The following is a 70,862-nucleotide window of genomic DNA, read 5'->3' as shown; positions in this document are numbered from 1 at the left end:
CATGCACAACACGAAAGGAACGTCATTCAAAGCCTGCCGCCCCACAGCCCAGGCGACGCCCAACACCAGGAAAAATGCCATCGTTCTGCCGTTCGGATCTGGCAACCGTAAGCGCGATTTCCAAATACAGTGGACGTCAGTTGGCTCTCAAGCAATGTTGAGCCAACTGTGTAAGCTTCCGTCACGAAAAACGCATTGTGATACATAATATAGCAAGTTGGACATGGTTTCTTCACTTGCTAGTTCTTACGGAAATTAGACCTGTAATCGAATGACTTGAGCATAACAACATTACCGAGTGGGTGAACACAGATTGACATGGTAAACTAACGGATGAATATGCAAGCCTTTCACAAGGAAGGGCCAAAACACGAGCACATACCGATATTTGGTCCACCAAACACATCCAGCATCGCCACGACCACCGTTCGAGAGAATTCGGCGCTACAAATGGGTACTGGGGGAGCGATTTCGCACGGCTAGTTTGGCAGCCCTTCAACGTCATGCAAACTTTCCAAGACACTGTCAAACAATGACGTATTACGGTACATGTTTACTAAAAAGGGAATTTGTGTTGACTAGGGCAGTCTGTTTCACTTCAACGCATATTTATATTTAGGAGTGAGCTTGTTTTATAATAGCTGATGCTTTCTTCAATATTTTCGAATGTGGAACATTCCCTTTAAGCCAAGATGATGGAGTGAGAAAAAAGCATACCGCTGACAGTCAACATTTGTTTTTTTCAGTGCGTAAAAGTCTGCTCCTGTATTAAGGTAAGAATCGTTGACCACTTTCATGTTTCGTCGTGCGTTATGTTGGTGGCGATGTGTATTCCCATCACTATAAAAAATGTGTTCCCGCATAGGGGGCGAATTTGCCCTCCCCTTGCCTTTTTTGCTTGCCGCTCCTGAACCGTACGCAACAGCGATGCTGAATAAGGTGACTGCATCGCATTCAGATACACCTGATGTGTCGAAATTTCAATGAAATTAGTTGCGCAAAGGCGGTCGCATGCTGTCGTTTTAGCTGGCAGCTGCTGTGTGAGGAGGGCAATTGATAGCTGTGCTGCTGTTCCTGCTGTCCAATGCTGTGCAGCACACTTCCATCGCGTTTACCGGTGAATAGAGATTGTATATTCATTCGTATGGCCACATGCCTCATGAACGCAGTGTAAGTGCACGCATTTTATGGCAGGTACGCACATATTTGCCAAGCAGCTGGCAGACACAATTGTACACTGCCTCGATTTTCTATGGTTTGCGTGTACTACCAGCGTATTTTGAAATATTTTGATGATACATGTGCTGTGTCAGGCTTGCAAACAAAAATATTGACTTTGGGATTGCCTATGAGGGAGCAAGCTGTATCAAAAAGCCACCCGCACAGATATCTCATCGAAAAGACCACATAAGTCTTAGGACAATGCTTCTTTCTCAGAAGTCCATTAGAGAGACGTGGGCGCGGTCATGGTCCATCTCTTTTACGGAAAGGCTGTCCCAGGTTCCGGTTTTTTCCGGGGTCAGCTGCGTTGCGTGAGTCCAAATGGAAACGAGAATGGGCAGTATGCTACCATCGTATTAGGGGTAAAGTCAGGTTGAGGAATCCTGTTATACAATTGTATGTGCCATGTTGCGAACATGTGTATGTGTATGTTGCTGTGTATGTAATTTAAAGACAAATAACATCATAAATACTTGGCTGGAGCACGCTCAGACACGCAAACAGAGGAGAGCGAAATAGCGAGTTGTCGAAGAAATATGACACGAATGGCGCCTCCCCAACATTTTTGACATGTACCCTACACAGGTACCTGATAACCATTTGAACCTATTTAGCCTTTCAGCATGAGCGAGATAGACGTTTGTATGCACACACCGTTCTCAGATGAGCTTGGATATGGTTATATAGATCTGATGGTACATGTTGCAAAATAACCCCATGCAAGATTAATACATGAAGGGCTGGAATACCTCCTAGGGCACCTATGTAAACGAGTAAAAGGCCCATAAGTGGTTCACTTTAAAACTGACCGTGACGGGTGGTGACGGGTATGTTGGTAACGCATCAATCTTGTGTGAAGGCTGCTATACAACACATACAGTGTGGGACGGACGAACCCATGAAGGGTAAAATAAATGAACAAAAAAGGTAAATTCCTCCGGCTTACCCTACTGCCCTCAAAATGCTTTGTAATAGGGGTTGTGAAGTTCATTTACAAGACACATTGGGTATGTAAATAAGATAGTGCTAATTGCCCTACTCCTCGTGAAATCACTTAAAGAGTGGAGAGATAGATGGATCCATATTTCAGCTTCATGCCTTTACCAAAACGGAAATCAATCAGAATAATATTCAATTTGACGAGGACATGTAGCCGAAATAGCAGCCCATCTAGCTTTCTATTGTTCTAATTATTCTTTGAAGCATAAGGCCATTAATACCGTTTTGTCAACATGTTTTGTTTGTAACTTTGTCAACGAGGGCAGTCCTAAATTATTCATTTCACTTTTTCCGGCTCATTTCGCACCAGTCTGGTCAGGCAATGTATTATTACGAAAAGCCGAGCACAACTTGATAGTTTATTTTCAACCTGGGACAATGCAAACAAAACGGTGTATGTATTGAAATACCTACCAACATTTACACACCGGCATGGCGCGTGACGTAGTTGACATGTCTAAGTAAGGTAACCCCTTTTTACCCTGACACTGTCAGACTGGGACATACCTGTGCCAGTGTAAAATGAAAAAACCGGGATTTTATAGCACCAAAAAAATTGTTTGCCACCAGGTATATCAAATAATCGGTGAATATTATTCTGTAGGCGATGGAATAGTTTCACTTACCGCTACAAACGACGAGCGCCCCCGCAGCGTCGATGCAGCGTCGCAAGTGCAACATAACGTTACTGGACGCCCAACTACAAACGGTGTGCGGGCCGGACGAGGTCAGGAGTGTTCGATGACTAGACGCCGGTGAAGTCATGTGTCGCCGGCTTCCCCTGTGGTGGCATCATATCCGGCTGAGCGACCGTGTTTTGCAGCGGAGGCGGAACTCTAGTGACGGCTTCTTCTATATCGGCTTGGTATGTAAATTCGTATATATATATATATATATATATATATATATTCACATTTACATTCAGACATGGACACCTTGTACTTGTGCTTACACATTCATCTGTTAGTTTAAGCTGTCAATCTTTGTTCACCCACTTGATGATGTTGTTGTTCTCGAGTCATTCGATTACAAGTCTGATTTCCGTAAGAACTAGCAAGTGAAGAAACCATGTCCAACTTGCTATATTATGTATCACAATGCGTTTTTCGTGATGGAAACTTACACAGTTGGCTCAACATTGCTTGAGAGCCAACTGACGTCCACTGTATTTGGAAATCGCGCTTACGGTTGCCAGATCCGAACGGCAGAACGATGGCATTTTTCCTGGTGTTGGGCGTCGCCTGGCCTGTGGGGTGGCAGGTTTTGAATGACGTTCTTTCCGTGTTGTGCATGTGTGGACGCCCTTGAAATAGTGTGCACGAAATAGCCTGTGCATATTAGCGGGCGTATAGCTCAGAAACTAAATAATTTTTGGTCTTAAGAAGGGCAGGGCTGTGAACTGCATCGAATGATCTTGAAAACGGATATTTCAGCTCAAAATTACGGACAAATGTGTAACACTCCCTTATCAATGAAACATAGTTGGATTTATCCAAAAATACTGTGCGAAATGAAGCCATCCATGCGCATGATTATCATGCCATCAAGAGTACGCATGAGGACCAGGGCCCTCTGTCAAGGGTCCTTAAAACGGCACTGCATGGTCACGGTGCCGTTTATCGGGTGGCAATACCAGCAGAAAATAGATGCATATTTTGGAACCTCACTGCTACTACGTCAGAGCGCGCTGCGCCCCCTTGTTTTATTTTTGCCCGCGATGAAGGCTAGACATAAGCAGACTTAGTGAGGCGCGCCGCGCTTTATAGTAACAATAAATCAACATGCGCATAGTTGAACACTTATTCTTACTGAGATGGGCATTCTAAGAAAACTTGTTCAGGTACAAGAGGTTTGGCTACCGTATCCGTGACTTTTTTCATTACACAGTTATCGATGTCCGTGCTCTAAATGGTTGAAAATTGAAAATAGTGACTTGCAGCGTCGATATCTCACTTCGCAAAAATTTGTGCACCGGCATTTTACGACGTCAATATTTTGCGTGTCGGTGAATTGCAAAGCTGACATCCTCCGAGTCAATATTCTGCGTTGCAGATGTTTGCGCATTCGGTATTTAGCCGGTCATTATTCTGCCTGCCGATGTCTTTACGTGTCAATATGTAGCTGCGCACAGTGCTTCAGTGTCTGTTCTATGCCGAAAAGCCATATGGAAGGAAGACGTTTCGTGTGCTGATGTGTGAGAATAACACACGTGTAATTTGGATGAGAGCGTTGTAAATGTTTTGAAAAATCAAAATCCGGTTTATTCGCACATCGCCATGTCAATCCCTCGATCAACAAAGCGTCTCAAACCACAGCCATACAACGTTGACATCATCACTGGCAGAGATGGCTCGCTCGGCACAATTGCACAGTAGATCGGATATTGTTGGCATTTGCTAAGCAGTAGTCGGATGTTGATAGCCATGTAGATCGTTTTCTCCAGTTGTCAAAGGCGGTGTCAAGCAACCACTGAAGCATGCAGAACAATGGGACGACAAAACGCACTGCCACGCATTACGAGCAGTGCAAATGAGAACAAATGCAACCGTGCATGCATGAGCATGGTTGGTATATCACGCACACACACGTCATGTCCAAGCAGTCGTCATAGTCTCAGCGGGCTACGCACGACCGCCAATCAACTCTCCACCGACGGCCGCGTACCCCGAGTCATCCTCCTCGGGGACGCCGTCGTGTGACGCCAGCTCTGGGAATAGGAGATGAGAACTGCTGCCGCTTCCGTCCTCCAGCGGCAGCTCCCTTTGGCTGGAGACGGGCGGCAGCGGCGGGGCTTCGTTAGCGGCTGCGTAGGACGTGCGCCAGTGCCAGCCAGCTGTGACCGGGACGTCGACTCGTGGTGTCCGCTGGCGGCTTCTCGCGACCTCCGCGTACACGGGCGTCTCCGCATTGGTGACCCCAGCGGCACCCGGCCTCGCCCGCCTGGCGTCTCTCCCGTGACCGCTGCCCCCGTCCTGAGTGCCTCCAGCTCGTGGCGGCGACCGGTGTGCCGCCGTCTTAGTGAGGCCCTGCGCAGCGCGGCGCCTCCTGAGGAGGACGGCCAGCGCCAGCGCCAGGGCCAGCAACACCACCACCGCCAGCGACGCCAGCAGCGCGACCGCGGTTTGCGGCACCCTCTGGTTCCGACGTCCCGTCACGAGCGCACAGCGGTGGTCGTGGCCGGCGATTTCGGCCGAGGTGCGGGCGTCGGTGGCACAGCGGCCCCTGCCGAGGAGCTGCCGCAGGACTTGGCGCTCCGCCTGGCTGTGCTGGCCGGCCGCACCGCCGGCCACCAGCCGCCGGGCCAGCGCCGCGCTCGGGCACTCCTGGGGCTGGTCCACCTGCAGACCGTCCAGGCAGACGTGTGTGTCCGCAGCGAACTGCAGCGACCCGGCTTCGGCCCTGCCGATATGCAACTCGCGGAGGAAAAGCAGCGGAGCATGAGCCGAGGCCGACGCCTTCACCCGCAAGCGCGCCATGGCGCCGCCCCCGAGCATGTGGACGGTCGTGTTGTCGATCCAGATCGCTCCGGAGGCCAGCACGTCCAACGAACCGTTTCTCAAGTCACCGATGAATGCGGTGTTGATCCTCAGCTTCTTTACGGACAGTTGGAAGCCGCTGCGCTGCATGACTGATGTGTGCAGGTGGTCGATGCGAATTTCCTTGATGCTTCCGTTGAACGCGAGGGACTGTATGAACGTCAGGTTGGAAGAGCGGATTGTGAGGAGCGCCCACGCTCTGCGGGCGGCTGCGTTCACGCACGCTTGCTCCAGTTGTTCAATGGTCACACCTACCAGTTCCAGATGGTAAATACGTCCTCCAAAGGTTTCACCCCGGCATGACGTCATGCGAACACGCGCCATGGAGAGGTGGGCGAACGCCCCTGCAAACGAGCTCGGACCAGCTGACAATTTCGCGACATTTCTCAGCGCGAGGCGCGGTCCCAATTTCTGAGAGCTGAAGCTGAAGGCGTATTGAACAACAGTCAGCGTGCCGATATCTTCAATGGAGACTATCGCTTCATCAAGCCAGTTGCCAGCCAGCCCCTCAGAGTCTATCCTCAAAGTTTCTATGCCCATAACCGTCAGCGTTTTCAATGACTTGAAGTCGTAAAGTGCCTTCTTGGAGATGACAACATTTTTCGTCCGTGAAATGAGAATGCTTTCAACGGATGCCGGTATGTCACCCTCGCGTACATATACCTGAAACATAAAAAACATTACTTGAGGTAGCACTTCGTTCGATGGGAACGCCGCAAATTTTGCCTCTGCCTACAACTGTCGTTTTCCCCACAGATTATTTAAGTTGATACATGGCTTGTTGATGCGTGAGTGGACATCCAGCAACAAAATTAACCATTGGCTAAAACTACATTTAAAACACAACGTGGGTATACATGCTCTTAAAATTTAGGTGGTACATTTTGATGCAGCACACAATAACATTGATATAATGAACCTTTAGCGTGAAGTGGACTTCGATCAAGATAGAAACCGCGAGCTACCTGCATTTTTTTTTCAAAATTGCTTTTTCAACTTTTATCAAATCTTCCTTTCCTTCTTTTTCAAATGCCGGAGCAATGAAGCAGGTTGGCCCAGAACCGTCGCGCAACTGTAAATGCGGTTTACAGCACAAATGGGTGAAAATAGTTTATGGGGCAAACAAGCTGACATGACAAGATCTGAAGACAAATCAGGGCGTGGGTTAGACCGTAGGCTGCATGTTGTTATCATCCGGAACCACACATTTCTACCTAGTTCAGGGGCGTAGCCCGAGGGCCGAGTGGGCCGAGACCCGGGCCCTTCCCGCATGGTTTCGTTTTATTGCTGTCGCTGGCTGCTGACAAAATGTTCAAAATGTTAGAAACTCTTGGACCGGGAGAGGCTTTAATGTTGGCCAGAACTTTTACTACATTGTAGTGGGAAAGGCGTGGGCCGATCAAAGAGTGTACTCGTGCGTCAAAATCACTACCAACAGGGATATGTTACACTCGTACTGCTGATATACCCCGCCGACATATCTTTCCTTTTGTCTTCTTTACGAGGACGTGAAAATAAACAACTCCATCCATCAGCTGGATTGAAAGGAAACATTTGTTGAAATTAACTCATCTGAAAGCAAGCTTTTCGGTATGATCGCGGGAGGCGCACGCACGATCACTCCAGCCTACAATCCGCGGGCCGGGATTCTGACAGCAGGTGAGCTCACAGAACATACTTCACTGCTTGAACTGGTGGCGCAAGTCGGTGGCGCGACGCTAGGCGGCGCAGTCGGCCGGGCTCTGGTCTCTGAGGCTGGGCTCTGGCCTCTGGGGCCAGGCTCTGGCCTCTGGGGCCGGGCTCTGGCCTCTGAGGCCGGGCTCTGATCTCTGAGGCCGGACTCTGGTCTCTGAGGCTGGGCTCTGGCCTCTGGGACCAGGCTCTGGCCTCTGAGGCCGGGCTCCGGCCTCTGGGGCCAGGCTCTGGCCTCTGGGGCCAGGCTCTGGCCTTTGGGGCCGGGCTCTGATCTCTGAGGCCGGACTCTGGTCTCTGAGGCTGGGCTCTGGCCTCTGGGGCCAGGCTCTGGCCTCTGAGGCCGGGCTCTGATCTCTGAGGCCGGACTCTGGTCTCTGAGGCTGGGCTCTGGCCTCTGGGGCCAGGCTCTGGCCTCTGAGGCCGGGCTCCGGCCTCTGGGGCCAGGCTCTGGCCTCTGGGGCCAGGCTCTGGCCTCTGGGGCCGGGCTCTGGCCTCTGGGGCGGGGCTCTGGTCTCTGAGGCCGGGCTCTGGCCTCTGGGGCCGGGCTCTGGCCTCTGGGGCCGGGCTCTGGCCTCTGGGGCCGGGCTCTAGCCTCTGGGGCCGGCCTCTGGCCTCTGGGGCCGGGCTCTGGCCTCTGGGGCCGGGCTCTGGCCTCTGGGGCCGGGCTCTGGCCTCTGGGGCCGGGCTCTGGCCTCTGGGGCCGGCCTCTGGCCTCTGGGGCGGGGTCGGGGGCAATCATAACTCGCGGTTGCGCAGGTGGCTGTGCAGGCGGCGGCGCAGGCGGCCTCCGGAACTGCGCTGACGAGGACTCCGGGACTATCTCCGGAACGGCCTCCCCAATGAAACTGTCGAGGTCGCCGAAGCAGCTGCCTAGGCTACGTCAGGAAGATTAAGGAAATCATCTTCTATCTTGGAAGTTAATTTTAGGCCTTTGGTGATCTTTTAGCCTAAAGCTGCCTGACAATCACTCCTTTAACATTGGTAAATCAACCATTGTGCTTCTAATCGTTTCATTTTAAGAAACACCCTGGAAAGTGGTCAGAAAAATACTTCGGCATTTTCTTCGGACAACGTAAGTATTTTAGTGTCAGCCGTGAAGGTGAAATGTGGGTAGGTACGATATAATCCATCGACACTAGGTGATAACCTGCGTGTGCGTGTGCTTGTGCTTGTGCGCTTACGTGTGGGCTGTGTGTGCGTGTGTGTGTGCGTGAAGGTATGCGTGTACGAGTTTGCAGTTGGTGATCTGCGCAGAATATAGGATTAAAGGGAATGCTCCACATTTGAAGATAATGAAGCAAATATCAGATGTAATAAAATAAGCTTACTTAAACCTATTGGCATGTTTTAAGCGGAAGACACTGCTCTCGAACTGATTTTAAGAACTGAACAAGAACTGATCTAGAACTTTTCCTCTTACTAATAGGCTCCTCAGTACGTCACTGTTTCATTGCGTCGTGGAACGTTGTATGACAGCACTCACTCGTAGTTCTTCATTTTCCCGCATGGTGACCTGTGGCAGTGCTGGATGTGTGCTGGACCAAATTTAGTTAGGTGCTCGTGTTTTAGCTCTTTCTCGTGATGTTCTTGCATATTTATCCATAAGTCTAAGTACTTGTATTCACATACTCGGTTAGAGCGCTGTTTTAAAGTATTTCGATCTCGAGTCCTATTTCTGCAAAGGCTTGGAAGAATATGTAACTTCCTTAGTTCTGTAGCACGAAACGTAATTTGTGTCAAAATGTTGCGTAATTTGCACAGCATTGGTGAAAAGCCAACTGACGATCGCTTTATCTAGAAATCGAGCTGCCGTACGCCAGATATGAACGACTCGACAATTCCTGTTTCCTTGAAATCCGCATGGTGAGCCGGAATGGCAGGATTTGAATAATGCTATTATAGCGTCACAGATGCCTGGGTAACCTCGACGTAGCCTGCACGAAATAGTCTGCACATGTTTGCGGATGTGTAACTCAGAAACTGGAAAGCTTTAAGGCTTGAGAAAACTGTGAAGTGCACCGAATGATCTTCAATATGGCTATTTCAGTTCAAAACGCCATACAAATGTGGAACATTCCCATTAATGAAAACTTTGTATTGATTTCTGGCAACTTAGACACCAAATATACACCAAATTGACACCAAATATACTTAAAGGAGCGAACACCACATCAGTGACATCTCCTGCATCACATGTGTTAAATTCTATCGGCATCAGTTTTAAGTTTACGTTGTGTGTAGTTAGGTGCAGCGGCTATGACACGATAGCTAGGGAGAAGGCGGGGTATTATGAGAGTTTTCCTGCAGTGCAATAGGCGTAATATTAAATGCATAAAAGTTTGGTTGCATACATCTCCCGCTTCTCCGCACTCCTGGCGCAGGCCGTAGGCATGTACTGTGTGGTAGGTAGGCACGCAAACTGTCTTTTGTCGTATTTTTGGCGGTTCGAGTTTCTTAATCGCGGGTTTGGAGGCGGACAATCGGACCAGATCACTCATAAAGCGAAGACAACAGCCCCATTTGTGGAGGATCGGCAAGGCGGGCCGGCGCCAGCAGACGATGATTCGATAAGATCAGCGCAGGTGAGCGGGATGAAAGAAGAACTATTCGTGCATTACTTCCACCCAATCCCTCGAGCGCCACTTTATGTCATTTTTCACAGCAACTTAATGACGCGTTCTGGTAGATCCGAGTTAGCACAACATCTGCAAAGCGTGGAAAGGAGTTTATCCAATTATTCCCTGTGCTCTAGACGTTTTAAATTGCATTCAACAGACCACGTAGCGTCGCTTAGCATTCCACTGCACATTCGTCCACCCATGGTGTTCGTTGTGGCCCCCATTCTCTAGATATATGAGGCACATTGCTAGTTTTTGAAACAGATTCGTCAGGCCCTCACCAAATTTCGTCAGAATTTTCCTTCATATATCTGGTTCGTGTGTATGTCTTGTCTTGCTAAAAAAACCAACGCAAACAGCTACTGACGTTTAACAAAGTCGTCTGGCTTATGGGCTAACATTCCTGTACTTTTGACGCCTCTGCTGACGGCGTTCGTAGCTTGTCACCGTTAGGACTTAAACTGTGGTATGTAGTGACACCATGACCTATATTTTGAATCTGTCCCCCCCCCTCATAGAACAGCAGCATGCCTTCGCGATTCATCAACTAAACATTGCCAGCGTCAAATCCAGGTGACTTGATTGGTCCACGCGCTGATTTAATGGCATCAAATTCACCCCACTGATACACATATTCACATACGCATATGCGCTCGCGTACACGCACAGGCACACACACGCACACGTACGCACGTAAACGCACGTACGTGCACGCACGCGCGCTCATTCCCGCACACGCACATGCCACATTACTCCGAGTTCGAGCTTAGGCTCTGGAATCCTGGGCCCGAGTCCGGGTTCATCTTTTTCACGGCCATTAGTCACGAGTCACGGGCCTTGTGGTCGGTTACCTCAGTTCGGGCCTATTCCCTCAGCACAGAATGGTAAGAAATAGAGGTGTCCTGACATGACCGTTGTCAGAGTTGCCAGGGTTGGTGTTTGCAGTGAAGGGTAACTCAATCTATGACGCATTAACGTAAAATACTAACCATTACCTAAGTGCGCAAACCTACCTAAGCGTACATAATTTCTCATATTGTTGTGATGTGCATGTTTTGCCATGTGATTTCATTTCGGGTGATTTGCATCCATTAATGTTGGCTGACCTTATAAACGTTTACACTCGCAATAATCGTCGTGCACACTATTTACACGACCTTGAGCCAATCTAGTTTGAGCCTGGTCTCGATGCTTTGGTTTGGCTGCGTGCCCAGGGCCGAATGCCGGGTTGATAAAACCAGTTAAGCTCAAATAAGACGAGAAACAGCAAAACCTGACCTGACACAGCCTTGGCCTTTTCTACAATCACCTTAGAAACCTCGTTAGCTAGCTCATAGAGATGAATATACAAACAAAGTGCGTTTTTGAGATACTCGCCACCTCCTATAAGGCCCGTCAGCGAGGCGGACACACGAGCCGTCTGCGCGATGTTACTTTTACAAAGAGCCGGCGCCACACGAAACGATCTGGCTGAAACTAGAGTGAACTTAGCTTGCCTGACGTTCTGCCAAGTCACATTAGGATGCTCCTCGGTGCATGAGCTCCGAAAGTGAACGCTACCGGTGTTGATTCTAATTCGAATCAACCTAGGCGATACCAGCGGAAAACGTCAAAAAATATGAATGAACAAAAGCCTATTTCGACAAAATTGCGGCGATGATGACGTTGCGGTAGTCTCTTCCCCGAGATGGGCGTGGTTGATCAGGACTCCACTTCATGACGTGTCACATGTGCATGGACAATGACAGGAACAACCCTGTGTGCATGGACGACGGAGATTTTCTTATATTGGTACGCATTTCCCAATGCGGTCCATCACATTCATGTCTCCTGTTATTTGGCAACCACCTTGGGTACGCGTTTTCATTGTACGCGTCAAGATCTAACCGAAAGTGTGTTTTGATGCCTCCCTCATCTGACACGGTGGCCTCTGGAAGAGCCTACCTCGACAGTCGCCAGGCGACAATGTCAGGTGGACCAAACGGCTCAAACAACAATTCAAACAACAATGTTAACTTATGGGTGAAATGCATGGAGTGAAAACAATAGGAAATCCACGTGCTTCGAAATATCACCCGTTGTGTGTGTGCAGGTCAGATTCTCATCTGCGCCTAGAGAACATCTCAATTTGGCCAACCTTTCAAATACAATCTCGATACGAAGAGGAGCGCTTGAACGAGACCGTTTTCATCATAGAGGAAAATCGCTGCTACTTCAATAAAAACGTCACGCTTTATGACCCATGTTAGAATCAAGACTGGCGCTGGGAATTCAGAGTCAAGTGGCTGTTTGCGTACGAGATCAGCTCATTAGGAGCTAAGGTATTGTTTATAGTGCCGATGGAAGAAGACCAAGAACATATTCTCACCTCTTGCGTGTCGGAGCAGCTGCAGTTTACAGACAAGGCTTCGGCGCAGCTAGGCGCGACAACGCAGCATGGAATGTCACACACCCTGAACGGCTGACCACTTCGATTTGCCGTCAGCAGCCCTGCGAGCGTCACAATCACGGCAGCTGACATCGTAGAGCTGCGAGACGGTGACCTCCCACTGGCAGGCTGCGGCGCGCAGTGTTAGCCTCAGGGTTATCCTGCACAATGCACACCACTCAGCAGCAAGTCAACAGCCTCAGACGTGTCAGAGATAGTAGGACAAGTCCCGGACGTGGCATCCGGCTTGGCAGGCCGTATTCGTCGGGCCTCCGCAACTTCCTGGTGCACTCTATAATGCAAAGGGCCGAAGGGAATTGGCGATGACTATGTTCGTCTTGCATAACCGAAAACAATGTCGAAGCTGGACCGGCAACGGTAAGCCGGCAGGATTCCAAACCCAGTAGATGAGGAAGCTTGCAGATCATTCTTAAACTTGCGCGCTGAGACTTCGGGGTCGCTGCAGTGAATTGAGCCACAACCGATGTAATGCGAATGAATACTGGGGGGCATGCTCGGCACATCTGAGTAAGGGCCGGTTTTCGTCCATTCATTTCCCTATTTCGATATCATATCAAACCAGGAGACGACACCACATGGTTCTAGTCACACACAGGTGAGAAATATGCATATATACATATGCATATATACATATATATATATATATATACATATATATACAATCATATACAAATACATATATATATATATACATATATATAATATATAAATATATAAATATATATATATATATATATATATATATATATATATATATATATATATATATATATATGTGTGTGTGTGTGTGTAACAGCCACTACATTAGCACAGCACTCAGACCCTGGTTGTAGCCGGGTTCCCCCAGTCGGGTTACCACAATCGTCTGCGATGACTTATCAAAAATAATCGCTTGCGCCGTTTTCATTCGGGCCAACCTGCTTGTCGTTCAACGGGTGGAAACAGTTTGACACTTGTGCAAGAAGGTGAGATGCAATGTAGATGTACTTTTTCAAGACGCTGCTTGATCGGTGGGGAGGTTTTGAAGCACCGGAATCGTTGGGCAGCTGACCACGGACAACTTGTCGCGCGGGAGTTGTATTTTTAGGGGTGGGGTGGGGGTGGGGGTGGGGGGTGGGGGTGGGGGTAGAGGTGGGTGTGAGGGTGGGGGTGGGGGTGGGGGTGGGGGAGTTCAGTGTAAGGTGCAGCGGGGAGCGTGGAGAAGGCACATGTTGTCTCCCACGGCCACAATTTTCGACAGTCCCGCATTGCACCTTGGCGCTGAATATGATGAATAACGTGGCCTTACGCTCATTATGTCCGAAAACGCAGCGAAATATTCTGCAGAGTTTTTTTCGGGATACTGCAATGAGGCTAGTCTAACCCTGTGATGCATTTTTTACATCTATGCAGTCCAATTCAAGTCTCTTATGCCTTATCAACCCAGGCTTGATGAGCGGCAGTCCATTTTATCGATTTGTTTTGACTGCCTCAATAATACATCTCTGGTGTAATAGTAACAGGCGGGATGGGGTGGGGCGGGGTAGAGAGGGGTCCCTCCCTAAGTTACTGAAGGAGCCCCAATCGGAGTAGAGCCCTCCGACTAGCATTTGAAGGTCGGGGCCTTCGGGCCGGGAGCCCTCAACGAGAGCTATCCACCTTTTGGGACATATTTCAAAACATTTTCTTGTGAAACCTCGGGACCAGTTACGTCTCATGACAGCACTGAACAGTGCCGCTGGAGTGCCATCAGTACGAAACAAGAAGATGAGTTTTTGTTATTTTCGAAAGAAAACTACCCTTCTTCCCTGCAGTCGCCACAGCTGTCGTCATGACAACGGCAGAACGTCGTCATCATCGCGTAGCCATGACTGCGACGTGACTACGCCAGAGGGCGGGGTGACTGTGGGGTGATTACCCCAAGCCCACTCCCAGCTGCTGGGGGTGGGGCTGGGGTTTGGTGGTGAGGTTGCGCTGTCAGCCGCTACTGAGTGAGGCCACTGCGCACGAGCGTTTGTGATTGGCAAAGCGGGCGGCAAGGGCCAGTTACTGAGAAGCGCATCGGTTGCGGTTTAAATCAGTGCGTCACTTGCAGACCATGTAACACTCCGTTTCCCAACACCAACGGCGGCTTGGTAAAGAGCCGCTGTAGTAAACGCTGTCCGGGAGAAATCAAAGCTATAGCATAGCGTTTTGTGGAATTCGCGAGATAGAAGCCTCATATTGGCATATCTTTTCGTCTAAACAGACTGAAGCTTTCGTAGCATTTATTACACAACCATTTTAACACATTGGTATGTCGCAAACATTACAAAACACTCACGTTGGAAAAGCGAGGCAAATCAAATGCATCACTTTCATAGTGGTGGACAGGGAATGCAATGAGATTTCTGCCGTTGGAGCGGCTACCTCAAATCAAAATTCTGAGCTTTTCAGAAGGGTTTCGAGAAAACTAGTGTTAATGATAAAATTGGACATGGGTGATCGAACAATAAGTGAAAAGCACAAAAAAGGGTAGCATGCACCTTTTAATACGAACCCCGGCCAGCCCTTTGGACGTTTAGGGCCCTCAAATGAAGGGGGGAGGGGACACGTGCCCCTGTACCCTCCCAACTGCACCACTGGGTGAGAGAGGCCCTCTGGACGATATGGTGTGACCGTTATAGGGGTGGGGTTAGGGTGAGATAGGGGATTGGGCACCGGCCGGTACAGTGAGACAGGTTGGTGAACCACATCGAACAATGCAAACTAGATGGCAACATTGGAATGCTAATTGTAGAGGAACAAATGAACGCACACGCTTTGACCCGCGTTGTTTAAAGTCCACTTTTTGCATTACACACTTAAAGATTGATTTTTTTATTTACTTAAAAACGAATAAGCGCAATTATATATAATAAAGATAATATCATATATATATATATATATATAATAATACAAATAAAAAAACAAAATACGCGGCAAGGGCCCAAAACTCCTACGCTCACCTCAAACCTCCCAAAAGTGATTTAAAAAAACTGCAAGGGAGCTAGGCCCCGGCCAGTCGAGTTGCCCTGCGGTCACGGTGGTACATGCGTGGTATATGTATACGCATATTGACATACGCATATTTTGCCTGTTGGGGGTCGTTTTGGCAACTTCAAAGGGTTCTTAGCTTACGAAATAATATTGTTGCAAGTTACCCTCTTATATATTAATTGTGTTGCCCATTACGCCGTAAATTATATCTGGTCACAAAATTCCAGGTTAACAACAGGAATAGGTAGCAGATGTTGAACGAACTGCATTGATGGAACGGTCGGTCTTGTCCTCTGACGTCACCTGGGCTAAAGCAGCCGCTACCACCTGCCACCACAGTCAAGAGCAAATAGTAAGCACCCAGAGTGGCCCGAACCCATCCCGCCGCGGGTGGACCGGAACGCGGGCGTCCAACCAACTGGGCTGTCGCGACAGGACAAATTAGATGACTTAAAAGGCCAGAGGGCAAAACGTACTCATGCTGCAGCACACAGCTTCAAAATGTGCACCATTCTTAGTTGAATCTCGCCTCATTGTCACCAGCCTGAAACAAGCATTGCCGAACCATCAAGAGAAACCAAAGGATCGCCGCGATCCCACAGTGCGTAGTACGGTCAAGAGCAAAGTTTTTCTTCCTGGCCTAACCATCACTCTTCAATACGTGACCGGAAATATCTGCCCCATCCGCTGACGCACATAGGCTCGTATAGTTGTACGCACATTAGGAACGGAGTGCTGCAGCGCGGTCGAGCCACGTCTCGAAAAAAAACAAAAAATAGGAAAACAACTGTAGGGGTTCATGACAAAAAGCAGCACTGACACTTAGTGGAGCAGTGCAGACCGGTCCATAAATTCTCGCTAGGACGCGGCCGGACTCAGGCAGAACAAAGTCCGCGACACAGTCGGTATTGACTTTTTGACCACATCGCCCAGACTGCGTCACTGGTGAAGTGCTTGCCGTCGCTACTGCCAGCGCTGCTCCGGCCGAGCAGCCTGCAGTGAGCCGCCGATCCTGCGGTACTGCAGGTAGAGGCGCTGGCTCGCGAAGCTGTACAGCTCCACGTCGGCCCACAGCCGGCCGGCCAGGACAGCCTTCACCGCCGGCGATGTCCAGGGTCGCCCGTCGTTCCTGTTCTGTTTCCGCACTGAAAGCGGACAGCAGCGGGCCATCAAGTTTGGCGGCTGCCGTACAGGCCGTGGCAGCGCGGGCGTCTACCGATACGCGCACAAGCTGCAGTGAACGACAACTTGCGGACCGACGACTTCGGCAACCATCACTCGCTGAAGCTCTTTTACTCACCTGCACGACGCGTGATCTTCACGATGTTTTGGAAGAAGTATGGTACATATTTTTCGAACACATGCAAGGATTGACTAAAAGACTCGAGGATTCCGACGACTGCATAATTGGTTTCCAGGTTTTGCAATGCCTTCTGCAGGGCTTTTCTGTCGTTGAATTCCCTGTAGAACATAGCACAGGCTTTATGAAAGCTGCACATGAACGTCCACAGGCTATGTGAACAGTCAGCCGAAGACGTGTCCGCATTCGGCGTTAGCAGAGCGCTGATGACCCTGCAGTGGAGCTCACCAATCACCATACATATATTGAACGCTTACGTTCCATTTTAAGAGAACTGATGTAAGCAGGCGTTAGTAGACTATTAAATAAACCTCCAGGCAGCAGAGCAGTTCCAGAAACATCTGGGCATTCCATAATCGTCAAAGTACGCACTACCAAGGCACGCCACTATGAGTCAACGGTGAACAAGCGAAAGGAAGCCTCGCACAAAGCAATGGCTGAGCGGTAGACGTCATAGATCAGCCAGCAAGACGGCAACGCCGAAGAAACCCGTATTCTTATGAATGAGTAATTCACACATACACACACACACACACACACACACACACACACACACACACACACACACACACACACACACACACACACACACACACACACACACACACACACACACACACACACACACACACACACACACACACACATACAAACATACAAACATACATACATACATACATACATACATACATACATACATACATACATACATACATACATACATACATACATACATACATACATACATACATACTAATCATTATTTGGGAGCACATCATGACATTCTGACGAACTCGATGCAGAGAACCACACGACCGAAAGCGCAGCAGCGAAATTATCGCATCGAATCGAATCAAGGCGGTCGAATCATCGCACAACATCTAGCCATCCCCACACCAGCGAGGAAGGGGAGGGCTGCCACGGACAACAGCCGCCCTGGCTCGTGCGCTGTAGTGAAGCACTGCACGCACTATTGGGCTCATCAAACTTGCGCACAACAATCCCAGATGCCGACTATGTTGCATGCATGATTGAAACACTTTTGACGCAGGCTTTTCGAGCAAGGCAACTGGACGGTGCAGCCTTTCAAAATTGACTTACATGGTCGTAAAACCAACGACGCACCTGCAGAGGGGTTCGTGCCCGCAGAAGAATGACGTCATCGGCTGGAAGAACTCGTCGCCGAACGGGCCGGGATGGCGGTATTGGGAGGAGATGGAGCACTCCGGGTCGTTTCCGCGTACGCAAGCGGTCAGGTTCTTGTGCAGCCTGTCGAGCAGAACTCCTCTGGCATCACCATCTCTGACGAGCACCTGCTGCTGTCGAATGTGCATGTTCAGGACTGGGCGTCGGGACTGGGCGTCAGGACTGGGCCCGCAACCTCACCCATTGAATGTAAGGACAGAGAGGACTTGACAGGGGGAAATACTAACACCAAAACGCAGCGAAACGATCCGAGCAATGCCGTCAGCTCTCATCACTGCCATCAAGGGCGGATCCAGGATTTTCTTAAGAGGGGGGGGGGGCGGTGGCACGCAGCGTTGTGAGCCCCCTAGAGTTTGGGGCTCCCTCCAAAAAAACATCCTTGCATTCCGGCCATAAAATGTTAAAGCTAGATAGCAAAAGCACATATATACATACATACATATATATATATATATATATATATATATATATATATATATACATATACACATATGTGTATATATTTAAATACATGCATATTACTGTGCTAGAGCTGGACATGTTGTGCATGCACATATATGGAACTCATTCATTTTCTCCAGATCACGTTAATTCCTGTGATTTTGAGCCTGAGTGTTCCGGAAAAATAGGCAAAATAAACTCAAGTTTACTGACAAATAGCATGAAAACCAAGCGCCGACTCGATTTCTAGCGTATGTACGGCTAGCCGGCTGGCGATGCAATCAGCTGATGGCCGATAACTAATGTATATTTTTTTTATTTGTGATAAATGAGTGCAAAATATTCTAGCATTCAAAATATGTTAAGAACGTGATGTATAATTTTGATAAGTGTCACACATTCAACCGCCAAGGGAAATGACACATGCGACGTCGGAGGCACGTCAAACCCCGCAGGGGCACCGGCTTCGGTCGGTGTAGGGGACTAGCGCCCCCTCGGGTCCCAGCTCCGGTAACGGGTGGACAGCGCAAGCTGTTCCTCTCAGGGCGTAGCGACCCTGCCGGTACGTGAGCCCCTTCTCCTTGTCCCGCTCGCTCCCTCCCCATTACCCATTTTCCCGCATCCGGCCCACTCATCACTCCTGATCCTCGTTTTATCGGGGTCGCCGTGCCCCCTCGCCCTCGTCCTCGGGTTGATTGGATCCTGGTGGCTGAGGGGCGCGTCGTGCGGGTCAGTCACGGCGCGTCCCAACACTCCACTTTGGCCAGGATATCCGGGGGCGCGGGGGGCCCGTGGGGCCCCACACGGGTCTAGCGGCTTGTCGCTCGCGTCGCGGTTGGGTGCTCCTTGCGGGTTCCGCTTGGGGCGCCTGGCCTCGCGCAGCGGCTTAAGGGGTCAAGGGGCGGCGGCGCTGAACCACGGTCAGGACGGGGAGGGGTCTCCCCGGTTACACCTGGCCGTGTGGGAGGCGTCGTCCGCCCCGTATAGCACCGAGGTAGCCCTGGCGGCACCACCACCAACTGGTGAGTGGGCCGTCCCCCAGTTGGGCTCCGAGGTGGGTGGGGAGCCCCGGTGCCGAAATAAAGAACAACCTTGCATGGCATCTACAAACCCAAAAAACTCCCGCCCCCCGAGAGGGGGACGGACTGCGATGAATTTAGGGTGCAGCGAGGAGTCGGTTCCACCTGCTCCACGCGTTCTTGTCTTCCGGAGTGATGTGAAGAACCTGGCATCGCGTTCACCGTTTCAGCGCCGAAACGGATGCGACAGGTTGAGAAAAGTCACCCGCTGTGACAAGCTGAGGGACGGCGCGATCGAAGTGGAGTTCGCAAACGGCACCGATGCGACTCGAGCTTTGACTGTAACTGAATTTGTATATGCCGCGAGAACCGAGGGTGCAAAGCGAGACGTGAGCGTGCCGGTCACGGTCACACCGCACCACACCAAAAATTTCTCAAAAGGTATCATAAACTGCTATGACCTTCGTGACGTCAGCGAGGAGGAAATCATCGAAGAGTTGGGAATTTTCGGGGTCACGGCAGCACGTAGGATCACGACCAGGAGGGGTGATGACCAAATCCCTACAAACAACATTATATTGACATTCAACCGGCCTGATTTACCGTCTGATATCCGCATTGGCTAGGCAGTCAAAGTCAGGATCTTCGTCCCGAATCCGATGCGATGTTTTCAATGCCAGCGCTTTGGTCATACAAAACCACACTGCCGCAATCGAGCTGTCTGTGGGAAGTGTGCATCTTCCGAGCATTCGGGAGACCAGTGTACCTCTGTGCAGCCCTGGTGCGTGAACTGTGGCACGGGGCAGGTACCGCACACAACTTTCGATCGAAGTTGTCCAGCCTTCATGAAGGAAAAGGAAATTATATCACTCAAAACTTCAAAGAACATTTCTTTCCGCGAGGCGCGTGAACAGTATGAGGCTAATCACCCCAAGGTATCTTATGCCGAAAAATCCAAAACCTCTGTACCACAGTCCACCAGCATCAGTCACATGTCAGCGGTCCAACTCATCACGCTCCTGCGATCCTTCGGTTTGTCTGTGGTGCCGGCGGGACGGGCGACCCCCGCCCAGTCGGATCCTCCTGGTCCTTCAGTTGCGTCCTGCTCTACCAACGCTGTGCCGTCGGGGTCGCAGGCGGAGGAGGAGGAGGGATGGACGGTGGTCAAGCGCGGCCATGGTCCGCGGGCTCGGCCTTCCTCACCGTCTGTCACTCCGCTGCCCTCGTCGCCTCCGGCGACGCTGGCGAGTGTGTGTGGACGAGCAGCGGAAACGATGGAACGGCATGAGGCGGACAGGCGCGCCCGCGACGCCAAGCGGGCCCGCCTAGCGGAGTTGGAGAGGGCTAAGACGGCCAATCGCTTGTCCGTTGCAAGCAAGGAGCCCACCCCTCGCAGTGGCACACCATCGCCGAGAAGGCCAGTGGAGGCCCCCGCTGACCCCCAGACGCCCGGTAGAGGCCCGCCGATGGGCCCTCCCCCGCCGCCACCCCGGACCGGGTACGCTGGCGTCAAGCGTGCCCCGGCCGGTCCCCCGTCTCCATCTGACGGCGGGAGCCCCAGAACTCGTCCCAGAGTGGGGCACCTCCCTACAGATTCCAACCGTGGCTCTCAGTCAGAAAAGTCTGCTTCTGCGACTGGCGCAGCCCAGTTCTTTTAGGACGTGCCCGGTTTTAGTATGTGACCTCCAACCGGCTTTTTAACACGCCCCCTTTACAGGCCTTTTTACAGTGGAACTGTAGAGGAATAAGGGCGAATGCCCTCGACCTCCAGGCTGTCGTAGCAAGCACTGTCCTGCAGCCGTAGCGCTGCAGGAGACCAAGCTTGCTTCTAGTCACCACTGCACGCTGAAGGGATACGCCCTGTTTCGCAACGATGTGTTAACTGACGGTATCGCACATGGCGGTGTCCTTCTTGCAGTCCACCACAGCGTGCCAGCCAGGAGGTTTAACCTGCGGTCTACGCTACAGGCTGTAGCCGCACGCCTACATTTTAATCACCGTCACATCACGGTGTGTTCTTTATATCTTCCACCTGGCGTCGGTTTTCCATTGGAAGACATGAGACGTTTAGTGCATGAGTTGCCTTCACCATGTCTTCTTTTAGGCGACTTCAACGCTCATCACACCGCGTGGGGCTGTGATAGCACGAACACCCGCGGAAGGATGTGCGAACATTTTATCCGTGACTCGTCACTGTGTATTTTAAACACAAGGACTCGTACTCATTTTACACTGCCGTCTGGTCAGACTTCCGCGCTTGACCTGAGTCTTTCTAGTCCCGAGCTGGTGGAGAGCCTCGAGTGGTCTGTGGCAGATGATCCAATGGGCAGCGATCACTTCCCAGTGTGGCTTCGATTCCAAATAAGAGGAACGTTGGGTGTAAGACCACGACGTTGGAATTTTAAAAAGGCTGATTGGAGAGAGTTTGAGGCTCGACTGGAGACATTATGTCAGACCGGAGGTGTGAGGGTGGCACCCTCTATTGAGGATTTTACTCACAGACTTCTAGATTGCGCTAGCGATTACATCCCGCGCACTTCTGGATTTCCTCGTCGCACTCCTGTGCCGTGGTGGACGGAGAAGTGTCGTGACGCAATTCGCGCACGCAAACGTGCTTTCCGAGCTTTTGACGCCAGAAGTAGCTTGGAGAATTTAGTAGCCTTTAAGAAAGCCAGGGCTTTCGCCCGCCGCACGATAAAAGAAGCGAAACGTGAATCCTGGCGTATGTACATAAGCACGCTCAACCGATTCACACCAACTTCGCAGGTGTGGGCTCGGATCAAACGCATCTCCGGGCAGTTTTCATCCGTGCCACTTCCTGTGTTACATGTTAACGGCCAGGTGGTGACTCATCCGTTGGATGTGGCTAACGGGATCGCCCGAGCACTCTCCCACCGTAGCGAAGGTGCAAACATGAGCCCACAGTTTTTACGGCAAAGAGCACAATCCGAAAAAACCGTAGTGAACTTTTCTACAAGGCAACCACAGGCGTACAATGAGCCCTTCACTTTGGTGGAGTTGGAGTCGGCAATCGGAAGACTTCGTAGTGTGTCGGAAGGTCCTGATGACATCCACAATGAGATGCTCCGACATCTGCCTCCGTGTGCACGTCGTGCACTATTGGCGGCTTTCAATAGGGTGTGGTCAAGAGGTGAATTCCCTCCGGCCTGGCGGGAAGCTGTTGTGGTGCCTATCCTAAAACAGGGGAAGGGTGGGCTGGACCCTCTTCATTACCGACCCATTTCACTGACGTCATCACTGTCCAAGCTCATGCAAAAGACGGTAAACGTGCGACTCACTTGGTTTTTAGAGAACGATATTTTTAGTAACTTGCAGTGCGGATTTAGGAAAAACCGTAGTACGGTGGACCATCTCTTAACACTGGACACCACGGTTCGCAAGTCTTTTCAAGAAAAAGCGCATATGGGGACAGTATTCTTCGACATTGAAGCCGCCTATGACACCACATGGCGCCATGGTATTGTTCAAAAGCTCTTTAAATATGGTGTACGTGGCCATATGGGTGCTTTTCTCCAAAGGTTTTTAGCCAAACGATACTTCCGTGGGTCGGCAACGTCCTCTCCGACAGGTACGAACAAATAAACGGCGTGTCCCAGGGCGACGTGTTAAGTGTTGCACTGTTCGCAGTTATGATGAATGATATTTGTGATGTGCTCCCACAGTCGGTCGGACGTGCCCTTTTTGTTGACGATTTTACTATTTGGACCAGTGCAGCGAGAGCACCAGCGATGGAGCGGCGTCTCCAGCTGGCTGTGGACCGCGTTGAAAGATGGGGTGACATGAACGGGTTTCGTTTTTCAGGCGACAAGACCGTTGCGATGCATTTTTGTCGTCGCCAGCGATGTGATGATCTGAGCATCCGTCTATATGGTCGCTCTATTCCAAATAAGGCCGTGGCCAGGTATCTTGGGATACACTTTGACCGCCGCCTTACATATAACGCACATCTTAAAATGTTACGCGATCGATGCTTTAAATCTCTCAACATACTAAAGTGTGTGTCTCGCACATCGTATGGGGCAGACAGAAGCACGATTATGCTTTTATATCGTTCCCTCGTCCGATCCAAACTGGATTATGCATGCTTTGTTTATGATGGCGCGTCTGAATCCAGCAAGCGTGTTCTTGATACCGTCCACCATACTGCCATTCGCATTGCTACTGGGGCGTTTCGCACATCACCTTCCGTCAGCCTTTTAACGGAGGCACACGAACCACCACTTTCGACGAGGAGGAAAATGCTTGTCATGCGTTATGCCTTGACGCTGCGGCAGTTCCCACTTCACCCGACATATTCTGCAATATTTTCGCGGTTTGCAGTAAGTTCTCTTCGTCATGGGCCGCAGCAGCACGCTTTAACTTTTGGTTCCCGAATGAGAGCGTTATTGCTTGAGAGCGGAATTCCTGTTCGGGGTGTAAGGCAAGTAAGCCGCCTGGCTTCTCCTCCTTGGCAAATGACCACACCCTTCATTGACACCTCGCTTACGGAAATTAGGAAAAAAGACGTCACACCACACCTATTGAGATCCAGGGCAGTTGAGCTTTTGGCGTGTTATGAAGGATACACCCTGACATACACAGACGGATCCAAAACCTCGGATGGCGTGGGTTGTGCTTTCGTTAGCGGGTCCGTCACTCGATCGTTCTCGTTACCGGCCCACTCGTCAGTTTTTACGGCGGAATTAGTTGCAATCACCAAGGCGATATGTTTCATCGAAGTGGGTGAAGAATCTTCACACGCCATTTTTACAGATTCACTGAGCAGTCTCTCTGCACTGAAGTCTTTTTATCCATCATGTCCCCTTTTACAGGACATTTTATCACGCCTGACACAATTGAATCGGGTTGGAAAGAGAGTTGCACTATGCTGGATCCCTAGTCACGTCGGTATCGTGGGCAACGAACTGGCTGATGCCGCTGCTAAGCGAGCAGCGGTAGCACCATATACCCGGTTTTTGCCTATCCCTGCTAGAGATTTTTACCCGGCAGTCAAGACCTTCCTGAGAAGCAGATTGCAGCGCTGTTGGGACCAGGTGGGGGGCAATAAGCTCAGGGCAATAAAGACAGAGTTGGGCTTGTGGTCGTCATGCTCTCGCAGTGTGCGGTGGGAAGAGGTGGTTTTATGCAGGCTGCGCATTGGGCATACCTATGCCACCCATGGCCATCTGTTACATGGAGCCGACAGACCCCTATGCCAGCGGTGTGGTGCCGTCCTGACTGTCCATCATGTCATTATATCATGTCCATGCCTCTTCGAAGAACGACGACGTCACTTTGGTTCACAGGCTTCGACCCTGACGATAAACGATGTGCTTGGTGACAGTTCCTCCTTTCTTGGTCCCAAACAGCTCTTTTCGTTTTTAAAAGATATTGATTTTCAAGTCATTTTCACACCGTACTAATTAAGTAACAGCATAGTTATGGGCGCAAAATGACCACTGCAGTCGATGCGCCCGAAAACTCCAATGAACAACAAAAAAGGAGGCACGTCAAATTACTTCGACAATTACGCGTAAAAATTCGTCAGCGCATACACGACTGCTGCTCTGAGGGTAAGACACCAGGGCTGATAAGGTCGGGACCTGACCGATCATCGGTGCCCTGCGAGGCCAACACAGAGACTCCGACTCCCGTCAACAAGCATGGGGTCTTCGGGGGGGGGGGGGGGGAAGAACTCAAGACGAACGTAATGGGCCCCTAAACGATAGGTAGTGCCCCGACAGGCTGACATGTAAGGCCCCGGCCAGAGCACAAGACCCTCTGAGCAAAAGGAAATTATGCAAGATCACGAATTAATACCCCCGTGCAATCAAAAGTGCCCGAGCAGGTTCCCAAAAAGAGCCTCATAGAAGTGAAGAGTCCTCCGCAAGTGAGATCAAAGGGAAAGAGCCCTCTATCAAAGTAGAGGGGCCCTGAGCATCGAGTGGCCTGGTGCCCTACCTCGTATGAGCCCCAGTAACAGCACAAGGCCCTCCGAGCAAGTGGAAAGAACCCGAAACTTATATGAAGAGCTCCTGAGCAGCTGAGTGTACCCTAACATATGGAGCCTCGGAAAAAGCGTATGGAGCCTTTCTGGCGAATGGGAAGAATCGGTGAAGGGCCGTTGATTCATCAGGAATGCCCAGGCATGCGAGCACATAGTGTCCCAACAGCAGCGTTTAGATCATCTCCGGACAAATGGAAAAATGCTAAGAGATCAAGCGTAACGTGGAAGACTCCTTGGCTATCAGATTGACTAACCAAGTGGACATATATGACCCGGGAAACAGCGTAAGGCGTCTGGAGAGCATAACGAGCCACACAATTTCTCTCAATCACCACCCCTTCAATTAAAAAGGATTTAAACTTATTTGCTTATAAACTCTTTACTTTCGTTTGCAACCGTTCTATGTCGTCTGTAGGCCCACACACGTCCAATTTTGTTGTGTTTTTACTAGAAAGCTGTGTCCGTTCAGCCGGTTATCGGCCACTTCAAGGCCTATGGGTCCCTCGTCATGGTCCGTGGGCGTGGTCCGGTGCTTTCCCCGTCTCCCGCACCTCTGTATCCGCCACCGGCCCGAGCAGCTTAATAGATGGGGCCCGTCAGGACCAAAGGGCCATCCACTCAAAGAGGAAGGACTCAAGACAGCATGCAGGGCCCCGGGGTGATCAAGTGCGCCGGAGCAGGTTAACAAATAGGGCTCCCGTCAAGAGCGTAGGGATTTCCGTTTAAATATGAAATGCCCACTTCACGATATGGAGGGCCCCAGCATGATCTAATGCGCCGGAGCAGATTGACAGATAGGGCCCCCTCAACAGCGTAGGGCCGTCCATTCAAGTAAGAGGCACCCGAAACCCTATGTAGATGGCCACCTAACGGTTAAATGTGCACGAGCAGCTTATCAGAAGGGGTTCGACAAGGGCGTAGGGTCTTTCATTCAAATACGAGGTACTCAAAACCCAGTGCGGAGGACCCCCGAAAGATGGAGTGCGCCCGAGCAGATTGTCGGATGGCCCCTGACGGAGCGTTGGGCCATTAATTCAAACACCAAGAGCTACACGAGAACACCACGTGCAGGGCCCCCGAACGGTCCAGTGTAACCGAGGAGGCGAACAGAGGAGCCCCCGAAAAATTCAAACACCAAGACCCAACGAACATGGCCGCCGAACAATCCAGTGTCGCCGGAGAGGTGAACAGAGGAGGCCCCGATGAGCGCTAGGGCAGTCCATTTAAAAAGAAAACACCCAAGATCCAATGTAGCAGGGCAAGATCCAATGTAGCAGGGCCCGAACGATCGAATATGCCTGAGCAGGCTATCAGATAGGCCCCCGACAAGCGCAGAGGGCCCCCCATTCAAACAAGAAGTGCCCAAGACCCAGTGTGGAGGGCCCACAAAGGATTGAGTGTACCCGAGCAGGTAAACAGATGGCCCCCGACAGAGGCGTGGGCCCTAGATTAAGACACCCAGGGTCCCCAGGGCCCTGTGCAGGGCCCCCAGACAACTCCATGTGCCCGAGCAGGTAAACAGGTGCGGCCCTGACAAGTGTGTAGGGCCCTTTATTCAAATAGGAAGCACCCAGTACCCAAGTTGGTGTGCCCCGAACAGCCAGTGTGCCCAAGGAGATAAACAGAGGGCGCACGGCAAGAGTGAAGGGCCCTAAGCAAGTCACAGAGAGTTGGAAGCGCCCTAGATAAATGTAGAGGACCCATGAGCATATCGCGAGTGTGTCGGTAGGTTAACCGAGACCGATATAAAGGGCGCTTGGGAAACCGACAATGCCCCGGCATGTTAATGTATGGGCCCCCAGGTAAGGCTCACAGAGCCTTTCCGACGAATGGCCCTGATTAACAAGAGCGCCTCGGCACCCTAGCAGGAAGGGCCCAGCAATAGCGCAGGCCCCTCCAGCAAATGCTAAAAATCAAGGGCAAAGTTCAAAGCGGCTAAACGATCAGAATTACCCTGCAAGTGGGCATATAGGTCCCCAAAAACGGCATAGACCCCTGGACAGCGTAATGAGGCTTAAAATTTCCAAATAATGGCTATCCAGTCATTGAAGTTTTGCATTTGTATACTCGTGGGCCCTTTATTTTCGCTTGCGATTGTTCTTGGTCACCTACCAGAACAACGACGCCCAATTTTGTTGCGTTTTACGTTTGAACTATGGACCTCTGCGGAGCCAATGGCCCCTTCGGGGCCCAATGGATGGGGGGGGGGGGGCATGGCCCCGCGGCTTCCCCCTTTGAATCCGCCTCTGACTGCCATCGAACCTGTCTGGAGCGGGGGAGATGGGCCAGATACAGACAACTGGAAGGAGCAGCAGCCCCAGTGCCCGTGGGCATGCTGCACAACACTCACCAGCCGAGATCTGCTGTATGACCTCTGCCCCTGCGTCTCCGTGGCATCCGCAGAAAATAAAACAGCGATATGAACCGCTCAACGGGGTCCCGGATCAAGTTGACGTAGATGGGCTGTGATCTGTTGAAACTGCCGACAATACAAGACACCCATTGTTAACATCGTGAAACCTTTTATGGTAGCGATAACGGCATTTTTGGCAACCGAGAGCAAGCATGGAATCGGAAAGTGGAGATGCATCGGAAAAAGGCAAAATTGAAAATGATCACAATAAAGAAATCGGATATGTGACGGATATGATATGGATATGACGGATATGGGTTACAAGCCACAACAATGAGAGTGAACGGCATGCTGTTTCAGCCTTGCACGAACTAGATGACATGTGCCCAGGACAGCGTTTTTGGGTGCACTGATTCCTCAACTGAGCACGACACCCACGCAACAACGGTTTTGAACCTACCCTGGTGTGCCATAATTTCTTTTAGCAATTTCTGAATACTACTGTTGCACCAAGTCCAGACTGACCTTGATCGTGTCATTTCATAGAATCACCTGTTTTGATCATACCACTTCCTCATGCATATCAATTTCTAGTCTGCGTAGCAGTAAACTCCAACACGTTCTGTCCTCTTTTCTACATTGTCCCAGCACTGCAGGGAAAGCAATGACATTAGCTCGACTGCGATGTCGCCGCCTGCGCTCGGCCGCCGGTATGGGCTTGGTACCGGTATGGGCTTGCTACCGGTATGGGCTTGGTACCGGTCTGGGCTTGGCACCGGTATGGGCTTGGTACCGGTATGGGCTTAGTACCGGTATGAGCTTGGTACCGGTATGGGCTTAGTACCGGTATGGGTTTGGTGCCGGTCTGGGCTTAGTACCGGTAGGGGCTTGGTACCGGTATGGGCTTGGTACCGGTATGGGTTTGGTACCGGTATGGGCTTGGTACCGGTATGGGTTTGGTACCGGTATGGGCTTGGTACCGGTATGCGCTCGGGGCCTTGCAGATAAAAGCAGTCCATCGGCTGGAAAAGGCGCTGGCGCCTCCAAATCCAGTCCGACCGGACCGAGTCCGTACTCGAGGATTCGGGCACCGTAGGAGGAGTTCGAGTTCGGAGAAGAGGCGCATGGGTTCTGCAGTGAGTCTCGTCAGGTTCTGACGTTTAGGGCTCAGTGCATAGTGCAGTAGTGTTCTATGCAATGCATGAGAGATCACTGACTTCAGATACAATCCTTATATCATTCATTTACCCTTTATAAGCCCGCAACTTCATCCATCGAACGGAAGGACGAAGAAGCCTTGACAGAGGGAAACACTAACAACAAATACGCACTCACCGTGTGAAGTCAATGTAGCTAACGTGACGGTCGTATATCAGAGGTTTCTCTGCAGCCATACGGGTTAGGAGCTCCACGAAATTCGCTTGACCTTGTTGGCTAAGATATCGCTTCCAATACTGTGTGGACGACTGCTTCGAGAACCTTCGCTTCCAGCTACTTAACCTGAAATGAGACCAGAAGCCTGGTTGGCCTGTGCAGTAATCCCGCTTACATAGCAAAGTAGATCGACAATTTAAACGTCTGTAGAGCTACGTGTGCACACACGTGTGCGAAGTACGTACTTTTGCGGTCGGCAGCCGTGTGTGCCCAGCGAGATGATCCACAGGCGCAGCAGATAATTTGAACTGATGGTCCCCCGAATGCCGGAGTAATGAGCTAGCCGACCGAATGCGGTCGGTGGAGAGGCTGTCACCGGAGCATTCGAGCGGCACCCCATCCGATGTCTTCCATGTCATGGTCACATGCGGCGCGCGTGCTCAACCTTCGCACCCTTCTCCTTTGGGACCCAACTGCAGACGCTCATGCGGCGCGGTCTGATGCGGTGATGAGCCTCGACGACAGACTGGCGGCTGCGTCATCGGCTTAAATCGATTCCAGTCGGTAAGGAGCAGTACTTAACGAAATGGGTCCTGACGAAAGATGGGCCTTTCTTTGTCATTGTCACCAATCTAGAGCCGCGAGGAAGATGAAATTGGGTGTAGGTAGGATCATGACATGCATGCTAGTCGATGAACAGCTGTTTTGTGACACGCGGGCTTGAACCCACGTTGTAACGTTGAGGCTTTCACGGGCAAAATTTCCTGTTCCCAATCCAACCGCTCCCTGTAGGCTGTGCCCGTGCCCACGCACTACTCATTCCTGATCACTGGGACCCAAAGCTTACCCACCAGTGTGCGTTTACGCTATTGAAAGGTTTCAGTAAAGTATGAACCAGAACCAATTTATTTTACTTGGTTAGTTGCAAGCGAAGTGCGATTAAAAGTAATCCTGGCTAAAATGAGTAAGGCAGTAATATTGTGTATTGATGCGCGAAGTGGGTACCTGAAATTTCGTAAATGTCTTACCCATACGCGTGCCTATGGCTGTGATTTTCCAAAAATCTGTATGCAGCCTAAACTCAGCACGCTATAAACGTCAATTTCGAAATAACTTGGGAACCACCTCTAAAATGTCCACCCTTGACAACTGTTGCTTGGAACTTACGACAGCCAAACGACAGCATGACCGAGGGAAGTCATCATTGTCTACTGGCGGCGCTAGTGTACAACACATAGAATGAAACCACACCAGCATTCTACCATCTTTCAGTGCCCTAAATCTTAACACAAAACACGGCAATTTAGTAAATACGATATTATACAGTAAAAGGTGAAATAATCCATAGAGGTGTTTTTTGGCCGTTCCCACACTAATTCATGTCAGTGACGTAACCTAATCCTCTTGGGGCTGTACCTTTACTAGCAGCCCGCTGCGCCCTTCTGACTTGCTATTTTGCCCCTCCCTCCCATCCGTATCCAGCCCGCCCACTCGTCGAAAACTTCTGGTGACAGTCGTGGTATATGTAATGCCTGCACACCTACGTGCTGAGCCTTGAAATGGTAAACAATATTCTATTGTTAGGTCATTTCATGCCAACTCAATCAATCCCTGCCACCCGACCCCCTAGGATTTGAACGAAACTTTGTCAGTAGACTTTTATCCAGCTTTGAGCACACAATTCTAAGAAAATAAGAACGATAAAGCCACAGTTAAGTTAAAAACATTTTCTCCCTCTTCATTCTTTAAGAAATCAACACATGCTTAAGCCACAGTATCTAGGAAGGTGTTTATCAAAGACCCAAAAATCAACCAAGGCCTGGCAGGCCAAGCGTTTGGTCGCATTACACGCGCCATTATGCTAAAATGATACACGATGTACATAAACAAATCGTTTTCTCAAATTGTAAAAATCTAATTACAAAAATAGATGACTTATTAGGTTTAAAATCCAGCACACTTTTGTATATTGCATGTCTTTTTACCTTGTACCTTTTTACCTTTTTACCTTGACTTCATGACAGATTTGTAGACAGAACGTAGTGGCATTTCCATACCGCATCATCCAGTGAGCACTGAATCGGTTCTCCCACGCACAGCGGCGGACCCCCGTCCCCCCAACCGCTCTTCCCCCAGCTCCGGGCGTACGCCGCAGTCTGAGGCGGGACGCACAGGAAAGGGGACGGACGGCCGTTCGTTCGCATGCGTCGCGACAAACTTTAGAGATGATTTGCGGTAAAAAGGGTCACTGACAGTGCATCACGTTGTGTAAAAAAGTGGCGAGATGGACTGCTTATATGATGATACAGCACTGACAATGCGAGTTTGCAACGCATATTGTTCAGTACCCCGTCACACGCATCTACGCATAAGCTGCCGAAGAGGATATCATGACTTGACATTCGAATGTGGCAAAGGCTGTGGACCCTACTGAATGAGGAGCAAGAGCAGGAGATGGGTGGAAATTCCGGCTTTCGATAGAAAGTTACGATCATGCATCGCTAATCACCTGCTTAGCAGCCGGTGAAAAACACCCAGCCGTCTTCAACAGTTTGTATTAAAACAAGCATTTAAACAGCGGCAATTCATTTGCAAGACCGGAACATTTCAAAAGATGAGATTTACGAAGGTTCATGTACTTCAGATGACGGTCACTGACCGTCCCGTCAATGTGGTAGGCACCAGTTTTGTTGATTCTTGATGTGGCATGCCTGAACAAATCTGCTGCTTAAAAAGCTATCATTTAGTCGACCTCTTCTGATGATATTCTGCAAAAAGTATACCTCAAAACCAACAATGAGGTGAGACCACAATCAAGCTGTTTTTTTAAAAAAAAATCAAGCTTAATGGAAGGTTTATTGCGAATGTTTCCATAGAAAATATTAAAAACACTATTATATTGCCAGGAACTACCGGAGTGTCCTCGTTGCAGGGTGGTTGATTTCTGGACCAAGTAGCACGCTGAGAACTTGGGCACTATGGCACGGCTAAACCCAACATAAGACAATGTTTGGGACGCCGGTCAAACTAGCGGCAGTTTATATCAAGCTTTACATCGATATTCAGGACTCATCGATCGATCTCGGTAAAGATTACTAGGCTAATGACGTTAAGCTTACAGGTTTCAGAACCTGAAAACGTACGGTGGGCATACTCACCTACCTGAAACATTTTCGGTTGAAGCTCAAGGTCAGTCACAGCGAACCGTTTTGATGGGGTTCAAAATGTGTATCTCAAAGCAGTGTCCAAGCTTTCTAAAACGTTGAGTTTGGGCATATGATACCTCGCTAAATTTTTATGTCGAACTCAGCTTTTCGTAGTTTGAGATACGTGGGCCAAGTTTTTAGTAGCCTGTCAGTTTTTACTTACATTATGGCATTCCGAAATATCGATCAACGGCTTGAAACAGATATGCTGTTAGCTTAGCGGGTGTACTTTTGGGGCTACAAGTATTGAGTAAGGCCCAGATTTCGCCGACGACCTGTCCAGCCATTGCCATTTTGGGCCAAGTTATTTGGCATTATCGCTCACGCTTAAAGTTGACGCTTGCCAATGTTTTTTTACATCTATACAAGTAAGCAGGGTACGCCATTCACACGCCTGAACTCCAGTTGAGAGCTCAGCCCTTGCCCTGACTCGCTGTTCTTCACAACAAAAGATCTGATGGGGGCGAGGAGGGTGGGGGAGCCGATGCCACCCACTCCGCTGTGAAAGTTGCACAAATACGTCGGCTAATTGAGCATAAGACACTTAGTTTTGTGTATATATATATATATATATATATATATATATATATATATATATATATATATATATGTCCCCACCGTCGCAAACAGCAGCTTTGTCGGTTGCCGCCCGCTGCCCGCGCCGGCCTAAGATTGCCGTGCAGTGTTCCTAAAAAGGTCGCTTTTCAGAAGCCAGATGCTGTGGACACGTTTTTTTGTGTCCAAGCACGCGTAACGAATGTCCCAGATGAGGCAGAAGACTTGGGCACGGTTGCGCAAATGCCGGAAAGATATCCTCAAAAAACCTTGGGGACGGGAGGGCGCCTCGACGGTATTCTCCACCACACCGACCCTCTTCTCAGGGGAGGCTTAATTAGTTTGAGAGCACAAGAAAGGAATAGCATACATAAGTCCTAGTCAAGTCAAGTCAGTCAAGGAGGCAACAGAACAGTACAGAGCAGGCTTGGACAAATCAGCAGATGGGGCAAAGTGGGAATGCACAGCGTAGAGGAGTGAAGGACAGGAGGCAGGATGAGGATGAAACAGGGCAGGGGATAATGGCACAAGGCAAGGGAGCAAATGGTATCGCAAGGTATGAGAAAGACTGGGCTGTGCGGAGGGCTAAGGGCTAAGAGAGCTGAGGGCTGAGTGAGTTAAAAAGGAGTTTGTCGTATAATTTAGTTTCTAGGTGTATCCAACAGGTTCTAGACATGCCAGAACAGATCAAGACCGAGACGATAGAGCGGAGAACAGCACACCACGGCACATCACAGCACACAACATGGCAGAGCCAAGCGGCTCTGTCAAAATAAAACAAGACTTAGCTGGAAGACCATTTCAAAGGACGCTTCCTTTACTCCTAACATAATTACACGCATGCAACTCGTCTCTTGCAGGCCTTTACCTGCCTTAACAACGTTTGTGTACCAGCCGTTCGAGTTACCAGTCATTTTAAGGTAAACATAGTACATACACATCTAACCAACGTCCGTTAACTGTCTGCATGGGGTGAAATTACGAATGTTTTAAATCGCACCGTTTCAGATTTACACCATACACACAGGGCCATGCCTCGTGACAACACGTGACCTAAACAGGCGTGTTCCCCGCTCAATTAAAGACAATGGGACATAATTTGACGTGTTTTGACCGTGTGTTTATGATGAATGACTTCGTCGATGTAACAGAGTCGTCCCTCCGCCCGCGTTGCGCGGCATCGCCGGTTGCCGCCCCTCTCCCATCCGCCTCTCAGCCGGCCGACCGTAGGTCGTCGTGCAGTGGTCCTCAGAACCCCTCCCCCCCCCCCCCCGCTGCTCCGAAATCACGAACGCTTAGGATGCGTTTATGGTGTTAAAACACGCGCAATAGATGCCCCATGAGCTGCCGGAAATTCAGGCGCGATTGCGCATCATGCCGGCGAGGTGTTTTCAAGAAGTCTCAGGGAGTCGTATCGACCCCTCCCCCCCTTTTTAAAGGCGAGGTGTAAGGCACCAGGGGTAACCGACATTTGGCCACGCCCATGCTCCACTTCACACTCCCAGAGACAGCCTTGTGCGTATACCTACTAACATGTACCTTACTAACACGATTCATGATGCAAGCCCAAATTTGTGTCAGACCAGGACTAAGTCACAACCTAGTCACAGATAAGGACCAGTGGGAACCAAACCAGAAACCCACACTTCGGCGGACTTAAAGACTGACTCAACAAGATTTGCTTACATTGCCCAGCATTGTTGCAATCTTTTGAGTATTTCAGGCGAGCTTGAAAGACGACACCACGCGGGCCGAGCATACGCAGCGGCATTTGTTGATGTAGAGTGTTGTGATGCGTAAGTTTGGCATTTCGTGCGCAGGTAAGACAACTTTTCTAATCTACTAGCTCAACAACACATTTTTGCTGGGAGCGAAATTTTAATTTGTGCTGGAATAAATACGCAGATCCAATAACCGTGGATGAGACGCGTGGCCAAGACTTGGCCAAAGCGGAACGCTGAACTTCACCCTGCGTAACGTCGTGGCAAATATGCAACAATGCGCAGATACCTAACGTTTTGCGGTTTGTATAGCTTCATACATTGCTGAATAATGTCAGAACACTCGGACAATAATACAAAGTCTATACCAGAGTCAGCGAAACATATCGTTTGTTTGATTAAAAGTGCAGTATATAGCGGATCAAGAAAATACTAAAAAACACGTCACGAATGCAAAGCTCTAAATATATGACTAGCTTCGTCGGCCCCACTCAACTGAAAATGATAGCGGTTTGCATGCTCTGCTTCTTTACCTGTACTACAATTACCAGAAGCCTTTATTAATCGATAAATAGTGCTGAGCTCCCATTTTTAATTTCCTGTTTGTTGGCTCCAGTAAGTTGGGGGAAGGGAGCAAAGTAATCTAAAGGGGGGGGGGGGGCAGCAGTAGCCCAACCAAAAGAATACCAATTAAAAACCTGTGCTCTTAATGCTGGTGAAGAGCTATGTAGATTCGGTGAAATATTTCGAAGTCAAAAGCGTGTTTGATATCCTTATCTGCAAGACACAGAAGCCTTTCAATGAGCCGTGACGTTAATATTTTCAGAGATTTTCAACAACATTTTATGACCCAAACGTAAGTTTCAGGCATTTGATGCCATGCAGCATTTTGACAGTCAGAAAGTCTCGATTTGCCGACAAAATCATGTTTTGTGATTCGGAGGAAAGCGTGCAAGCATGACTGTGAAGTAACTGTGGACGGATCGGCATCAAGTCTTTCATAAGGGACATTAAGTTCATTTGTTGAGCTTCTTTCCAAATTGGTAACACTGCCACCAAAGTCTGGCAAACATTTTGCGAGTTAACTGGTGACAAAATTGCAAAAATAAAAACAAATTGCAATAGACCAGACCATATTACAACAGGCCATCCCAGCTAGACAAAACTAAGCTCAGTATTGATGTGCAATCGCTTACGCTTGCAGCATGAGCATGTGTAGAGCATATGTCGAAACACCAACGTTTCAGTTTTTTTGTTGTTGCTGTTGTTGCTTCATTTTGTTTGAGCCGCAAGATGATGATTGGTGACACAGGTCATTGGTAACACAAGGTTTTTTCATTGCCCCTCAGATCAATGCTTTTTGCCAATTTTTCCAGGCAAGATTCACTTCGCATACTAAACAATATAAAGTACCAAATAACTGGGCTTGTTCTTATCGTAAGAATCGTGACTGGCCACAGTTTCTTGCGAACGAGCGTGATCAGTTTGCTACGCGACGTTTTAAAGCGTCGTGCCATTTGAGACAGATGAGCTCGAATACTCGCCACGCGGTAACGAATTGGGTTCAGCGCAAGGCTGTGGGCTGCTGTTCGTTGTGTTCATGTCGTGAAAAGCTGACTGGCTGGGAGAACGTAGCTAATCGTCAATTCTTTAAAGTGCTGTGCGGTTTTCCTAAGGATCCACCATGGAGAGTGTCTCTAGTAGTAGCGTTGAAAAGCCCCGCCAATCTAGGAGGATTGTTGTTTGTGGATACCTAACCTGCGGCTTGAGAGGTAAACGGAGAACGATGAAGGGACAAATGCCAGGGATTAATACTGGGTTTTCTGCTACTGAGAGGAACAGTGGCTTTGAGGCAAGATGCCGAGCATCACTGGTATAGGGCTCTTACACTGACCGCCGTACTGCAGATTAATTAAACTACCTGACTGTGTTAGGAGGCGAGAACTCTGCACCGGTAGTGATTAAGCGAAGGTAGTTAAGGGCACCAACGCCTCCAACTGATCGTACGGTGACGTCACCTAACCAAAAACGATTGCATTTTCAGATGCTTGTAGAACTGTGATAATCGCTAGATGTAGGGCTACAGGGATGCACTTTTGCAGAATAAAGGGAGGGAGAGTTTCAGGAGGAGAACGGGCTGAACCTGCTTTCAAAATGCGATTAAAACATTTTTTCCTCACGGATTTGATCCACTTCCATTTCAGGATTGGGAACAGTAATGTAGTTTCACAAAATCGGCTTTGGGGGGACTAAACCCTAAAAGTGATAATCAATAAGGAATCGTGGGTAAAATGATAAACGGAAGTAAGAACCTACATCCCTGGTCAGAAGACAAAATCCTCCCCCAACCGAATAGAAAAAATATACGCCTCTGGGCTGGTTTTGTTAAATATACCTTTATATGACAATTTTGTTAGTTAAGTCTCAACCATCATTCAGTGTTTGACGGACAGCAAATGATGCTTGAGTGCAAATGAACTCCAAAAACCAAAATGTTTCATAGTTATGCTGCATTGCATTTCATTTGTCTTTGCTTTTTGTGGTGCATCGCATTTAGAGCTATATTACGACGGTTTCTGAAATATTCGGCACCAAGTGAAAACTTAGACGGTTCCCAATTTCATCCCTGCCGGACCGGCTCGACCGGGTAAGTCGCGTTCCAGACCGGCGAAGGGAACGGCGGCGAACGGACGTGGCTGCCGGACGTGGCTGCTCGCTGATCAGATAAAAATGGCGCGGGACGTGCAGCGGATGACTCATGATGGAGAGCGGATGTGGACGGACCGCCTGCCGCCGCCGCGAATGGCTGACAAGCCGTCACGAGGAACGCCCTCCGCGGGGGGGAGGGGGGGGGGACGCCGATCTCAGCCACTTCGGCGCCTCGCCTGGGGACATGCGCTCCGCTAAAGGAGCTTGAGCTGGAGTCCTGGCGGCTGAAGCCCGCCGGCTACTGTCTGCTGTCTGTCTGTCAGTCTGCTGTCTGTCTGTCAGTGTGCTGTCTGTCTGTCAGTCTGCTGTCTGCCCGCTGTCTGTCTGTCAGTCTGCTGTCTGTCTGTCAGTGTGCTGTCTGTCTGTCAGTCTGCTGTCTGCCCGCTGTCTGTCTGTCAGTCTGCTGTCTGTCTGTCAGTCTGCTGTCTCTCTGTCAGTCCGCTGTCTGTCTGTCAGTCTGCCGTCTGTCTGTCTGTCTGCTGTCTCTCTGTCAGTCTGCTGTCTGTCTGTCAGTCTGCTGTCTGTCTGTCAGTCTGCTGTCAGTCTGTCAGTCTGCTGTCTGTCTGTCTGTCTGCTGTCTGTCTGTCAGTCTGCTGTCTGTCTGTCAGTCTGCTGTCTGTCAGTCAGTCTGCTGTCTCTCTGTCAGTCTGCTGTCTGTCGGTCTGTCTGCTGCCTGCCTGCTGTCTGTCTATCAGTCTGCTGTTTGTCTGACTGCTATCTATCAGTCTGCGGTTTGCCTGCTGTTTGTTAGTCCGCTGTCTGTCGGTCGATTGTTTGTTTATCAGTCCGCTGTCTGTCTGTTTTCAGTCTGATGTATCTGTCTGTCAGTCTACTGCCTCCTGACCGATGTCCACAATTTCCCTCCTGATGAACGGGACGTCTCCCTCCGCACACTCTTCGGCTGGACCAGAGTTCTGCGTTTCGGCCGGCGGTTGCCTGAGGACATCGATGTCTGTATGACCATCACGGCTGCTGGGGCACCTCCGTTATCAGCGCAGTCTCTATGGGGGGGGGGGGGGGATCCTGCGGTGGGCGACGTGCGCGACTGCTTGGCCGCCGCTGGATGGTGTGCGTCGCCGGCTGCCGCTGTCACGCCTCCCCACAAGGGCGAATTTATAATGAGGAGCCTATTGGTCAGCATACGAGCCAGATGATGCTAGCGCACCACTTGGTACGTTGTGGCTCCGGTACACCCGACATCAACGCACACTCATGTGAGCCACAGAGCTAGGATGAAGCGGGTGACCGGGGCATTGGCGAGATGTTGGATCCGGTCAGGCAACATGAACGGCTGTCTCCCATCCATGGCTGTGCGCCCTTAACCACGGTGCCCCACCTCCACCCTTTAGCTTGCGATAATGTTTAAATGGGGCAAAAACGGAACCGCATGCATACTTATACACCCAACTGGCAAGGGTCCCACGCACTGGCGAATTATATTGGCAAGAGCCCGCTGGGTAATGGCCCTGGGACCCCCGGCCATAATTAATCCACGCAGACTCCGTGCACTCGGCGCCCCACTGCACTCACTCCAAGCATTCACATCCGCCGGCGCCCACATCATCCCATTCATTCTTGGCTCGCACACGGGTGGGACCCCCCCCCCTTATTTCCTGCGCCTTGACGTTATAATTGGTTCGTCGGCGTGGGTCCTCGTTAAGTTAAGTTACATTCATTATCACATTTCGATCTTGCCATAAAGCCACGTTTAAGCCCTGTTTAAAGTGTATCACGTTAATTTGCCAGCTTGGCACGGATGCAGCTGCTGGGCCGACACCGGGTGTCCGAAGCTGGACGGCGACTCGTTCCCTCAGCTGACCCCCAGGGTGACCTGTGACTTCCAGGGCTGACCTCCAGGGCTGACCTCCCTGTTTGGACGACGCTCCCCGTGTTCTGTCCATGATGGGCGGCCCACCATTCACCCGGCCACACCCACCGCTCGCAGCTCCCCGCTGCCGCGCATGTGCCTTAAACAGTGCCTCGTCCAGCACGGAGGCGTCGCTTCCGGCACTTCTGCGCCCTCGCCTCCCGCCCACCGGAGCGGGCTTTGCAAGGCACCACCCCACGGCGCGCCCCTCAGAGGCATGGGGTAGACAGTGCGCTCTATGGGACGGTGGAGCCTCTCGGCAGACGACGAGCGCCCGGCGCTACCTGCGTCCACACCTTACGGTCTCCTCGGCCGGCGCGCTCTGGAGACTCGGCCTGACCGGCGACCTGATTCCTCATCGCCCTCCCTTTGGGCGTCGATGGCGGGATCCCTATCCGTCCCGAACATCCCGTCACCAATCGCTCATAAGACCCGGCGTACATCACGTCGGAAGAGAGCAGACTGACCCCTGTCCTCTCCCAAGGCGGGGACACCACGGATAGACTCCGCCACCGCCATGCACAAGCAAGCATCCCGGGCGGTCCCCACGGATCCTGGGTCACATTATGACCAATGCTTCTTTAGGCCGTCACGCCTGGGGCCAAGTGGGAAACAATAAAACGAGTCAGCCGTCTGCGAAAAAAGAGAGCGAAACTGTGTCTTGAGCCGCGCTACCCACAAACGTCTATCTGCGTAAAAGCAGGACCACGGTCGTCTGTCTCCTGCCTGTCTGTCTGGTTCCTCGTCCTCATCGTAGCCACACCGGGCTGCTCGCCTGCCGGCGGGCCGCGAGCAGTGGACTGTTCCGTCCATCCACACCGCAAGAGACTGTCATCTGCCGGCGGGTAGCGGGTGCCCGCGCCGCCATCCCGCACCACCGGGTGCTACCCTCTGCCGCGATTGTCCATGTCGGCTGACAGATGGCGTCCGTGTCTCCTTCCGAACGCCGTCCCAGGCGACGCCCGCGAGTGACCTTCCGTGGTCTCGCAGAACTACGGACGATCCCTCGAGATGTAGCGGGCTCGGCGCACCTCACCGCTATGCCTCAACACCCCGGCAGGCCGTCTCCCTTCGACCTCTTGTCAACATCCCGGGATACCGTCCGGCTCGGAAAATGCGACGCCGCTCCCCCCTACACCGAGCCTCCGGCGTCCATATCGGATACCTCTCGGACGAGATGGGCCTTTGCCAACTAAACATGATCCCCGCACATCGCTCAGCCGGAGAGCGATCCGGACCTAGCGAAACGGAGAGGAAGCTGGAAGACGGGCAATATACGCGCTCGCTGAGGGAATTCGTGCAGTGCGTGCGCTGGGCGGAGCTAGACCGCGCCAACCTATTAAACAGCGAGGCGCGCGGAACAAAAAGAAAGGACCATGAATAAAAAGGAGGAAGGCAACAAAAAAAGAAACAACAAGGCAGAACACACAAAAAAACACCAATCGACCTCACCCATGCGCGGATACCTCACTGACCCAGCTGACCTATCGGGGCGGACGAGTGATCAAGCGAACGAGGTGGAGCAGCATGCACATAACGAAGTGTGAGCAGGCGCACCGGGCGGAGCATGATAAGAGCTCGGCGTTCCGCGACGGATCGGGGGGAGAGGGGGGGGAGAGGTGGAATGCAAACGGCCGATTGAACGGGGAGCGAGCCTAGGCCGCGCGGACGTCCGGTGAGACCATCCCGTCCGTTGACCCGGCAAGGCGATCAAAACGGATGGCAAAAGGGCACCGCGATTTATGAGCGGATCGCGCAGTCGCGCTGGCCGTGCTCCGGCGGGAATTCGGCGTCTAAAAAACCAAACATCCACTAAAAAAAAAAACGCACCCACACCAGCGACAACGGGAGCGGAAGACCGAACGCCCAGTTGGCGTGGAAAACGAATCTTGGTCTGTGCGAAGTCCCGCGGGACTATGCAGTCCACCGGCCTAGGCAAAGCGATCGGCGACGAATAGGGAGAAGGCAGCGCGGTCGTGAGAGAAGCCGAACACGCGCGCTGGAGCGAACCCGTGAGGGTCCGGCCACCTCGAACTTTTGACAAAACAACAACGAAGGGAGCAATATAAGGCGAACTGTCAACCTGACCCACATTCTGCCACCGTTGCATGTCGGCGCGGCCCGTGCGCCTCGCCTGGCCGCGACGGTGGCCAGGCGAGGGCCCAAACAAGCCGCAGCGCTTCTACATGGCCTCCTCCACCGTCAAACTCTGGACAGCTACGGGGCGGGTCATCGAGCGGGCCGCTGCACCCAAGCATGCATCCAGGGCTCCGGACAGAGCACCGCCCACACCGGAGGGCAACCGATCTGGTGACGTCTGGCATCAGTGGTCGGAGAAGCCACCCCATCTGGCTGCCGAGTGAGCACACGTGCCGGCGCCCAGCTGCCGAGTGAGCGCAAATACCGGCGTCCCGCTGCCGAGCAGGCGTACATACCGGCGTCCGGCTGCCGAGCAGGCGCACATACCGGCGTCCGGCTGCCGAGCAGGCGCACATACCGGCGTCCGGCTGCCGAGCAGGCGCACATACCGGCGTCCGGCTGCCGAGCAGGCGCACAAACCGGCGTCCGGCTGCCGAGCAGGCGCACATACCGGCGTCCGGCTGCCGAGCAGGCGCACATACCGGCGTCCGGCTGCCGAGCAGGCGCACATACTGGCGTCCGGCTGCCGAGCGGGTTGGATTTCGCATCGAATGCCAGATATGTGTTACGTCTCCCCACGTCTTGGGGAGCTGCTACGGCTCGTGCTGTGAGGCGAAGACGGCGCTAGGAGCTTTCAAGCCATCCGCCTCGGCCGATCAAAGTTGCGCGCCCCTTTTATGGGCGTGCGGCCTCGCTGTCTCGAGTGCGGCGACGTGACACCAGCTGGGAGGTGTTGAGCTTGCGTGAAATCTGGCTGAAAGTTTTGGGCTTCTCAGTCATTTGCTCAGTAGCGTGCATGTCACATCCAGCATTTCCCATTTCTGTTACGCCGTTTCAAAATGTCAATCCACCCTGCTTGGGCCAACACACCGTTTTCCGACCCCGCATCTGGTGACGTCCGTACCGACCCCGCATCTGGTGACGTCCGTACCGACCCCGCATCTGGTGACGTCCGTACCGACCCCGTATCTGGTGACGTCCGTACCGACCCCGCATCTGGTGACGTCCGTACCGACCCCGCATCTGGTGACGTCCGTACCGACCCCGTATCTGGTGACGTCCGTACCGACCCCGTATCTGGCGACGTCCGTACCGACCCTCATCACACTGAGATGCCTGTGGGAAGTTGTCCCTCGGGGATGTTTGTTGCATTAAGGCGTGCGTGGCTGGGCGTGACTGCGTGACTGGGCGATTACATAGTGAAATTTCATACAGAGCCGTGTTGATTCTGACTTCGGTCACTCCTATAGGTTGTCGGTATTGCAGCGTTTGTGCGAAGGGCTTCGTGGCGTGACATCATTGGGCTTGATAGTTTCATGGCGCCTGGATGCGGCGAAAGGATAATTTGCGATGGAGAGCACCGAGTTTCTGTTGCCAAGTGGCAAAGCTGAGCGTCTGGGAGACCAGTTGTGCAGGCTTCGATCCCCGCGGTCCATACCAGGGTGACAGGCAGGCGACGCCGTATGTCAGCTGCTGAATACGTCGAAGAACCCCAATGACCCATATCAGCAGACGAGGGTTAGTTTGGTTTGCCGAAACAATTGTAATTATTTTAAAACACGTGGGTCAAAAAAGTGTCGTGAAAAATGACGGGAAATGTTACAGTGGGTATGTCATTCGTGTAAACCAGAGTCTTACCCGAACAAACGGAAGATTGGAATGCGAAGACTTTAGCCGTCGATGCACCCTCTTCGGACCCAAGTCCACCCCCACTAGACCTATGTGACACACAGTTACATGCCAGGATCCCTGATTAGTCCGCAAGAAATCCTCAAGCCAGACCCCAGTATCATGTAGTACGAGGCGGGGAAAATCATGTTTGCTCACGTAAGATAAGTCACACGTGGAGTAAGCAGCAAGCAAATAAACTTAATTTAATCACGCACCGGATTAATTACGGCCAATAAGCGGTGGATTAGGCACGATTTGATTTTGTGACCTTTTTTGTTTATACGTCCTTGCACACACGCACACTTCCTTATTGCTTGAAAAAATGTGAAGCACTTTGTGTGGTCTGAAAATTCCCTTCCATGAAGTAAAATCCAACTTTGCTGCCACTGCATGAGACTCGCTACACGTATCAGGAAAATGTGCTAAAATAGTGAAATAGGTGCACGCTTTGCTACGGCTGGGGTGACGCGATGCAGAGCGTCCTTCTTATGTGCCACATGGAAATGTGCCAAATCTGTGCCACTTATGTGCCATATGAGCATAAGAAGTAACGCCCCCGAGTTCGCTTTACCTGCTTTGCGTCCAGGGGTTCAGCCACTGTCGAAAGACTGAAGAAACAGGCGCTCTTTTGAAAATTTGATATCAAATGCTGCCTTTGGCAGGCGAGATACGGAAGCATTCCTGTCATGTCGAAAGTAAGCGAAAAATAACGCATGCCACAAAACTGTAATATATCTCAGAAACCCATTGGTGCCACCTATACATGCGGCGCTGCCTGAACCTGCGCTGAATCGACCCACCTACCTGGTCAGGAGCCTGTTCATTGTAGTGCTGCCGCACTTGTCCACCCGGTTGTACACGACCAGGCGAGACGCGGTCGTCCGGTTGGCTCCAGTAGTCTTAATCAGTTGTCGCCACACGACTGCAAAGATACCAAACCTCACTAGGCCACGGCACGCATCAAACAGGACGACCCTCAGCGGTGCCTCGGCCCGTAGCGGCTCGGCCGTGTGTTCCGCAGCTGACTGGCAGCGAGCGGGGCTGCTCGCCCGGCGGTCGGTGCGAGCCGGGCTGCTCACCCTGCAGTCGGCGAGAGCGGGGATGCTCGCCGGCAGTCAGCGCGAGTAAAGCTGCTCACCCGGTAGTCGGCGCGAGCGGGGCTGCTCGCTCTGCAGTCGGTGCGAGCGGGGCTGCTCACCCTGCAGTCGGTGAGAGCGGAGCTGCTCGCCCGACAGTCGGCGAGAGCGGGGCTGCTCACCCTGCAGTCGGCGAGAGCGGGGCTGCTCGCCCGGCAGTCAGCGCGAGCGGGGCTGCTCGCCCGGCGGTCGGTGCGAGCCGGGCTGCTCACCCTGCAGTCGGCGAGAGCGGGGATGCTCGCCGGCAGTCGGCGCGAGCGACGCTGCTCGCCCGGTAGTCGGTGTCCCAGCCGGGCCGTCACGCTCTGGCCTTATCGCCCCTGTCAGCAGGCCGTGGCCGTTGACAGGCCAGCCCAACCCCAGCGGTCGTGACAGGATGACAAAGTGAGGAAGGGGGAAAACGCCATCAGATTCCCGCGCACGGCTTGTAGACCGTGATGTGACGTCATAGGCTCGGCTGGAATGTGGATTGACCCGCTGCGCTGCGGTCGCGGTGCGAACTAGCTTGATCCATCACGCCCACCTTAATAAGTCAGCTATAGGTGGCGCTACCGGTGCCCCCATTTGTTACGTGATTCGTTTTTGTGTCAGTGGCCACCGTTTTGTTGCGGATGAACGTCCTTTGAATTGCCCCATGCTGAATCAATTGTTGCCTGGGGCTGTCGACGGAAACGACAAATCCATAGACTCAGATTTTTCCTTTGTTTGGACTAGACTGCAAATTTCCAAAACATCTGGGCTAGCATTACATTATGAGATTGAAACTTTGTATGTCATATTATAGCGAAGCAAATGCAGTGGCAACAATTAATGATCGCCAAGCATACCAGTTTGTATGAAACTGGGCCGAAATGCGTAGAGTCCGCGCGGTTTATTTCTCGTAAAATATTTGACTTTATGGCATATTTCTGCCTAAATAATCTGCTTATTTGTGAAAAGGTGAATTAAATAATTTTTTAGGTATTGTCGAAGATTTTTAAATACCGTCTTTTTGTAGGTATTGTGTCATAAAAATACAAATCCACCGATAGATTCGACTCAAAAGAGGCGGAATGTGCTAAAACTAGATTCTGTGAGGTCAATCTATGAAATTGTATAATCTCGGCATTATGTTCAACCATTGCCAGCACAGGGAGGGGTGCAATCTCCCATCCCTGAACTTCGGACGTAACTCGGGAATAAGTCATCATGCTGGGACGATTTGGCCACCTAAGTTTGAGAAACTTATCTTAGCTCACTCGTGTCCTAAATTCATTTCCATCTAAGTTCACGAATCTATGATCTCGTCTCCAAAGTCCTGCCGGCGATAAGCCCGAAAATTAGCATTCCACGACGCACTCGTAGTTGTCTATGCAACAGACGTTAATATTTTGTGGCTTTGAAGGTTGTGAGGTGGTTATACAACAGATACCATCAATGCTAATGGCCTTTGCAAGGTGTATCTGAAACCAAAGCTACATCAGATCAAATGCCGACACTGGTGCCATCTGGTGAAGCATGGTATCGGCATTTGCAGGATGTCTAACACTGCAGCATTTCAACTCCTTAGCGTACATACACTCATGCAACGAATACAAGCCTTCTACTGGCGAAGGGCTTGGCGCTAGCAGTCCACTGTCTGAAAATTCTCCTTCATTCTCTGGAAGTTACAGCCTTTGAGATCAGCCCATTTCTGAATACATCCACACTGCTTCGAACGCGAGTTCCGTACCCATGCTATCAGATAAACTGATGCCGTGGCGTAAGCCACGCATTCGTTTGCTCACAAGCCCATATGACTGCAAATTTGTTAAATTTGCGCAATAATCTAGAGAATCCTTGTAAATCCTTTATATCCTAATGATGGTTGGCTGCTTCACCGCACTGGCATAATCGTCGTGCATGAATATCATAACCGCAAGGTCATGCAAAGTCGAAGTCATAGAAGCGTTTATAATAACCTCAGGTGATCATGCAAGCCTTAAGAGGGCAACGATCACGTACTGCGATTATAGCCAGCTGTACTGTACGAAAAGCTATAAAGACAAACATATACTTAGAGGAGAAAAAAGGCGACGTGATCTCATTTGACCCAATTCGACTAGTTAAGTGTAGGCGATAGCTTAAAATAACTCGATGAAAGCTGTTTATCACGTGATGGTCCGCCGTTCAGCCTCTGCACCCTAGTGCATCGCAAGCAAAATCCTTCCGGGTAGTACCAACCCTTCTAGCTCAAAGAAGGCTGGTGAAACCTAAAGCAAAACCACCCAGATTAGAGAAGGTTATTACTCGCAGGTTCAATTAATTATTTATGTTCATAGTTAATGCTCATAGGTCTGTAGGGCACTGCAGGCGTTCTATCCCGTCTCAAACATAAGTGTCATACTTTTCTGGTTAAGTCTTTCCACACAGATAGCAAAAGAAGTTAGCATTTCAATTCGTTAACGGACGTGCATCCATGCAACGCATAACAAGTCTTCTATCTGCGCAAGGCTTGGCGCTAGTAATGCGCTGTCTGAAATGCTTCTTCATGCTCTGGAAGTTACAACCTTTGAGAGCCAGTTCCGTACCCATACGGGCAATGCCGTGCTGGCCGGCCGGCTGGTCGGTGGCGGCGCGGCGGGGACCTGGGAGCGGGAGCTGCGGACGCCATCTGCTGCCGGCGTCAGATGTCAGCAGCAGCAGTGCAGCCGTGCAGATGATCAGCAGGCCAGCAGTGAACCTGAACCGGCAGGCGCTGGTTAGCGCGGGCCATCACCGATCTTGGACAAACAGACGCCAGGCGGCAAAGCGGCAGAGGACACGCGGTCTAAAATATCCTCAACAAGAGGACGCGCGATCTGCAAGGCGGCAATAAATCTCGGGCAAGACGTCTCGGCAAAAGGAAACTTGCTACCAGAACGGGTGTGCTCGTGGACTAGGAATACTGCGGGGAAGACAAGAACGGTGCAAATATCCCCAACGCCTTCAGTCTAGTTACCGCAATAATAGGTGAAATTTTGTATTTCTTTAGAGAGGCCATGCCCTCCTAATGTTCGTGTCGTCCCTCCCAGTATCCGACCCAAATACACCCGAAATCATGCTGAAATGATACACATGACAAAATGCCATAATCATTAAAATTGAGGAGGCTTAAACAAGCCCATGAATGCATCTCAAACGGTATTTAGGACAATCAACTCAGACCCATCTCTGAATTATGCGCAGCTCCACTTATGGCCGCATGAATGTTATCACTACAACGGCATAAGCGACGGGGAGGGGGGGGGGGGGGGCAATGAATAAGCGCTTTCATCCCAGGACAAGTGAAGATAAACAGTGGATATTGCATGCAAATTAATAAGGGATACATTTCACATCTGTGGATCTCCCCAAGCTGTCTCCCTGGGATGTCAGCTGCAATGCAAGCCGAGCATTTGAGGGCAGTTGGTTGGGCGGAGGATCGCAATCGCAATTTTCTCTCTATATATACGCGGTGTCTCATTAACTCTTTCACACCCTTGCCCGATCTTGGTCGCTTTTATGCACGTGACACATGACGCATGCGACCGCGCATCTCGCACTACATGGTGTCCCGTTCAAATTTCTGCCGAGATGTGCCAAGCTGTTGTCGCTCCAACCTCTGATTATAGAGATGCAGCCGCGGTTCCGCACGGTTACTCGTCGACTTTGCTGCTGTAATAAATCTAATGCATAATAAGTAGATAAACCTTAAATAAATAAATGTATGCATATATATATATATATATATATATATATATATATATATATATATATATATAGATAGATAGATATGATGAATGTGAAGAAATCATGACACATTATATCTAAATAAATATGATATGAATTAGTAAAGTACGAAACATGAAATAGGTGAGGGCCGGGCAGATCCCTGGCTGCCAAAATGTGGCGCGGCTTCAAACGGCTACTCGTCGGCTTTCTCGTCGGTCACATGTTCGGGCCGCCAGTGCAAAACCCATGGAGCTAAAACGGCCCCTCCACCACGTGCCACGTCATAGCCCCGGTCGCAGCGACTGGCGACCTACCCGTAGAAACCTCCGCGTGCACCCGCGCGTCGTGCCCAAATTTCAGCATTAAGCGACCCGCCGTTCGGCCCGTGACGGCGCTGCAGAAAACGTGACGGACAGACAGACAGACGCACCCTAGGCAAATATTATGTAGATATGATAACCTAACTGGTTCAACCAGATTCAATCGGAGTCAGGTCATGATGATAGACGCACTGCGTCGGATGGTAAGAGGCACGGTCGTGGAGCGCAACTTCCACTATTTTCCGTTCACGATAAGCACTCATCCTAAGCATTATTACGATATTTTCTGTTTCGATTGATGGAATAAACAACAGCATAATCAGCACATTGTGTTAAGTGCGAAAGTAAGCGGACTGTGCTGGAACAATGTATATATGATATATATATGATATATATATATATATATATATATATATATATATATATATATATATATATATATATATATATATATATATATTAGTAATTCGTTCCCGCGAAGTAACCTGCAATGCAACCATCACGATATGTATGCTGATGACGACTCATGCTAGGACAAATATCCTATCAATGAGGCTTTGTCTTAATTGGTACATTTTAAGGCTGTGGTGGTATTTTTCTACACACACTGTATAAACACTATTTACGAAGAAATGACCTGATTGAACAACCGTCCGTAATCATGTAATCAAGCTTATGTTAATTGCCTATGAGGAGTTCACTCATCCTTTTCCCGATCGATGCAAGAGTAAAGAGCGCAGTTCTGACGGCATTGACAGGATGCAGCGGTCTCGTCAGGCGGGGCTCGAGACGTGGCGTGGGCCGCATGCCTCGCGAGCTTCCGGGGAGGTGCCCTGGCACGCTGATGTGACGGATCAAGTACTCGGACCGCCCGCCCGTATTTAGCGGCCGTGTGGTCACCCTGCCCACCCAAGGAGCAGGCGAGGTGAGCGATTCCGATGGAATGAGGCCCAGTGCGAATTTGCCACACTGTTGGCACAGGCATTTGCAACGCTGCTCTTAAAGGGAGTGCTCCAAATTTGTATATGGCTTTGAACTGAAATAGCCATCTTGAAGATCATTCGGTGTAGTGAACAGCCCTTCCCTCCTTAAATAGGAACGTTCTCTTCCGGGAACGTTCCTATTATTCCGAGTATGCTGGGGAGTGAGTGAGAGAGCATGGGTGAGAGCGGCCGGGACGATAGCTAGCAGTTCAGTCTTCCCCGAAACGTTGGTTGCGAATAAACAACGGGATGGATGACGTCACTTAAGCAGTGATCTGACGGCATGAGTTTCTTCACTTTAATAGACACATGCTCTCTCACGTGTAAATATCCAGGCTGTGTACGCATGCGTGGCTAACAAGTAAGAGCATTCGTAATAGTTTGTAGTTTTAGCAAGTTTACCTTGCTTTGTGGGACTAAAATTAGTTATAAGGCCACGCACCCAGTTAACGATAAAAAAATGGTGCACCATGAGAACGTGCAGCGACATGCAGCGCGCAGCGAAAGCGGCCTTGGCGCGCTAATCTGACACCATCGAACCAACATGTCACTATCACCGAACATTACTCCGACAAACATGACAACGTTACGTCATAACGACCCGACCGAGTCACGCTTCAGGGACAGGGATGAGGCTCCAAATGTGAGAGAGCCTCTTGCGTTGGTCGGGGCGCTCCCACAACAAAGGAGTTACGTAAAAATGTTATGGGAGTCCACAGTGATACATTGGAACGGCCATATTTTAGTCAGGTACCCAGCACCGAACGGAGAGAGTCGTTCACCCAATTTTAGTCAAGGGCCCGTTAAGCCGAACCGGAGTCTCGGTGTCGGTTATTGGGCCCACTGAGGCGATAAGGGATCTTTTGCGTCAACAAGGGCCCCTGCATTGATCAGGGACCAACTGCGTGATTCGAAGGGCTTTACTGTCACGGAGAGGACCAGTGTATGATATTACACTTTTAGGGCCACTGATCGACCAGGGCTGACCCAGCGCCGGTTCGCTGGATTGGCAGCCGGTAGGCATCCTGCGCCCTTAAGCTCCCATTCGAAGTGTTCGGAATGGCCCTCAAGCCCGGGGTGGCTTTTTAATTAAGCCCTTGGCCTGGAACGACTACTAGTGCTCTTTCCAAGCGGCCGCTTGCCCGAAAAAGGTAGGGGCTCTTATAAGAGATTCAAACAGATAAACAGTAACAGCAACATAAAAAAATAGGGATTCTCTTTATACTTCCACCACCGAGTTCCAGCTCCAGTGTGCTGTGCTGTCAATGCTAATTCTGTCATGTGGTCAATCAAAGATCGCTCAAAAATAAATAAGAAATTTGTTGTGTAGTGTTTACAGCCCTACGGATGTCGGCTGCGGGTGGCGCGCAGGTAGCGCGAGTTGCACATCTGAGCCCAAAGGTGGCGCTGCGGTCGGGTTGGGTCCTCGGCGGCGCGGGGCCGATGCGCGGAGAGTTTGAGGAGTGAGGGTCTCGCGGGGCGTGAGGAAGCGCCGGGCGCACAAAGCGTGGCCAAGAGCACGAAAGAATAAAATTCATGTGGCAAATCAAAAATATGGTCAATCAAAAAAACATTCCGGTACTACTCTCTTGCCTGGATCGCTGTTTTTCGGACAGAAAAGTGCAAGTGTTTCCACGTAAAGTGAAATAGTTGGACAGCCGACGACCCCCTCCATCCATGTGGGCTGCTGTACGAAAACAAACACCCGAAATCTGTCCATCGCATTTCCGTAGATATCACAACCCTTGCATGCCAGTTTTAAATGGACATCACGATACATCACGATATATATATATATATATATATATATATATGTATATGTATATATATATATATATATATATATATATACATATATAAATAAACATCACGACACATGAATGAACACAAAATGTGTTTCTGACAGCTCCGGGCAAACGCACTGACCATCTTTGCTGTGTCCATTCCAAGTGCCCCGCCAACCTCTTCCTGTGCTTCCCAGGGCCGCTATTCACGCGGATGGACGTCCGTGCGGCGCCCCACCACCTCAGCGGCTAGTTCTTACAGTTGGCACTGAATCTACACGCCTAGTCTATCCAGCAGCCACTGGCTTAAGCTACATCCAGACACCACAAGCCACAGTAGGGGCGCAGCCAAAGTCTTGGTAAGAGGGGGTACAGGGTTGACGAAGGACCCTTGATGATGAATGGTCCCCTCAAAAACGAGTTACCGGACATGATCAAAGATGACCACGAGAGGCACGACTGTCTTCGTTTTATTCTTAATTTTGCTTGTTATACTAGAACAGAAGCCACCGGAAGACGCAATAATGTTGGTATGTTTAAGTCAACGCAGTTAAGGAGTGGGCGTGAAATGGTTACATGGAATACACCTCACGCACCACTCATTTCACAACGGTTCAGTTCAACGATCTCTTTCTAAGCTGGTAGCCCTCAGAGACTTTAAGAGCCTTTTCTGGGCTCTACAGGTTTATTTAACAATCACGTGAACGTAGATTGTAGATCGCATTGGGACCAGATTGTATCAACATGGCCACTCATGTTTTTATGGAAATGTTAAACATTCGCTTAGAACCATCTTCTGAACAAATGATGGTTTATGGTAGGTTTATGTAATATAGCTTAGTTTTTAACAAACGTGCCGCAAGTCTTAAAAGCAAACGCCTGACAGGCGGCGTTGCAGTTCCCAGAGGCCGCGCGGCGTCAACCCGGCGGCTTACGCCAGGCGGTAGCCGACGGGTGGACGAAAATGATGTATCTGAAAAAGTAGCTTCGGACGCTTGAAATAATCAGTTCACGCGTTTAGAGGGTAGTTCGGACGTATATTTCATGTGTGCGATTTTTGATTGCCATGTGAAAGAACTAGCATTGACAGCACAGCACACTGGAGCTGGAACCCGGTGGTGGAAGTATAAGGAGAATCCCTATTTTTTGATGTTGCTGTTACTGTTTATCTCTTTGAATCTCTCACAAGAGCCCCCACCTTTTTCGGGCAAGTGGCTGCTTGGGAAGAGCACTAGTAGTCGTTCCAGGCCAAGGGCTTAATTAAAAAGCCACCCCGGGCTTGAGGGCCGTTCCGAACACTTCGGTCGGGAGCTTAGGGGCGCGAGATGCCTCCCGGCTGCCAATCCAGCGAACCGGCGCTGGGTCAGCCCTGGTCGATCAGTGGCCCTAAAAGTGTAATATCATACACTGATCCTCTCCGTGACAGCAAAGCCCTTCGAATCACGCAGTTGGCCCCTGATCAATGCAGGGGCCCTTGTTGACGCAAAAGATCTCTGATCGCTTCAGTGGGCCCAATAACTGACACCGAGACTCCAGTTCGGCTTAACGGGCCCTTGACTAAAATTGGGTGAACGACTCTCTCCGTTCGGTGCTGGGGACCTGACTGAAATATGGCCGTTCCAATGTATCATTGTGGACTCCCATAACATTTTTTCATAACTCCTTTGCTGTGGGGGCGCCCCGACCAACGCAAGAGCCTCTCTCACATTTGGGGTCTCGTCCCTGTCCCTGTTCGGCGAATGCTTCCCTGGTAGAGTCTGGAATTCTTGCCGACACAAAGTCCCTGCGGGACCCTGACCGACACAGTGCCCCCTCATTGCTCAGGGGCCTTGAGCAATGCGGAACGCGGGCTCCGGACTTTGAGGACATTGTGACCCTGAAATAATTATTATTCCCGACGGGCACTTCGGGCTCTTTGGGACCGAAGGGGAGCGTGACGTGCTTCCTCGCCCTCCTACCAGCGCCACTTGCCACATTTTGTAACTAAATTTTAGAAAGAGGGCTGGGGGAAGGCAGCTAGATTTGCTTGCTTCTTGTACATACATTGTTGGTTGAATTCGAAAGCAACTTCTGCGTTTGTGACCTTGGCCGTCTTTTTGAGGCTTCATATGGTATACGTGACGTGTTCGGCGTGTCAGTGCTGAATATATCCGAAGCGCATCTTTTTATCGATGTTTCTATAAGCTTAATAGCAATTTCCTTGAACAAACATAGCACGATAAGCATGCATTCATGCACAGTGCATATGTACGAGCACGGTGCACGTTGTGTTCCTAGGAAACACCAGCTGGAGGCATTTGCAAAACGTGGGATTTGCATAATGCACGACATAATTCGGGACACACTCCTGTGCGATTGAAAGTAGCGTTCACTTCTCACCATACCAAATTGATACACTACTGGTCCAGGGGTTTGTCCTAAGGTTTGGTGGGTGGGGTAAGGTGAAGTGCGGACTGCAGATGAGAGGCTGCTATTTTGTTGGCCGCACGTCGTACAGTGATAGTTGTGTGAGGTATTTGTTTTTATGTTGATGGTGGGTGCTGTGTCCCTAATAAGCAACGCGTTAAGTGTGGCAAAGCGCCCGTGGTCTGTGGCTTGCGCTGGTTTGCTAGCGTTCATGGCTCTCGTAATTAATTAGTGATTGAGTTCTAAGCGCACGCCAATTGCATTGGTTCTATGTGTCACATAGTTCTCATACTTCTGGTGAGTGCTGTAAGTGTGAACCGAGGGCAGAGGTGATGCAAGGTAGCCTGTGAAGTAATGCCGTGTTTTCTCTGCTATTCGTTGCGCTGAAATCTCACACGCCATGTCGGGCTGTCGCGTTTAGCTGAGGCGTGGGCAGACGTACAGCTGGACGAGGAAACGCCGCAGTAGATTGTCGGCTTCGTTACGGACGAACAAAAGTATTTCAAAATTTCGCATTATTAGTTGCGTACACCGTGTCAGCGACAAAAAGCACTGCTAAGAAAGCGCATTTACTTCGAAAAATTGTCCCAAATGTGGTTAGGGTGGCTTGCCATCGTGCCAGCCGATTTACACAGACATCATTAAGATTATTTCCAGTTGAAGGTGGGTTACAACCTTTTTCATTATTCCTTACCGGTGAACACGTTTAAAAACGATTCTAAATTTTCGTCAAGTAGAGACCTTGACCCGTGCTTCCCACCCCCTTCCAGTTCTCGAGCCCCTGCCTGAGGGTCACGTTTATTGTCCACCAGCAACAATGCCTGTTGTCCATTTCAATTTTATTAAACAACGCTTGTTGGTGTACCTTTTGATGCAATTTGATCAAAAGAGTTATCGTGCAAGCAACCAAAATTCGCACTCCTACACATTGCCCTCCCGCGGGTCACGAAGTTTATCATCCATATGTCTATATACATGCTAAGTTCTGTTAAAGCAACTGCACTCAGTGGAATAGTATACTGTTTGCGGTCATCGCACGGCATATCGTCGACAGACAGATTTTAGCTTGTCGGTCTTTTTCTCTTGAGCGGGTCGGCATCTAGGTTTATCCCTTGTACATGGGCTCGATAGCTGTATTCTTCACGCTTCGTGTAATCTGTCGTATCTCATTTCCTATCGCAGCAGTACATGCAATTTAACCAATCATAACTAAATCTAGAAGAATCGTCAAAATTATGGCTACCACATGTTGGCAACATCGTCACCATAACGTTTGTCCTGTTCGATCGCGATCAAGATATTGCTGACGAGATTCCAAATCCGTGCAAAATAAAACAAAACCCTATGTGCATTGTCCTTGATTGGTTCCGTTTTTCCGTTATTCACGAATAGCTGCCTGACCACACATAATATGCTTCTCTCAGTCTGTACATGAGGCGTGATGAGGGCCTGGTCGGTCGGGCACGAGCGAGCTGCTAGCAAAGCAACGTTTTCGCTGGGCGGGGAAGGAGAGGGATTTGGTGGTCGCTGGTGGGAATCTCACCTCCTATGACTGCTTTGGGTCCAATCACTTTATCATTGGTCGATAAACTTTCAAAGCCTACCGGTCCTGACCCCAATGGAGTGTTTGGGAAGTGACAAAGGCGCGCAAATAACTCTCGTAATGTGTGTTAATTCGAAAACCACCTCAAATGCACCGCATCGCGATACTTTTTAAAGCAGAAAATAAACGGAACCTTGCATGCAACCGATTCGTTATTCTATCATCATTTTATGCGTCTTATAATCATCATCACCTAGAAACAGACTGGCACTCACTTGGTCCTCGCTGATGGGATAACCGGGGCGCCGGCTCGACCGACCGGGTCATTTCCCGCCAGCACGCGGTCCATCGACATCGCGCGCGAACGCACTGCCCATGTCACCTCGGTCGCCGATCAATTAATGGTCAGCCCGGTAGGTGCACTGGTGGTAGCGACCCTTCCGAGGGGCGCCACCGCGTGGCGACAGACCACAACAAACACACCAAGGCCGAGCGCGGTGTCCGTGTCATCGCCTGTTGCCAGACCGCGTGTCACGTGTCATCGTCTTTTGTCAGACCGTGTGTCACGTGTCATCGTCTTTTGTCAGACCGTCAGTCTGCTGCTACCCTGCCAGGCGCCAGCAAGTTACGCGATGTCGGTGGCCAGAAGGTTGCATGGTCAGGCCGGTGTCAGGAAGGATGCGTGTGCGCCGATTCATAAGTGAATCTCCTCAGAACAGCTCCTCCGCTTAAATCCACTACCGCGTGTCCGCTTAAATCACATACAGCTCTCCCGCTTAAGCCACCTACGGATCTTCCCATTAAATCCACCACGTAGTGAATATGCACAGAATGCCGCTCATGTATCAATTGACTCAGATTTGAGTAGATTCATGCATTGGCACACAACCAACGCTGTGTAAATCCACTTTTGAATGAATTTTCACGGGTAAGGCCTCATCAATTGTCTCAGATCTGAGGAAATTCCCACAGTAGCGTCATTTTGTGCATATTCACTCGGAATGGCTCTAAGCAGATGAGCTGCGATTCATGCCACAAATTTTGTATCGTTTAAAAAGTCTTCAATTCAAGCACCATAGCAGTGCTGCAAGAACGGATCCAGAGGAGAGAGATGCAAAGGCGGCCCTCAGACCTGCTAAGGGCGCCGGGGCGCACTTCCATGGCGGCCATGGGCAGCGGCACGCATTTTTGGTTGTGGGAGGCGGGGACAGGATCACTAATGAAGGACTTCGGTTATTCCCATATTTCGGGGCTTGTTGAGCTAACATCTCAGGCCTTTCCGCTCAGCTGTTACGTGTTACCTGACGTCGAGAACAAGTACGACTCTATATGACGAGGATAAGGTTGGCTTGACATGCATGTCAAGGTTGCTTCAGTGTTGACCTGTGTGATGCACAAGCGGTGTGAACCAGCTTCGGCCTGATTCAGCGTCTCACCACGTTTGTTCAATTCAACTATGCCATGGCATTGACAATTATAAGAAACATAATCATAATCAACAGTACTCAACAGCATTCAAACGTATTCAACGACTCATCTGATAATGAACAATTCACATTGACCAATATCTGTGTAAAATTTATGCCAAAAACAAACAGTCTTACTTGTAAACATGCAATTACGCTATAAGCACAACGGCGCGGATGAGTTTGCTGCAAGAATGATGCAGGTACTGCACGCGCCTCTAACAGGACGGCCACATGGATAGTTGCCATCCAGTTGTTGTTGTGCTGCCTGAGGTGCGCGTAAGTCCCCGCCCAATGGATGCATGCCGTACGATGCAAGCCATTTTGAATTCATGTGGACTAGTTTTTCATCAGCGTGACAAAGTGATAAAAGAGCAGACTGCAAAACACGTTTGATCTCGATGCGTAAGAATATACAATATTAAATGTTACAATTATGTGCTCGCGTTGGTTTGCACCTGAAACCTGAATCCCTTGCAACTTCAAAGTCTGAGTTATTCCCGGCACTTAATTTCAGACACATTGGTCACGCGGTTCCAGATAAAGCTCAAATGTTCTCCTAATATTGTCCCGAAAAACGCAAAGCTGTCAAAAATAATGCCACTGTTCCAATTAGTGATGTCATACATTTATCTGAGTTCAACTAAACGTAAATGAGTTGCATAACACGGGGATATCTTTTGACAAAAACAGCAATTCAAGAAGCAACTTACAGACATCGCCTCTTCATAAGCCGTTGGCTGCAATGCGTAAGATGTTTGCAAAAGAAACTATGTTGTCGCACAGAGACGCAAGCGGAACGGCGGAAGCATAACTTCGGTAAAGCGCAGACAGACACGCCCCTGCACACCGTGTCTGCACACACAACCCACCGCCTCCTCCTGTCAGTGACGAGACACAAAAGCTAATGAATCAACGCGGAGATGCCAAAACAACAGTGACCTTGAGACCTAGATGCAGCTGAACGTTGCGGTAAAGTAAACCATTAGAAGGGACTCTCGAGATGCACTCATGCAGCGCATAAATTGGGAATCTCCATCGATGCTGTACCGCCAACTACATCCTAAAATAGCACCCAATCGGGCTCACCCATTCACCCATTCAGCCTATAAACCTCACACCGGACGATGAACTGAAGGCCTTTTCACCTCCATCGGCACCGAAACCCTGGACAAGGTCAACGCCGACTTCCATCTATCGGGACGCGAAAAATTAGACGTTCGTCTCCCTCGTGTGGACACGGGGTCAATGCATACCGTGCCTGTTACACTTGACCAACTTCAGGTGTCTTATTCTCACTAGCAAACAAAGCAGCGAGTGTGAAAGGTGACATAACTCTTAATATATTGAAATTCAGCTTAAGCGTCAACATTCGAACCTTTCTCACATCATGAAGCGGCATCACTAACACAAGTATTGTCTTGGAAATCGTGTCTTCTAGCTGAAAAAGTGCCGTTGTAATACCATTTCGTAAAAAAGAACGACCCAACGGCAGCATCGAGCTCTAGGCCAATTACACCGGTTCCAGCCATGTGCAAATTTGCGGAAAAGCTCGTTCACTAGCAGCTCACGTCTTTCCTAAAGCACGAAAGCCTTTTCAGCGCTAACCAGCACAAAGTCATAGGACATCACTCCACTTGTTCCGTTCTTCTTATGTTAGAACCGAAATATTGCATGGCATGTTCAGATACGAAATGACGCTTCTTATGCTTATCGACCTAAGCTCTTGTTTTGATATTATGGACCACTCTACCCTTCTTACGAAGCTCCAGCTGCTCCAAACTTCCACTCGCTGGCTCTAGAGCTGTCTGGGGGGTCACAAACAGCGAGCGAGAGTGGAAGAAACACTTTCTAGTTCATCAAACATTACTATTACCTCTTTTCATGGCTCCTACCTCGGACCTTTGACATATAACATAACCAGTAATGACTTCACTTGCCATATGCCACTTGAAATCAACAGCTTCCGTGTAAAAGTGGCCCGTTATGATGACGACACGCAGATCGCGGTCACTGGACCACGTAACAGGCGGTCAGATCTCCTGCAATCCTTGGAGACGGTTGTGGACACAATACGCACGTGGCTTCTCCAACATGGCATGATGGTTGACGCTGGTAAAACGGAACTTTGCTCTGTGGAGACAGGCGCCAACTCAGCCAGATATCTGTGTCATCCACCGTCATGTTTATAGACAAGTCTCTCCGATGCTCAGATAGTGTAAAGAATCTAGGCGTGATCATGGATCTACACTGTCATGGGACATGCACCTGAGCCGTGTCACTAGGCGTTGTTTTGGCATTCTTGTCGCTCTCCTAAATGCCAAACCCGTGTTAACTGCTAGCATTCTGCCACGCATTATTGACGTGCTTGTGTTCTGCCATGTTCGTTACCGCGTTCATGTTTATGGAAGACCGAACAGCGCGACTGCTGTGAAATTACGGGAAGTGTTTACTTCACAGCTTAAGTGATCTACAGATGACGTAAATTTGCCCATGTGTTAGATGTTCCACGACGGTTTGACTGGCTCAGTTCCCAAAAGTTTATTGACCTCTTCGATATATGCCTTTTATACAAAGCATTGACGAACGGGGAGCCAGAGACTTTACGTTCTCAGCTCCCATACAGCCACGAAAACACCGAGGACAGTAAGCGTCAATGCAGTCATTTATCTATTTCTCGCCCCGAGAACAACCATGGAAAGCGAGCATATGCCTACCCAGATGTGTATATCTACAACGAGAGTGTCATTGGGAAAGACAATGTGCGCCTTATATTATATTACATATATAACGTATTTTATGTAATGTTATGTATAGTATATGTTACGTATATATATATATATATAATACAACATGATATACACCTAGTAAATATACATTTACATATATATATATATATTATAATATATATAATAAACGTTTGGTCAACCCTACGTATTTAATCCTACGCATTGTGTGATATTCCAGCTAAAAATATTTGGGGTCCGAACCAACATCGGAGGGGGAGGGGGCAACTCAGCCTTGAGGAAGCCAGGGCCCTCTCAAAAGAATATAGATCGACATCCGTGTACACATGTGTTAACTGTGTCGTTATACGACCTACCCAGGAGGCGAGCGAATGCAACAGAGCTATCGAAGAAGGCATATCAAGTCGTGGTCCGGCTCCAGGCCCGCATGCCGGCTCATGTATCACTTATGCACTGCAAGCATCGCCTCAGCGCAACGTCATCGGGGTTGGTAACGGCAAGGCACAGGATATGCGTATTGGTATAACGGGTTACTGGCCACCTAACGTAACTTGACCTAATTTAACCTCGCCTTACCTGGCCTAACCAATTTTAGTGGAAAAAGCCATATGAAAAAACGAAGGAATGGTTGAACAAAATAGTGCAAAAGATGAGACGTTAATGATAGCCGTATTCCTCGTAGAAAAAAGTACAAGAGAATGGAGAGATAGATGCGTTGATATTTCAGCAACATGCCTGTATCAAAAAGAAGAGCAGGGGTAAATCCAAAATTTCATGCTTATGAGCTTACTCGACTTTTCAGGTTTTTTTAAAATAGTGAGCAGTAGTTTTTAAAGGCACCAGCATCCAGGGGATTAAACGAGGAGCGATTGCCAGCCATTACTACGATATAGTGCACATCTAACTAAGAATTGGAATGCGCGAAAAAATTGAACAGGTATCACACATTACCCTTCACTCAAACATGCAAGCGAGTTCAAGTAAACAGGCATCATACATCAGCGCGTCAAGCATCACTTATGCATGCAAACGACTTTAAGCTGGGACGCATCATACATCAAGGCACGTATCACGTTCGCATAATCGGCCATGATATGCCCTGTACGTGTGAAACTATTCTTATAAAAAGCCGGCGATCAACCTTTAGCGTACAGCCCCGAGCCCTGTACGCATGAAAATATTGTAAAAAAGTCGGTGACCAAACCTTAACGTACATGGCTCATCATGACCGATTATGCGAACGTGATATGTGCCTTGATGTGTAATGCGTCCTAGCCTAAAGTTGTTTACATATATAAGTGATGACTATCGCGCGATGCGTGATGCCTGTTTAACTGAAATCATTTGCATGCATAATTGATGCGTCATATATGTTGCCTGTTTAGTTGAACTCGCTTGCATCTTTGAATAAAGCGTGATTTGTGATGCATGTTTATTTGAATTCGTTTGTCTGTTCGTGTGATTTTCGCATATCTTCTTAGTTAGGTATGCGCTGCATCCCAGTAACGGCTGGTAGTCGCTCCTTGTTTAGTCCCCTGAGTGTTAGTGACCTGTAAAAACTGTGGCTTGCTGTTTCAAAAAACCCTGTAAAGTCGAGCATGATCAAATGCAGGTAAGTTTGAATTTGCACCTGGTTTTCATTACGAAGAAGGCATGTTGCCAAAATACCAACGCATCTATATCTCCATTCTTCGGGTCTTTCCACTAGGAATGAGGCTATTACTTTTGTCTTGTCTATGTGCACAATGTTCCCCGCCAATGCAAATAACATCTCACGAAAACAGTGGCACGACAAGAAGTCCAAGGGGATGAAAGTAGACAAAAAGAAAAGCCAAACGACAAAATTCGGCGGGATTAAAGTAGAGCTGAAATATGTCAAAATACAGTATGTCGACAGGGACAAGGTTTCAACTCGAACATGTAAAAACACTTGCTTTTGAAATGACTCAAAATGAAAATGTCATCAAGATCAGGGGTGTCAGGGGTGGATAAAACTGTGACCACAGTAAGCGAAAGATAAAACTGGATGGGACTGGATGGGAAGAGACGGGGGCGGGCAAGATCGCACGGACCTAGATCACACCAGAGGGGACCGGACGAGATCAAAAGAGATGGGCCGGTTCGAATGGAGCCAGACAGAATCAAAGGAATTCAGAATCGAATTGGTCCAGATAGAATGGGACCGAACCGGACGGCACTAGACGGGACCACGCGTAAGCGGACACAATCAGACAGCATCGGACGTCAACGAACGTGGTCGACCGGAACTGAGCGAGACAGACCGGGGCCAGCCGGAATCAGACGGAACCAGACAAAACTGGGCAAAACCAGACGCAGCTGGACGGAATCGGACGGAACAGGACGAGATCAGACGAGACTGGATGTAGTATGATGCTATCAGATAGAACGGGACGTTACCAGACAAATTTTGAGGTGGCCTGCGGAAAAGCTGCCACTGTCACCCAAGGGCGTAAATACTACGCCAAAATAAATGTCTCAACTGTTTCGCAACATTACGTGGCTCTCGTCGGCCGCGCGGCGGCGCGCGGCTCCTGTATCTTCAGCGTTGGACGCTGGGGAGAGGGAGGCGAGCATGGTGCGCAGGCGGCCGCAGGACAGCAGACGGCGTCTGTTGTACGACGTTGTCGACAGTGAAGCTGCATGTGCCTTATACAATCCTAGAAACGTACGCATTGCCTGGACCCCTTCGAAACACAAAACTATGCTGCTTGTTGTCAGCTTGAAGGACCTTAAACCCTACAAGCTCACTAATTTATTAATTCAGGCTATTGAGGAACAGCTCCAGTCCCCCTACCCAACTGAACAGAAAGTTACATCACTGTGTTCGGAATTGTGAGTTCAGAGCTTTAAGCCGACTTACAGACCTTCAACATACAAGGAGGCACTGTTAAACAACGTTATAGAGCAAACCTTAATAATATTGTCAGTACTCGGAGTTTCAAGCTGTGTTTATGATAACGAGTGTGTTATCATAAGCACTCAACAGTGCTTCGTGGACTTCCTGCTGACTTTTTCACTTAACGCTTTGTGTTTCGACTTATCCCTATTGACTTACGTCACAGTCTACTTTTAGTTCCTAACCGTTTTGCAAGTGGACCTTTTCCAAGCTGCCTTCTGCCAATTCTACCTTTTCCAATTTAACTTTTATTCCTATAGACCCTTGAATTCTTTCGGGTTCGCCTTTAATCCCGGCCGACTTCTTGTCGTTCGACTTTTTCCGATTCACCTTACTAACTTTCGTGCCTGCCATTTTTGTCGTAGGATTTTTTATGTACCGCTTTTTGTCCGGACATCTGGGGATAATTTGGGTTTCGTGCCTAAAGTGTGTGGTTTGGGGGAAAGGTGCCCACGTTCGATCTGTTACGTTTGTCAGCTGGAACTCGTCACATCATGTGTGTTGACGGAGTGTTCGGTGTGTGAGCCGACGGGATATTGGAAGGCGTTCATATTGTTCAAGGTACAGACTGTCGAAAGGTACATAAACACAATGTCGAAGGCACATAATGTCCGAGGTACAACATATCTAATGTACAAAATGTCCGAAATTCAGGCTATTCAAAAGAACACAATGCGCAAAATGAAAAATAGCTTCCAAAATATCGTAGATTGGTAAGCATTCTGCGCATTTGAAATTCTGTGCTTTGAAAATTGTGTACCTAAAACATTGTGCATTTTGAACTTTGTGAACGCCTTCACCCTGGAATATTTTAGAAGCCATGTCACATTCTGGACATTCTGTGCTTTTGACGGTGTGAGCCTTGAAAATTTTGTGCATTGTATCTTTCATACGTTAGACAATATGATACAGCCCTCCCCCCCCCCCCCCACCCACACTTCCATTGCACTTTCACTCCACGTGCACTTACAAAATTGGTAGCGAAAAATTTATTTATTTAAAGGAATCCTGGGGTTTGGCAGCAATATCCCTTTTCCGAACAAGACAACGCTGACGAGACGTCTCAACCGCGCGATAAATGCCTACGCTCTGTTGGAACATTTCTGAACTGCTGTGCCCAGAAACGCAATGCTGCTTAAACTAGTGGGTATAAGGTAAAGCTTTTAACGAAGTGAAATATAAGACATCAAAAAATACAATTCTGTCGATATAATCGTACGTTTTTAATTCATTGGCAAAAAATTTGACGTTTTGAATACAATCATTTGTATTGGTTTTTAGAACTACTTTGTGAAGGGAATAACAAAAACTTACCGGGCAATAACGTGTACGATTTTGAGCGTTGAATTCATCGGTCGACGTCGGCGGTGAGTGGGGGCTGGTGGGCTCTGCTTCCATGGGTGGTATTGACGTATAAATAAAAAGCGATTACTGTAAACTTGTACTGAACATTTTTTTTAGCCAAATTCGGTCATACTTATATCCATATATGGTGTAAATGGTTCCGTGTTTGTGATTGTGGTTCCTTGTCATTGAAATGTCAGCTAAACAGATGGTCGGTCTTTGACTATTACTAACAGCGTCCCGGACCACTGTGTGGCGTTTTGTCACTCTTAGCATCTTTTTATGCCTAAGCTTCTCCACATGAAGCCCCTGCACCTTTTCCCCATGCATAATGTACTTTGTGGATCGCACCTTAGGCCTAGTTAGCTTGTGATTGTGCTAAATATGGACCTAATCTGTGGAGTGGCTCATTGAGGCATAAATGTAAATGAGAGTTTTTTTGCATTTCAATCATCATGCCAAAAGGTGCAGGTCATGTATTGTCATAATGAAAAACATCTGAAAAAAATCTTAGCCTTGCCATTATTTGACCCAGCCAGTGAAGAGCACAAGAGCATTCCAGAACCATGCACTACATCACTTTTAATGCATTGACATATTCATAGCATAATCTAGTTTGTGTTGATTTGCCTGAATTCCTCTGCATGAAAGTTTCACTGGAAATGTTATTGTCTGGGATATGGTGTGACCACCTTTTCCTGATACATGTGTATTGCCTCAAATGACTCAGTGAAAATTTGCTATGAATGTTGAAATTTATGACCAGTGTGCATACTTGTGTGATGAATTTGTGTAGTGAATATTATTTTTTCTTTTCAGTTCCCTGTGCAAGATGCAAGGAAAGATGACACAGAAGACATTGCTTGGTCTACTAATCTGCTTAAGTCTTGTGTATATCTGCACTGCTGTGGAGCTTACATTTGAGCTTCCAGATAATGAAAAACAGTGCTTTTATGAAGACATCAAAGCTGGAGAAAAAACAACAGTGGAATTTCAGGCAAGTTTGCTACATCCTGGAGACTTTGTATTGCGATCTCATTCAGCATTGATGATCTGTGTCTTTGGTGGAACCAAAAGCTGATCCGTCAAAATGAAAGTTATTGCAGGTTGTCAAAGATGAAAACACTAGTCAAAAAAATTGGGGTGCAAAATCAAAGCTCAGCAGATTGCTAGCAGTTATTTGCTTGCTTAAAAGATGTTGTGTCATGTTGTATCACAGAATTGACATGACACGTTTTGGGGTAACATGAGATCCGCCAGCATTGACATGCTGATTTCTTGAGAGGATGCCTTTTCCTTGATGAAATCAGTATTTTTCATTGCTGATCTGCATAAACTTTGTTGTCCAGTTTGCTAAGCCAAATGGTACCTATTTTGATCCCCAGAGGTGCAGGATGATTGTTTTTAGTTTACCTCTCATTATATTTTATAAACACCTTGTAACATCCATAAAATCAAATCGGCTTCAGTGTACTGACTTTCCACCTCCTTAAATCCTATATGATTATGTTGTTATGGTAGGTCTGATGTGTGTGATGATTGTAACTGTACTGTATGTTAACGCTGTGTGCATGTAGAGCCATTAGTGCATGTAGGCCATATGAAATTGTACATTATGTTTATAATTAATGATGAGATAATGTTAAACCCAGTCTTCTGCATTTTTCAGGTAGTCACTGGTGGCAATTATGATGTGAGCTGTCAGGTGAAGGCACCTGATGACAGGATTTTGTACAACAAAGTGAAGGAGCAGTATGGTGACTACACTTTCACAACAGACAGAGCAGGCACATACACAGTCTGCTTCAGCAATGAGTTTTCCAGCTTTTCGCACAAGATCATTTACTTGGACTGGCAAGTAGGTGAGGAGAAGCCCCTTCCTGGCATGGAGGAACATACCACAGCATTAACACAGGTGAGTGCATGCTCAGCATCAAAAGACTAGAGACTGGATTGCATTTCCGTGGCACCCAATGTGATGTAGCTTTCAACAAACCCTGCAGGCTGCAACCCTCAAGAACTGGAGCCCAGTGAGAAGGCATTCACTGTTCATTAGTTGGCACCTGGATTGATCTAAACCCATTGTTTGATGGATATTTCTGATATCATTGCCCATACTAAGCAGTGCTTGCTGTACGAGTCCTGACCCAACCATCTGATTATGAATTTTGGGCCACTAGCATAGCCGTGAGGTGAAATCTTGCCTTGATTCAGTGCTCGGCATGGTCCATTCAGCCTCCGGATGTCAGCTGATCTTTGGCGCAATGGCTACCACCGGTGAAGGCCATCTCAGTCAGGGACAAACGCCTGAAGCAACTTGTCCCCACCCCGCCAGGGATGGGTGAACCGATAGGTAGGCGCTATAACCACCTGAGCTATCGAGACAGACTAGATGCTCTGCCTGGCGTCAAACCGTCCCCACGCCTTAATCACGCCATGCCGCCAGCTAGCACACTTACAGCTGCTGGATGTTATTTTCTGTCCACCTCAGATGGAAGCGTCCGCCCAGACCGTGCACGAGAACCTGAATGCTGTCGACGACTACCAGACGCACTACAAGCTGCGCGAGACACAGGGCCGCCGGCGGGCCGAGGAGCTGGGCGAGCGCGTGCTCTACTGGTCGATCGGCGAGACAGTGGCCATCCTCGTCATCACCATCGGACAGGTGCTCGTGCTCAGGAACTTTTTCGCCGAGAAGAAACCCTCGCAAATGGGCTATTCGTCATTTTAGCGTCCCATACGCGTGTCGTTTGCTTGTGATGACGAACGATCTGCGTGGAGTGGGATGGACATGGATGCGTTTGCGTGGCGTCGTTTGGTTTCGCCCGGTGGCTGGTGTGGTTTGGTTTGGATGTGTGTGGTATTGTAGGTCGATAGTGTTTGGACACCCGGGATGGCGTTTCGTAGTTTAGTTCAGTGCCAGAACAACAGCCAGCTGCACAGTCTTTCTTTATGGCGGCCGCACGGCGGGTGGCTGACGGCACTTTGAAGGTTTGGAATGCGGCGAGGTTTGAAGGACTGGGCTGAACTATCGTGGTACGGACTGACGCTGCGGGATGTGACCGCAATGACCGGGCGTGCTGCGGGGTGTGTTCTTGGGCGTTTCGCAGCAGGCGCTCTGCATTATCATAGTAGAGGCACCACTTCACAATATGTTTAAAAGGTCAAAGTTTATACCTGGTTGTTGTGAGGTGAACTACAGTAATTTATTGTTAGTGGTAGTCACTATATAAGGAGGCACGGTGGCTTGGCCTGCTAGGAAATCGATAATCGTAGCAACAGTATTTTGAGTGAGATGTGTCCAATTGCAAGCTTGAAAACTGTAGCCTGTTCTCATACTGGTCTTTGGTCTTGTTCTCCATTTGGAAATAATTATGAAAGCTGCTTTTCTAACACCAGGCCGTGAAGTGCGCAGACTATGGATGGTAAAGATGCCTTTCCCTTTTGTTTCTGTGCTGCTTTTTTAAATCAAGCGCAGGTGCGCTCCGTCCAAGCGCAGGTGTGCTCCGTGTGCAGGTGTGTCCTGTATCTCGTGGAATAATGAAGCCTTACCAGCCTCCCCTCTCGCAGTGCTAAGCCTGCTCGGCATTACAAACTGATGGGACTATCTCGTCGCGTGTTAGATACCACGGGTCTTCGCTTGGTTTGCAATTTGGCTATTGCTATTCAATGGGTTGTCACATTATATCTGCCAGCTGCGGAGCGAGACGTACTTACCACCCAGCCGCCCTCCATTATCACAACTCTGCCCACTGGTCCTGTGAGCGGAATAAGCTGGTTGGCGACATCTGCTTACGTTCTTGACCCTACGCAGCGGTCACCATTGTGGGCATGAATATCGCTGTCTCACAGCCAATGTACGCGCGCCATTCAGCTGCAATCCCAGAGACGCCGTAGAATGCCTGTGTGATGGTATGATCAGTGCATACTCCTTTAGTTCAAATAAGTTGTTATCGCGTATGGCTGAGCTTGATCTGGACGAGGGCAAATGCAAAGGTAGCTTAATCGTTGAGTAAAAACACTCTTGAAGAGAACTCGTTGAGTGAAGAACTCGGTAAATAAAGCATATAGGAACTAGGGTGGTACACAAGGATGTCTTTCTAAAGTCGGCTTAAGGCGGGGAGAGGGGAGGGGGGCTGAGCCATAAAGATTGGCCTAACCTAGCCTAAAATCCGATTGATTCTACCCGGATCTCGACAACTCTAATTTGCGTCCCTGATGCTTAAAATTCAAAAATCGAGATCAATACATTTTTTTCTGCGGAGTACGACATTCATTTCATGGCGATGCGAGGCCGTTTTTTAGGGCTTAGAGTGAGTAGTAATTCACAGGAAGGCACCGCAGTGAATCTTAGTAAGGGATCACTGATCGGATGACCACCGCAGCCAGTGATGTGCGACAAATACACTTGCCACTGATGGCGGGTGGGTAACATGGGTGGAGTTATATCTGGGCCACCTTGGCCGAGTACTGCTATTTCCCATATGCATTTGGGGTGGGGGGGGGGGGGGGGGGCGCTCAGGCCCCTCGGGAGCTAAATGAGGATCCTGTAAAGTCGCCTCATGGAAGAACGTCGACGGTACCTTGGACAGCGTGACTCGTCCTTGACGCTCTGTGACATTTTAGGAGACAACTCGCGCCTTCTTGAATCTAAACAGGTATTTTTATTCCTTAAACATATCAACTTCGGGACTCTTTACACGGTCCATTAGTTAGGCGAAGCAAAAATCGTTATGGGCGCCAAATGACCACCGCAGTCGGCGCGCCCGAAAACACCAATCGACAACAACAACAAAAGATCCTGTAAAGTCGGTCGTTCTGACCCGAGAAGCGATCCACCTTTGACAACATATTTGACATGGTAAACCATTCTTCGTTCTCCGAGGCACGGTGACCAGCTACTCGTGATAAAGCTGCACATTTTCGTGCAGTGCAAGGTGTGCGTCAACCAGCATTCATGCTTCCTTGCAATCTGCTTGAGACACTCACTCAGACGACTCAGGTGTATTTTGACGGATTACTACACACGAATAACACCGTTCCATGAACTCCACGATTACTCTGGCTCTGGGCTAAATCCACGCCTTGTACACTTGTTGCAACAGGTGCACCGGTGCGTTTTATTACATATTCTGTAAGACGCATCTTCCATTCCAGCAACCAGCATGTTTTCCTGGAAAATTCGCGTTCAAATGTAGGCCTCAGCAAGTCACCGGGACAGACAGATATAACACTCGGCTCCATAAAACCAACTCAGAGCGAGCCGCAAAGCCAAACCCTCTGGTGCATCGCACGTGGAATGCTACATTGCCCTTTGGATTGGCTTACTGCTAGCAGGGTTCCAACACTCCTAGCTCGCAAACCTTCTTCGGCCACGAAAACCCATATTGACACGCACAACACAGCCTAAAAATGCCAAACTGGTGTAAGTACACACAAATATATTCACAAACTGATTCACCTCGGCCAACTGTCGTGAAGGGCTTCACGGCTGCCACCTATACTTTGACCGCCAGCGCCATCTCCCGCACGGGTGGCGGCCTCGCTCACTCGCAGCTGTTGACCTGCTCGGATGTCTGCCGAGTGAGATTCAGTTGGGAGATGGAGCGGATTACACCCGACTCGCCGGGACTGAGCGGGTGGTGGACAGACTGCGTGAGTGACGGGGACGCCTCCTTCATGCGGCGCCGTATGTAGCGTGCCACCAGGCGCTGCGGGTATTCTTGCCACTCGTTCAGAGTCTTCTTGTCGGCCGAGACCTGAAACCGCGAATGCCGATCGCTCAGCGGCGCGCGCGCGCACGAAGTCGCACGGCACGCCTGTCCACCCAGCACAGCAATCTTCGGCAATATTTACTGACCTTGGTTTCCTGAGAACATGAGACACCCTGGAATCCTGGAATACATAACATTCTGGAACCCGTGCAACCTTGGAATCTGGGACAGATCAATAACCGATCGCGTATCCGGCTCACTGTACTAGCCGAAAAGGATGCGCACACTTACCTGGTCTCCCTTCAGCCTGTCCAACAGCGTGACGCAGATGACGCCGGCTCTGATACCAGCGTGATGACACAGCGCGGCGAACATGAGCGACTCCATCTCCATGTTCAAGATGCCCTGTTTGTGGATGTTCTCGAGGAAGTCCAGTTTGTCCCGTTCCGTGTAATCACAAAATGCTCCGTCTAGCCGACCCTGACCTGCGGCAAACAGGAAATAATACCACCGATGAACCGGGTCACAGCAGCAGGTTACGGGTCATAGAAGCCCCTGCGCATGCGCGTGTTCCTGCCCTCCTTAAGCGAACCTCTGAAACAGCTGGAACGGGTGATCCCTGCACGCCGTCGTAATGGTACCACAGCAAGTGTGGCTTAAGCCTGCAAATACATTGGTTAGGATGGCGGGAAAAACACATCGCGCACTCGTCCATTGTGTCTCGTTTGGCTGCATCTGACGTGTCCCATCGATGTGATGGAAAGCTTGTGTTAATCTATTTTGTCTGGATTTGAAAACAACAAAACAAAACAGCGGGTGTGATGACGCAGACCTCGGCTGAAGCTACAGCACGTTCGCATTAGATTTCGTCACTCTTCCCACCACAGCACGACAATGCATGCAGCAGGGATGAATCGACAAGGCGCTGTCGCGACGTCCGCGCCAATGTGACACGCGCGAACGGCACCACAGACATCCGCAAGCCGCGTTTGACAGGCCCGACACACGTGTTGGCGCACGGCGCATCATCACCGCACAAGTGTCGCCTGTCGTCTCTCCCCTGCAAAACCCAGTCCACGAAGCCACACGGCCTTCTTCCGCGCTAGCCAGCGCCAGACAGGCAGCCAGGCCAGTCCTGTACGGCCAGCGGAGCGGCCGCGCCATGCACAAGCGTACCCTCATAGAAGTCTGTCGTGCACATGGTGCGGCCGACGTGCGTGCTCCAGGGGTCATCGGGTTTAGAGAGGGTCTTCAGCTCGTCCGCCAGCTCCTTGTCCAAGATGCCCTCCCGCTGCTGAAGCTCGCCGAGCACCGGCTGTCGGCGACAACGCATGCTGTCAATGAGTCGGTGGGCAATATTTGTTAAAGTCTGTGAAATACATAGACATGAATACGATTGGTTTAAATGGATCTTGGACCTTGGATACAGCAGGGTCCCTACACACACCGGTGAAATACTCCTTCATGAATGCAGGCAGTTCTTACATGCAGGAACGGCACCACAAATTTTGAGTTAGAGAGTGGGCAGACTTTTCCAGAGACTTTCCGGATAAACACGGCCCTTCACAATGGGCTCTCAGCTGCGTTGTATTTGAGGAGAGGGGGAGGGGTTGGGTGAGGGGAGAGGATAGGAGGGGACACGCCCCCC

The 70,862-nt window shown here is 49.8% G+C and overlaps 4 protein-coding genes across 8 annotated transcripts in view; 1 reads left to right on the top strand and 3 right to left on the bottom strand.

Annotated features, from left to right (window-relative positions):
- Positions 1-4,465: 4,465 nt before the first annotated feature.
- Positions 4,466-12,631, bottom strand: LOC119090370 (uncharacterized). The gene is made up of 2 exons (XM_037213169.1): positions 12,438-12,631; positions 4,466-6,419 (listed from the first exon to the last, which is right to left on the bottom strand). The coding sequence occupies exons 1-2, from the start codon at positions 12,588-12,590 to the stop codon at positions 4,842-4,844; spliced, it is 1,731 nt and encodes a 576-aa protein (XP_037069064.1). The 5' UTR covers positions 12,591-12,631; the 3' UTR covers positions 4,466-4,841.
- A 2,828-nt stretch (positions 12,632-15,459) lies between these two features.
- Positions 15,460-55,452, bottom strand: LOC119090597 (heparan sulfate 2-O-sulfotransferase pipe). 3 transcript variants are annotated; one of them, XM_037213424.1, is made up of 8 exons: positions 55,302-55,444; positions 46,829-46,980; positions 43,948-44,065; positions 29,237-29,401; positions 27,899-28,027; positions 18,001-18,144; positions 16,816-16,976; positions 15,460-16,660 (listed from the first exon to the last, which is right to left on the bottom strand). In XM_037213424.1, exons 1-8 carry the CDS (start codon positions 55,379-55,381, stop codon positions 16,479-16,481), a joined length of 1,131 nt encoding a protein of 376 aa, XP_037069319.1. In that variant the 5' UTR covers positions 55,382-55,444; the 3' UTR covers positions 15,460-16,478. The 3 variants fall into 3 exon arrangements, with proteins under 3 accessions (XP_037069319.1, XP_037069320.1, XP_037069321.1); XM_037213425.1 differs by lacking the exon at positions 27,899-28,027 and having other exon boundaries at positions 55,302-55,452; XM_037213426.1 differs by lacking the exon at positions 46,829-46,980 and having other exon boundaries at positions 55,302-55,412.
- A 7,839-nt stretch (positions 55,453-63,291) lies between these two features.
- LOC119089761 (transmembrane emp24 domain-containing protein 7) lies at positions 63,292-67,590 on the top strand. 2 transcript variants are annotated; one of them, XM_037212574.1, is made up of 4 exons: positions 63,292-63,523; positions 64,320-64,497; positions 65,170-65,415; positions 65,992-67,590. In XM_037212574.1, exons 2-4 carry the CDS (start codon positions 64,333-64,335, stop codon positions 66,229-66,231), a joined length of 651 nt encoding a protein of 216 aa, XP_037068469.1. In that variant the 5' UTR covers positions 63,292-63,523; positions 64,320-64,332; the 3' UTR covers positions 66,232-67,590. The 2 variants fall into 2 exon arrangements, with proteins under 2 accessions (XP_037068469.1, XP_037068470.1); XM_037212575.1 differs by lacking the exon at positions 63,292-63,523 and adding an exon at positions 63,540-63,559.
- Positions 67,591-68,489: 899 nt separating this feature from the next.
- Positions 68,490-70,862, bottom strand: part of LOC119114808 (uridine phosphorylase 1) — a 21,480-nt gene continuing 19,107 nt past the window's right edge. For both annotated transcript variants that reach the window (XM_037238845.1, XM_037238844.1), the window contains exons 5-7: positions 70,391-70,529; positions 69,506-69,699; positions 68,490-69,259 (exon numbers count right to left, since the gene is read on the bottom strand). In XM_037238845.1, the coding sequence (XP_037094740.1) occupies positions 69,047-69,259; positions 69,506-69,699; positions 70,391-70,529 (546 nt within the window). In that variant the 3' untranslated portion in view covers positions 68,490-69,046. The remainder of the gene's footprint in view (positions 69,260-69,505; positions 69,700-70,390; positions 70,530-70,862) is intronic.

This window comes from Pollicipes pollicipes, unplaced genomic scaffold (assembly GCF_011947565.3).
Source record: "Pollicipes pollicipes isolate AB1234 unplaced genomic scaffold, Ppol_2.1 Scaffold_3087;HRSCAF=3621_pilon_pilon_pilon, whole genome shotgun sequence".
Taxonomy (NCBI): Eukaryota; Metazoa; Arthropoda; class Thecostraca; order Pollicipedomorpha; family Pollicipedidae; genus Pollicipes; species Pollicipes pollicipes.
Note: the sequence above shows the minus strand (reverse complement) of the source record. Positions and strands in the feature narration are given on the sequence as shown.

Bases quoted from the DNA above. Each gene is read 5' to 3' on its own strand.
- LOC119090370 (XM_037213169.1), bottom strand. From the start codon at position 12,590: ATGTCAGCTGCCGTGATTGTGACGCTCGCAGGGCTGCTGACGGCAAAT. The intron at 6,420-12,437 runs GTGAGAATATGT...TTTATGTTTCAG, and splicing joins GCTGCTCCGACACGCAAGAG to GTATATGTACGCGAGGGTGA.
- LOC119089761 (XM_037212574.1), top strand. From the start codon at position 64,333: ATGCAAGGAAAGATGACACAGAAGACATTGCTTGGTCTACTAATCTGC. The intron at 64,498-65,169 runs GCAAGTTTGCTA...TGCATTTTTCAG, and splicing joins AAACAACAGTGGAATTTCAG to GTAGTCACTGGTGGCAATTA. The intron at 65,416-65,991 runs GTGAGTGCATGC...TGTCCACCTCAG, and splicing joins ATACCACAGCATTAACACAG to ATGGAAGCGTCCGCCCAGAC.
- LOC119090597 (XM_037213424.1), bottom strand. From the start codon at position 55,381: ATGTCGATGGACCGCGTGCTGGCGGGAAATGACCCGGTCGGTCGAGCC. The intron at 44,066-46,828 runs GTACGGAACTGG...GTATCTTTGCAG, and splicing joins GCACGGCATTGCCCGTATGG to TCGTGTGGCGACAACTGATT. The intron at 16,977-18,000 runs GTGCGTCGTTGG...TATGTTCTACAG, and splicing joins GGGCACGAACCCCTCTGCAG to GGAATTCAACGACAGAAAAG.